Genomic DNA, 62,013 nt, shown 5'->3' on the forward strand with positions numbered 1-62,013 from the left:
TGAGTCTTAAACAAGTGTTTACCAAAGTTCTTTTGTTATTCAGCAGCTGACGGCATCATGATAAATATTAAACCAGTCTTTCACATTTTCTCTACATACAACTGCCGTGGTAGCATCCATGCACCGATTATTGAGCACATTGTTTACCTTTTTCATATTACAAAATATAAAAATATATTCTAAATTATGATTAAATTTGTTTCTGTTTCAGTTCTCACTGGACCAAGATATCGGAAGTCACCTGTTAGAGCCATTATTGAAGGCACTTGGAAACCAAACCAAGGAGGATCAGAATACGAACTGTGGCAAATGCATAGATACTCCTACTGAAGCTTTGGTGGGAGGCCTTAGGACCTTGATATGAATGCCAAGCTTCCACATGACCAGAAACTTATTTCCCCAGTCTCACAAACAATGGGTATCATTTATCAGATGCTAAAGGCAGGAACGGTTATTTTCGCAGCAGTTTTAGACAACATTTATAAAAAAACTTCTGCGGATTATCGATAATTAAATAAGATGAAAAAACAAGTATATTCAAGAACGTCACATCAGTGACAATTACAAGGGTGTTCTACCGGGAGAAAAAAAAACTTCTAAATATGGTCAATTTTTAGTTCCATAAACAGTATATTTCAAAAGCATGTTTCACCAATGATAAAAACAGTAAGTGATCCATCGATCTCATTAACATATAAATAAAACGGTGTCAAAGGAATAGGGGATGGTGTACTTAGTAAGAAGTGGGAAGGTCTAACACTGAAGTGACATTTGCCCTTTGCTTAATGTACGGATTCAAACAGCACAGCATAGCTTAAGGTAACTGGTATATCTAAATCTGGGCTAAGCTCTCCTAAAATAACATACCATGAGGTTTTATCTAAAATGTATGGTTTTCAGCTCGTTTTCACCACACATTTAATACTTAATTTTAACGGCCTTGTGTTCATAGCGCATAGGCTTTATAGCAAAGTAGCATTTCATTTAAACACAACCCAAGAGCACAGTAGGTGTACATATGACTTAACTATATGGCGAGAATACTTAGTCATTGATAGTAGTGTACCTATATTTGTCCACTATCTCCTCTGGTACGGTGGTACATTTTCAACAAATCAGTGTATATATAAATTATATGCCGCCTAGAAGAAATGCCAGTTCTCTGGCGTATAAGCTTCGTGCATGGTCCGTACTAATATATACCGTATTCATGTTGGATGATAAGGAGTGATGCATGATTAACATGTCCCAATTTCAACATGACCCAACAGTCATTTCTTCAGAGGTTTATGTGTACGTAGGTCAATATAATCTTGCTGCACATCCACGTCACCTTATTCCACCACAGCTCAGCGAATGTGCGTCGCCTGCAAATGTGTTACCTACTTGCTCATTCAACAAGGTTGCTGCGGAGAGATATCACTGAAAGGGGACAATCACGACAGAAGAGGAATAAGTCTCCAGCCACTTTATCTGGCAGGTAAGACGAGCCAGATTTCCTTCTGTCACAATCATTGTGGTTTAAAATATATAGCTTCGATTTAAGCAAGACTGTTACTCAGTGCGCGTATAACCCGTATAATTGTACGCATGTATAAATGCATCAAAGTCGGGTTGTAGCGCTAGCATATTTCATCAAATAAGTGCGAATACACGTACATGTACTGGTAACTTATGAGTGACTATACAAGGATGCCTTGACTGTGCCGGTATATCTGTCTTAACCTTATAAAACTGAATATCGTATGACATGGAAGTCGATTACATGTACGTGTGCTACATAACCTTGATCATAACGGGTCGGGTTGCGCGAGTGACATTTGCGGCTCACATGTACTAGTGCATTGGTTGTTGTCATGCAAATAGACTGTCCTGTGCTACATGTTCAAACTTTGGTGCCCTTTGAGTTGTTAAGGTAAGCCCGGTCTTAAGATTTATCCACTTACGTCACGCTAACCCTAACCTGTTTAAATCTAATTGAGGACGGGCTCTCTGTAGCTAAAGGGCTCGGGAGCAGACGACGAGATGCACTGTTAATGCACAACAGTGAATCTGTGGAAAAAATCGAGTATTTGTGACTGGTAATTGCACTATTTTATGTGCTAGGAAGTTGTCATTTGAGCAATAATGTTAGGGTGTGTTCACAAAGGGTTCTTCTAGTGATATTATTGGAACAGTTAAGTCGTTGACTGCGCCAGGAAATAATGTTTCAATGTTTCACACAGTGTTGCATGCTATTTAGTGCCACTGGCCACTTATTGCCGGGCAGTCGGGTCAAAAAGCTGCCCATGACGTCACATCTATTCCATGATGCCAACACAAGTCTAAATGTAACATGATATGGTATAATCGTTTGTCTTTCTTTTAGGTCTCCAGCATAAGAGAACGTGCTCAGCGCTTCTTATTTTCGGAAAACATGGAACTCGTCGTCCGGTTTGCCTTTAGTGTGAGTCGGTTCTTTGTCCACTCCCTACAGAACTTATGGTGGAGATACAATGGCATTACCAACACTCTGAAAATAACCCGGGCCGGGGAGTTGTACGAACAATCCGCACATATTTTAGATATTCACTGGAGATACAAATGGGACGTCATTCCGCCAACGGAGAAATGCAGATTCATTGCTACCCACAATCGCTTCGAACATCCACGGTGTATTCTAGCAGACGTCGTTTCTCTGATTTACCTTGATGAAAACGAGGCTCTTTTTGTCGAGACCCCACCCAACGTTGATATTTACAATTCGGATACCAATCCCTTTGTATATATGGCACAATATAAATATGCTATCCGTTTAATAGTATTGCCAATGGCATCGTTTCACAAAATTGCAGACGAAATCGGTGATCCAAAAAGTGACGTTCTTCTGCTTTCAAATACAGGCCGATGCGGTTCTACGGCAGTCACACAAATTCTTGAGTCAGTGCCTGGTGTCTTAGCAATGAGCGAACCAGATGGTTTCACTTGTCTTCAAAATATGATAAAAACGGTACATCACGAGAAAGTCGACAGATACGTACGGAGCTTGACACGGGTCACGTGTAAACCCATATCGAGCAACCCACGTCTTATTTGTATTTAAACCAGATTTATGTGTTTTTCACATGTGGCAAACATCGCACCCAGCATCAAACATTTGTTTCTGTACAGGGACGGGAAGGCGACCATCCAGTCCTTTTACCACGCCTTCGGAAATGCACCAACTTTCCCATTTTGGCATAACATTCTTACAAGTTGCCTTGCTCATTGCATAATTCCAAAGCAGAGCCGGCATTTGTGGAACTGGTTCATTGACATCGAAACCTACCCAGAGATGAATGACAAGGAATTGATGCTTCGTTCCCAGTCGTTGGAATCCTTGTGGGACACTGGTCATGTTTGTGCGGACCGCACAAGCGTTTCAAAGCCTCAGGTATGGCGGTAAAGTCCTTTAAGTACGAGGACATACTCGAGAATCGCCGCCACGCATGCGAGAGGTTATTGGCGTACTGTGGATTACCCATTGAATATGCTTGGACCGCCTGTAAGGCCTTTAGCAAGGATGCACAAAGGGGCATGTATAAAACAAGGACTGCCGCTGACGAACAGGGGGATAAATACCAATGGACGCCCCAGCTCCAGGCTGAGGCTGATTTTTTCTGCGATATAAAAGGTTCTTGTCTTCGGCCTATTTTTTAGCTTTATTGAGTATTTGGAATATTATTGATTATTTGGAGTATTTATTGAGTATTATTGAGTATTTTTTAAAAAGTATTTGGAGATTAAAAACACAAAAGCTGTATGGTTTCATATCGAGGCACCACGTATTGTTCGTGTGCTCGACAGCAGATTAGTGCCATTGTCTCGCTTTCGAGAAATTGAATTTTTTGATCATTCCGCGGAAATGAAAGTGAAATGCGTTACGTCGGATAATTTCGCCGACCTGGTGGGTTTTCTGATATGAAGTGCCTAAAATTATCTTTCCTATATTTTCGAATGCAACAATTTATAAATTTCACACTAGCGGTCAAGCACTATGTCCTTATCAAGAGTGGGGGAGGGGTGGGAAATTCCCTTGGGCCGCATATAACACTATAAAAACAAAATTAATCCCCTTACAATAAATGCAAAATCAATGATATTCTAAGGAAAGTTCGATGGTTTTTTCTTTTTAGTATATTCAATCAACAGAATATTTCCAAATTAATTTCTCAAAACGACACCAAAAAGTAAATTAAAATAAATCAACCAGCTGACGGTAAACACCGGCAGGCTTTGTCAATTTCACCAATTTTGTTTATTTCAAACAATGCACTTTCGGGCATGCGCAGTTGTCTGAATCCTGTGCTATTCCCGACTGTTTTCCTGGCAGTGCGATCGTAGAAATTCAGGTAAAAATAGTGCTAACTAGAAATTAGCTACACAAAATTACAGAAAGGATCAGGTTGCGACCCGATAACGTTACAATAATTATGTTAGTCACATGTAGATAATACTTAAGTTAACATTTACTACCGGTACATGCAATACAGTTCTGATAATCGTGTATCAATAAGGCCTACAGTGTACAAAGAATGCATGCGTACAACAATACCATGCATTTATACCATATAACTTCCATTGGACTTCATCAACGTGGTCAAACACCACCGAATTTTAAAAGAGTATGAATGAAATGACTCGTGTGTCCATACTACTCAATAATAATTAAAACAATATTATAACCGTGTTTAACGACAACGGTGTCGCGTCCTGAGCAGACATGGTCTCACAATACTGAAAACATAGGCCTACCACTTTTTATTGACGATCAGGGGACAGTCGGTAATACAGCAAGAAATTTAGGAATAAATTTATGTTATTATGATAGTAATAATGGGATTTATGACCGGGCGTTAACGCGTGCAACACCAACCACAAATCCCATTTGTTTGCTAAAATGACGAACAGAAATACGAGGCGGCGGGTTCAAGTAAATTGTGTCCATTTGCAGTATGCAAGACCATTTACTGCAAAAAACAGCGTGGTAGGCCTATATACCAATTTAACCTATGTGTTTTATATCTGTATGTACATGTATGTGCCATAGAAGCTAGTTTGCTTCTGTTTAATTTGATAGCTGTAACCGTGGTTTAATATTCCGGAGAATCTTTATTACCACCGCATGTAGCTTATATAGTACGTCTGCCGCATTAGCTTTATGCACAACACACCAGTATAAAGTCGAACATATCGGTATATTGTTAATGAGGCACTTGAATCAGAACACAAGAATAACAACGCAACGGTATCACTTGTTAAAGTTACCAGCAGCAAAAACAGTTTTATTCATTGAACCCTTATCAAATCATTATTTATTGTACATGTATATTAAAGTCAAGAAGGTGTACCGCCTCCATGTCTAGCAGAACATCTTCATCATGGAATGAGTCTATCCAGGTGAATAGCCTCTATTCAGGAGATATACTTCCCCCCTCCCCCCCCCCCCCCCACACACACACACACACACTATTGTTTTAGGAAAGGAAGGTAATGGACATGTAGGATGGCACCATCATATCTTTTGGGGGGGGGGGGGCGGGGGGATTCGGCTTCGTATCCGTGGGTCCCCCTTCAAATAATCCTCTGCCTTCCTTTCCTAAGACAATAGGAGTGTGTGTGCGTGTGTGTGTGGGGGGGGGGGGGGGGGGGGGGGGGGCAAGTATGAGGGAGTTATGTCGGAGCCATTTGAATACGTCGTAATGAAAAGTAATAACAGTAAAATTGTTAATTAAGTGAAACGTATTTTGCATGGTTCACGGCATGTGGCGTCGAAACAGTAAAGTATATAGTTTTTGCAAGGATATACTATCACCGAATAATAACCCTTTCACCTAGATAAAAGACAACTTATAAATAGTGCATAAGGCATCTATTAGATTTAAACTAACATATCATTTAAATCGACGTTAATTACCTCCGCCAAGGAGGTTATGTTTTCACCCCCTGATTGTCTGTCTGTTTGTCTATCTGTCTGTCTGTGTCATCAACCGATTTTGATGAAATTTTCGGAAATGTCAGAAGTGGGCCAAGGAAAAGATGATTTGTTTTCGGTGGTGAGCCGGATCAATAATCAATCAATAATCGAAAATTTAGGGGTGAAACGGCATTGGATGGAGACTTTGCTGCCTTGGCGGAGGTCTGCGCTCTCTGAGTGCCTTTCTAGTTCAAACTGTTTTCATTTCTTTTATTTTTAGACTGTTTGGTACACCTTCCCTATTTAGAAGATAATGCACTTGAATCTCATATTTAAACCAGCTTCACATGGACTTTTTTGTTTGGGTATCATCATAGTCGTTTTATTGTTGATACAAACCAGAAACTTCCTGGTCACTATTTTTGGACAACCTCAACATGAAGCACAATTGCATTTCGCTCTCGTCGCTTGCGGCAGTTACTACACTGCAAGTTCCACCAACACTTTAAAAAGTGCAGTGCTTTTTACTCCTGATGGTGACGTGCTTAAATTCCATGTTTTTACAGACCGAAGAGAAACCTTTGAGAAATGGGTAATGTAACTACCATGCGTCCTATTTCTCAATCAACGTCTTTTAATCGTATTTCAATATCTTTCGCTATTTTAATAAACTCTAATTTAGAAATAAAATATTATAATTTATAATTAAAAGAGAAGTCTGTCGTAAGAATTAAAATAAAAGTCTGTCGTAATACGTGTGGGATATGGCTACGTTTGATGTTTAAAATATCTACAATATTTCAACCGTTTCTTTTGTTGTGATTTTAAAATGGCTAAATTCAAAAGAAAAAAGAAAATATTCTGTATCTTTAGATAATAAATTATCATATGAAAATGGCAAATGTATTTTCAACACGATTTCAGAGAGAACAGTTACCCGTCAGATACCGCCGTAAAATCAGATTATACTTGTACAACATCAATGAAGAGGAAAAATCCTTGTCCTTCATAAACGAAAAGGAGATGAGGTCTTTACCATGTGCAATGCAGCGATTATTTTATCCGGTGAGGCAAGATTGGTTAATGTTAATGTTAATGTCATTGTTAATGAGGCAAAATGTTCTGGCATACCGTGTACAGGTATACCGCTCGGGTGACAGTATATTATTTTACAAATAAATAATACCTATTGCTTGAAAATAAATAAATAAATAAATAAATAAATAAATAAATAAAAAGATAAATAAATAAATAAATAAATAAAGAGTGTAATGAGTGTATTTGCAGGAGAGTCTTCGTCATATAGACCATGTGATCCATGTCGATGCAGATATGATCTTTCTTCACGATATCAGAACACTCCATGACGAGGGTTTTGCGGAAATGAACAAAAGTCACGTGACAACTATGTCACAGAACGGCCCACATGCTATTTGGAATCCGTGGTACAATAAAAAACGTTACATACGCATGCCGTTTTATCCGCCCGTCGGTGAGTGATTTCAGTTGATTTAAAAAATGGTACTACCAAAATTAAAGCGCCACGACAAATCCTTGTCAGAATGTGATTTTTAAGTATTTAAGGCGCTCGGGTATGTCTTACATACATGTATTAAGCAATTGGCAAAGAAACCTTGGTGCTTGAACCGTAAGATGAGATCTTCAATATGATATAAAAGCTTGTTGCAAAGCAAACGCTCAATGTAATGTTAATGAAGAGAGTAATGAGTGCCCAGCGCAGCGCTTACTGGTAAGTAAGTAACAACGCGAGTAACAACGAATGTAAATCGAGGTGAAACTTCAGAATTGTTCTGTTGACGTTTCACATTTCTGTGCAATTACAGTGGCGAATTTAGGGGGTGGGTGTCAGGGAGGACTTGACCATCCCTCTTCGATTATAAAATCACACCAATCGTCTCCTCTTGAAATTAGAAAATCGACTAGTTCTAAACCCTACCAAATTGCACCGTTCGCCCTCTAAAACACCAAAAATTTCCCCTTCAGTGGGCCCCTAACCCCACGCCGAGGAGGGGTGGGGGGTGGGGGGGGGGGGGCGCAGCCTGTCATTCCTAAAAACCGCCCCCCCCCTTCAAAATAATCCTGGATTCGCCCCTGAAATCACCTATTGGTCATCATTTGTGCACATGGTGCTGTGAATTAAATCTTTTCAGGATTACAGTCGGGATTAATGTGGATGAACCTGACAAGGATGAGGAGGACGCGTTTTCAACAATTATGGAGAGAAGTATTTGTAAAATATAACACGGAATTCCTTCTGCATGATCAAGATATTCTGAACGCTGCTTTTGGGGCGAAACCAGGTATGCTCAATTATTAATTTAATTGTTTCAAAATGCTCGATTGCGACTGATTCACTTCGACAGCTGCTTAGCTAACGGATCTAAGGTGACGCATTTACAGGATTTCAATTACTGTACATAGTCCAGAAGGAAAATGAAGGAGGATGAAATAATCTGCCTAACCCTTATCACCATCTTTGTTCTACTGAGCTTAAATTCCATTATCAAAGAATGTTTATGGAGAACGTGGTGGCTCCAATGCCAACAAACATGTGTTTAAAACGTCGTTTGACCAGTAACTGACAACATTTAGACTCCTGCAGCGAAGTTGAAATATAAAATTATATCAAATATATTTTTGAATAGGTGCATGAAGTGCACGGAATGCTACTGCATATAATCCCTTTATTTGATTTTCATATATTTTAAAAATTAATGTATACATTTGCTTGCCAATATTGCCAGAGATGGTGAAAATGCTGACCACGTGTGATTTGAACTACTGGCGTGCGTACTGCCAAAGTGAGATGTACTGTACGCCAAGGAAAGTGTACGTACTCCATGGTATCAAGTCATCATTTCACTGGAAAAGCTGTTACCCTTTTAGTACTGTCTGGGATGCATTTGAGAAGGTAAAGATAAAATTGCATATGTTTGTGTGAGTATTTGATTTATGCAAAAAAGTGTTAGTGAGTTTTTGCGTGCAAGCGTACTGTATACAGTGTAAACTTGATTCTGGTTAATGCTTACGAAACGTTGTTGGTTTTACATGCCTGTGTGAATCACAAACTCGAAGATACATAGATACCCACACATATATACACTCATGCGTCCTGACACACAGATGTAATAACAAATTATATCATGTAAATATGATTTCGTTCAGTACTGAGCGCTTTCGGCCATTGGTATTACTACCACATAGGCTTTGCAAACATACAGACGATTATGTCTCTTTTCGGAAGCCTTCTGAGTCTTTAACAAGTGTTTACCAAAGTCCTTTTGTTATTCAGGATTTTTTTTCGCTTAAGTAGGCTTGCACAAGCCGGCGGAATCATCATAAATATTGAATCAGTCTTTTAGATGCTTCTCCATACACAACTGCCGAGGTAGCATCCATGTACCAATTATTGAGCACATTGTTTACCTTATTGTTATAAAAATATATTCTAAATTATGATTAAATTTGTTTCTGTTTCAGTTCTCACTGGACCAAGATATCGGAAGTCACCTGTTAGAGCCATTATTGAAGGCACTTGGAAACCAAACCAAGGAGGATCAGAATAAGAACTGTGGCAAATGCATAGATACTCCTACTGAAGCTTTGTTGATAGGTCTTAGGACCTTGATATGAATGCCAAGCGTCCACATGACCAGAAGCTTATTTTCCCAGTCTCACAAACAATGGGTATCATTTATTAGATATTAAAGACAGGAACGGATATTTTCACAGCAGTTTTAGACAACATTTATAAAAAAACTACTGCGGATTATCGATAATTAAATAAGATGAAAAAAACAAGTATATTCAAGAATGTCACATCAGTGACAATTACAGGGGTGTTCTACCGGGAGAAAAAACACTTCAATTTTTATGGTCAATTTTTAGTTTCAAAAGCACGTTTCACCAATGGAAAAAAAACAGTAAGTGATTCATCGATCTCATGAGCAAATAAATAAAACAGTGTCAAAGGAATAGGGGATGGATGTGTACTTAGTAAGAAGTGGAAAGGTCTAAGACTGAAGTGACATTTGCCCTTTGCTAAATGTACGGATTCAAACAGCACAGCATAGCTTAGGGTAACTGGTATGTCTAATCTGGGCTAAGCTCTCCTAAAATAACATACCATGAGGTTTTATCTAAAATGTATGGTTTTCAGCTCGTTTTCACCACACATTTAATACTTAATTTTAACGGCCTGGTGTTCATAGCGTATTGGCTTTATAGCAAAGTAGCATTTCATTTAATCACAACCCAAGAGCACAGTAGGTGTACATATGACTTAACTATATGGCGAGAATACTTAGTCATTGATAGTAGTGTATCTATATTTGTCCACTATCTCCTCTGGTACGGTGGTACATTTTCAGCAAATTAGTGTATATATTTATTATATACCGCCTGGAAGAAATGCCAGTTCTCTGGCGTATAAGCTTCGTGCATGGTCCGTACTAATATATACCGTATTCATGTTGGATGATAAGGAGTGATGCATGATTATCATGACCCAATTTCAACATGACCCAACAGTCATTTCTTTAGGGGTTTATGTGCACTTAGATCAATATAAGCTTGCTGCACATCCACGTCACCTTATTCCACCTCAGCTAAGCGAATGTGTGTCGCCTGCAAATGTGTTACCTACTTGCTTATTCAATAAGGTAAAGGTAGCTGCGGGGGAGATATAACGCTGCAACTTGTGTAAAAGGGGACAGTCACGACAGGAGAAGAGGACTAAGTCTCCAGCTACGTTATCTGTCAGGTAAGACGATCCAAATTTCCTTCTGTCACAAACATTGTTGTTTAAAATATATAGCTTCGATTAAAGCAAGACTGTTTCTCAGAACGCGTGTATTACCTGTATACGTGTACAGTAGAAATAAAAATTAAGTTTCCGTTGTACGACGTTTTAAAAACGTCAGAAACGTTTTAATCCCTATCTATGAATAGAAGGGGGCGGACATACAATGGAGAGCCGTCTAATCCCTTCAAAATTCTAACGCCAAAACACAATAGTTTAGACGTAATAACACACAATACCTTAGGCGAGTGAACCCCATGACGCCTGTTTCTGTGGTCCAGCGCGAGCGCGACAATCCGCTGTAACTAGGTGTAATTAACAGCAGGATACATCAGTCAGAAGGTACCCATTGTTTGTTGTGGTGATATGATTATAGCTTTAAGAGGCTAGAACCCATGCTAACGCGTGCCACTAAACCGTCTCCCGTGGCGAACTATCATTATGTTCACAGGGAAAGTTAAAAGGGAAAGTTAGATTTTGCTTGTATGAAACAAAGGCAGCATAAGGCCCTTATGCTTTGTGGTATGTGAATAAACCTAGCTTACTAAATAACTATTACCAAAGTACGTAAAGCAGGGCCTTAGGTTTAACAGTCTAAGATTTATTCAATAAAGGCAGTTAACTTGGACCAGTCTTGTTTCATTAACTTTGCGAATGAAACAGTCCCCGTCGTCAACGTAAATTTCCAATATGATTTTACATCACTTATCTGATTAAACAATGTTATTGTTTAGGTTTGGTTTATATTTGTTTGAGAAAAGATAATGATCGCGTTTAACAATAGATTGCGAGCTATAGTAAACCCCCTCCTCTTTGAGCGATGTCTAATACTGTTAAATTCAGCGTACTTTCATAAACATGTAATGTGACCACACTGTCAGACATCCCCCTTGTTGCACGTTGCAAGCGGTTTGTCTCATAACTATGACAAGGCGTTCTTTTTTCTCGTTGTTGTTTTAAAATGGACCACCTTGTCAAGGCTAATTGCTTAGCTCTTTATGTAAACGCTAAGATATGAATGTTATAGTTGTTTGTGCCCGGGTGCCGCACTTATGCTTTCTTACTAGAGCGATCTAGAACAAGCCGCCAGTTTACCTGTTTTTAACTGTAGCAAAATATGTTCGACATGCAGTTTCTGCACGACAGCCGGAGACACAGTTTGTTGTTTAGGCATGGTTTAAGCTTGTTCGAGAGATAATAACAGCCGCGTTTAACAATAGATAGTATGACCCCCTACTCTTTAAATGATGTCTTACACTGTTAATATTGACCGTACTTTCATATATTATGTAATACACTGTCAGACTTTCCCCTGTTGCACGTTGGCGTTGGATTGTACTTGTGCCTCTGCCAATGCACCTCATTCAGTTTAAATAGTTTTTACCGCATAAACCTTTGTGGTTTATGGTTATTAGTTTAAGAAGTAGGAATAGGATGCCTGGACAAAAAGCTTCTAGTCAGCGCGCTTAGACCTAGGGTGTGATGCTGCTGTCATCCGAGGAAACACCTACACTGAATCCTCTACCTGAAGTCCCCCTGGCTGAAACAAAAAATGCCCCCTGAACCTGTCCATTTTTTAAAGCGTCAAAGCATTTTTGATATCATTGAGCGTCTTAAAACGAAATCTTTCATGTAACAAAAACAGAACCGTGTGGTGATTATTTTTTTAAAGCACAGGTTTATTCATCATGATTTATTTTGTAAACAATTCTTGCCTATATTTTACTTGGATTGATCATCGTCACTGTTGGCCTATAATGCGTGCTGAACGACAGACAACTTATATATATTATCTGTGTAAATGACCACGTTAAGTTAAAATAGAACGATGTCGGTGATTTAATCCATCCAACATACTTATATTTATTCTTTTAAAACCAGTGTCAGGTGAACACCAAGTCAAAGCAAGTCTTGCAGACTGATTTTGTTTAAATTGTCGTAAAATAAGTAAAGCTAAGTAAAGCCTGTTTCTAGTTCATCCATGCTATAAAACAAGTCTCTGAAGCCAGTTAACTTTCACATTGCCCTGTGCTTTAGAGTCCCATGTAATACAATAAAATCAGTATGGCCTGAGAGTAATATAAATATGAGGACGTGTATGAAAGATGTTTCAAATAATAAAAATCAAGAATTTAAACATGTTAGGTACATGCACATCACTTAATAAGTCATTTCACAAAAATCGCATCTAATTTTTCAGATTAATCTCCACTTTTATCGATCTCAACGCCTTGTCTCATGTTTACATGTAGGCGAGGGAGGTAAACTCCAATATTAATTGCGAATAATATCAACAGCGACTCAAAATCGTTGCCTGTCTTTCACACTTTTACACAAACTCATGAAGGGATAATAAAAGGATTCGCGTCGCGACCTCTATCTCTTTTCTTCGAACAAGCAAAGGGCTGGCCCGAAGTAAGCTTTCAAAACTAATTTCCCTTTGACTGTACAGGGGTATATTGTAATTACACCACTTGGTCGCCTCCATTGTCTTGTAAAAGTGACAAAGAATGTGTTTCACACGTGAGTTTACATAACTCCTTTGCATTGTGTCTTTATCAAGGTTATAATCAGTTTGAATAGGTTGTCTTGCCTCACTTAAAAAGGGAGTTGTTCTTCATACTGGTTGTTGCATAACTTATGCTAACCTACTTTGTACAAATATGGTTTTAATAAATCGCCAATATGATGACACTAGTGAACATTGTGTATCATACGTTTTGATACGATTAAATAAATGTGCAAGAAGGATTACGGAATGAGTTACTATTTACCTCTGGCGCTAACTTCGAACTGCTACATAAACGAATGTTGCAGATCGTAACAAAAATACTTTATTGTAGTGTTTTTATGACATATGATTTACATATTTGATAGTGAGACATTTCTCGGCTTTAACGAATCACCCGGTGTTTACTATGCCCCCCACGCCCCCCCCCCCCCCCCCCCCCCCAAATGCTCTTTTGATTTCGAAATGAATTTGTTTTTAAGGCAGAGAAGTCCATAGGTTCCTATATCTCCATAGGTTACTGGATTACGTCTAAGGTATAGATACAGTACGAGGCGCCTAGCTTGACGCGAAATAGAGCAGATAAATGGCGAGGCAAAGCCGAGGTTTGATATACACTGTATTGTAGCTACTACAGCATATGCCATTCCTCAAGTTGGGTCTGCTGGGGGAGGGGGGGCATTTAAATGATAAACTAAGAAGTCCACCTGTAAAGCAGCAGCTGTTTACATGATCGCTATCTCTGATCCCTTTCCTTTGACAGCATCATAGAAAATGTTAAGGGAGATACTGTAGTGACAAAGGCCCGGCGTTGTTTTTTCTTCAGCATTTCCTCATTCTTGCTTACTACAATTATTCTCGTCAATTAATGAAACCGCGAAAGCAATTAAGTGATGGCACATTGAATATAATCACTAGGCGCATTTCGCTGAGTGATAACAAGATCTAGCGAAACATTTTATTGCCACGCGTTCAAGTCTGATAAATCAGGGGATTTTTATTGTGAATCTGGAAATTAGGAGATATGTCCCTAGATGGGGAGATTTTCGAGAAGACCGGTAGTGTTGTAAGGTCTGAGGAATTAAGTCGGTAAAATGTAAAGGCTAGCATAGATTACCATACAATTAATGGTATCATACGTACCTTATATCTTCAGTGTGTGCAATAACGAGAGACGCAAAAACGGCAAAATGTAAGCAAGGAGGCGTGTGTTTGTTTATGGAGGAGAGGGGGAAGTTAGTGGTATTTGTTTGTGTAGTTGGCGAAAATAAAAAAGTCTAGAATAGTGTACGTACACGTTTACGTAGTTGAACATGGAAAATTTTCAATTGATAATAAAAAAGATCAGGCTAGAAACGAAATTTGTTTAGACATTTAAAGTGTCATTCTGGTGGCACAGCGTCATGGCTATGAATCTGATATGGAGTTTAGTCCGAAACATTTGTGAATTTAGAATTAAAAGCTAAAACGTTAATCTGCCCTAATTTGTCAGATAACAAAAAATACCGGTGATCCAACTATGAGTAATGTATTTAAAGTACGGCCGTATATGCAATGGGCCATTTCGGATTATAATTGCATACCTTGCTGCAAAACAGCCTATCGTTTCTTCCACCGCGAGTCCCTTTAATAAATTATTATATTACTATTTACCCTTTTTATTTGACACTGTCTCTGTTTCTATCCCTTTTTCCTTTCTCTTGTAAGAAGGAGGGTAAATAATTAAGCACTCAAAATATGCATCACCAATCTTCAGAATAGAATAAATCAAATAACAGCTTTCACAAATTTAACTGCAGTTAGCTGCATAGTGTCACTATATACATAGGGCCTTATCCGCTGCACGCGCGAAGCTGTTGAACAAAAGGATAGTTCTCTATGGAAGACCTTTTGTTTACATAAGTACTCTAAGGGGGCGTGCCTAACCAGGCGACAAGGGGATTAGGCTAGTCACTATATTCCGTCAAAATCGTTTAGCGACTCTATCATTATCACACTCCCTCTATTGTAATTTCTGACGTTATAATTGTATCTAATCTTCTTATGGTAGATGGAAAAAATGCACACATATATAATCTTTTGACTGTATATATGCAGCAAAGTCGGGTTATAACGCTAGCATATTCCATCAAATGAGCGCAAATACACATGTCAATGTACTGGTAACTTATGAGTGACTATACAAGGATGCCTTGACTGTGCCGGTAGATCTGTCTTAACCTTATAATACTGAATATCTTATGACATGGAAGTCGATTACGTATACTACATAACCTTGATCATAACGGGTCGGGTTGCGCGAGTGTCATTTGCGGCTCACATGTACTAGTGGATTGGTTGTTGTCATGCAAATAGACTGGTCTGTGATACATGTTCAAACTTTGGTGCCCTTTGAGTTGTTAAGGTTAGCCCGGTCTTAATATTTACCCACTTACGTCACGTTAACCCTAACCTGTTTGAATCTAATTTTGGACGGGCTCCCTGTACACAAAGGTAGCTAAAGGGCTCGGGAGCAGACGATGAGATGCACTATTCATGCACAACAGCGATTCTGTGGACAAAATCGAATATTTATGACTGGTACTTTCACTATTTTAAGTGACGTGAAGTTGTGATGTGAGCACTAATGTCAGGGTGTCTACACAAAGGGTTCTTCTAGTGATATTGTTGGAACAGTTAAGTCGTTGACTGCGCCAGGAAATAATGGATGCATCCCAACTCAATGTTTCACGCAGTGTTGCATGCTATTTAGTGCCACTGGGCACTTATTGCCGGGCAGTCGGGTCAAAAAGCTGCCCATGACGTCACATCTATTCCATGATGCCAACACAAGTATAAATGCAACATAATATGGTATAATCGTTTATCTTTCTTTTAGGTCTCCAGCATAAGAGAACGTGCTCAGCGCTTCTTATTTTCGGAAAACATGGAACTCATCGTCTGGTTTGCCTTTAGTGTGAGTCGGTTCTTTGTCCACTCCCTACAGAACTTATGGTGGAGATACAATGGCATTACCAACACTCTGAAACTAACCCGGGCCGGAGAGTTGTACGAACAATCCGCACATATTTTAGATATTCACTGGAGATACAAATGGGACGTCATTCCGCCAACGGAGAAATGCAGATTCATTGCTACCCACAATCGCTTCGAACATCCACGGTGTATTCTAGCAGACGTCGTTTCTCTGATTTACCTTGATGAAAACGAGGCTCTTTTTGTCGAGACCCCACCCAACGTTGATATTTACAATTCGGATACCAATCCCTTTGTATATATGGCACAATATAAATATGCTATCCGTTTAATAGTATTGCCAATGGCATCGTTTCACAAAATTGCAGACGAAATCGGTGATCCAAAAAGTGACGTTCTTCTGCTTTCAAATACAGGCCGATGCGGTTCTACGGCAGTCACACAAATTCTTGAGTCAGTGCCTGGTGTCTTAGCAATGAGCGAACCAGATGGTTTCACTTGTCTTCAAAATATGATAAAAACGGTACATCACGAGAAAGTCGACAGATACGTACAGAGCGTGACACGAGTCACGTGTAAACCCTTATTGAGAAACCCACGTCTTGTTTGTATTAAAACCAGATCTATGTGTTTTTTACATGCCGATAAAGTGGCAAACATCGCACCCAGCATCAAACATTTATTTCTGTACAGGGACGGGAAGGCGACCATCCAGTCCTTTTACCATGCCTTCGGAAATGCACCAACTTTCACATTTTGGCATAGCATTCTTACAAGTCGCCTTGCTCATTGCATAGTTCCAAAGCAGAGTCGGCATTTGTGGAACTGGTTCATTGACATCGAAACCTACCCAGAGATGAATGACAAGGAATTGATGCTTCGGTCATCAGTCGTTGGAATCCTTGTGGGACACTGGTCGTGCTTGTGCGGAGCGTACAAGCGTTTCAAAGCCTCAGGTATGGCGGTAAAGGCCTTTAAGTACGAGGACATACTCGAGAATCCCCGCCACGCATGCGAGAGTTTATTGACGTACTGCGGACTGCCCATGGAATATGCTGAGACCGCCTGTAAGGCCCTAAGCAAAGATGCACAAAGGGGCATGTATAAAACAAGGACTGCTGCTGACGAACAGGGGGATAAATACCATATTAAATGGACGCCCCAGCTCCAGGCTGAGGCTGATTTTTTCTGCGATTATGTTGGCGTCACACGAATCGGCGAACCCACGGCTTTGCCGGATACTATTTCCTCTCTCTGAACGTGGTTGTACAATTAGACAGAAGCAGTGTCAGATTCAGCCTCATGAGATTGCACGAGGAAGGCTACGTCTTAAGATCTACAGCAGTTTCAAACATACCTTAAAAGAAACGTTTACGGATTGGTGAATCCTAACCTTTTATTTCCCAAAAGGGAATGTAGGTACAAACCCAGCATTGTATGCATCGTCTCTTCAGCATGTATAAATCAGGTTAAAATGCGAACGCAACATGACTATATATCTCTACTATTGGCAGATTTTTAACACAAAGAAATTTGTAAATTAGGATCACCACGTACAGTATAGATACTTGTCATATATGTTGGATAAATGCAAAAGAAATCAACAGATTTAAGGATATTGCAGTGATATTGGGGATATATTTTGGAAAATAATGTTTTTAACTAATGCTGAAAATTCCATGACTTTTCTTAGTTTTGGCTACCAAAAATGTTGGCAGGTAAAAGCTTCGAATTGCCAGATAATTGCAAATAATTTTATTCATTAATTTTCATCATCTTTGAGACACGCTTACAGGCACTCAGTGGTGATTCGGTGCCAAATAAAGGCATCCTGGTAACTCTGTAGTATTTCATCAAACGGTGGACGGCGGCATAATGTTCCTTCTGTGCCTGCATGCAGCGTGGGTCCCACGTCCATTCCACCGTTTCAAAATTGAATAGATTTCTGTGAAGGGCATTCCTGTTAAAATACTTGCACTGTTTTGGACAAATATGGAAACCTCCCGAGAAACATAAACCCTCCATCATAGCTTGAGAAGCGTAGGCATGCTTGTCGTACGGGGTAAAGACTAACTCAGAAGACCTAGGAGTGTGGTACTTCCAGTGGATCGAGATTCTGGTCACAGGCTGATGTTCCTTCTCCGAAAAATTCTCACGATAATATTCTATGGGCACTCGTCCAGGGCTCGTACCTTTCCATTTATCGTTTGGATACATCTGGATGCGGAATTCGTAGTCATCTCTGTGGAAAGTATATATGTATTGACACATCATATTGAACTGCGCCACACCCAGGTATGATTTCGAAATACTTGCAAATATTTCGCTAAACGACATGTTGTGTTTATTTTCAAGAAAATGTCTCAATTCAATAATATGGCTTACTTTAATAATCACGGGGAAGTAAGCCATACATCGAAGTACTTCCGGCTCACCAAAAAGAAATTGTGTCTTTTCGGCTGCAGCGGGCCAGTAATCATCATTAAATTGTCCAACAATTGCAAATACAATAGGTTTCCCGCCAATGAAAAGATCTTCAGGGGTAACCATAGTTACGAACAATGTGTCGGTGTCAACAAAACCAACATACTCTGACTGAGTATAGTTCTCAGGATAGAACATCGACCACTGCTGGCGGTTGTGGCCTATGGAATTATATGCATGTGGGTTAGGATCTTCATAATGTACTTCCAGATTAGGACTTGTGAGCCTTAATTCACTGCCAAGCTTGTGATCCAGAACAGATTCGTTGTCCAGAACGATGACCACCTTGGTGTCATTCGGCCAGAATAGACGCATGCTTTGCATTAAGATATTGTCATATAAGTCCCTCGTTTTGTGGAACATTCTTACGAATATGACAAAACTCCGTAGATTCTCCCAAGGATTGTCTGTTAATAGAGTAACATTTGAGGCTGTTAGATTAAGGTTGTAATGGGTGTATATCTCAAAAGTAACTAAATACATAAATTGCGGCTAAATACATAAAAAAATGAAATGGAATGTGTATGAATAAAGTTTACTATAGCCAACACACCATCATACATGTACAAACATTGTTTATTAAGTCATTCTGATCATTTTGATCAAATTTATAAATACCTAAAACCCAATGCCTTTTTTTTTTACATTTTACGAGTACCTAATTAAATTACCTGATAGACAGTGACCATGACCATCCTGCTGCTTTGTCTCGGCAACACCAGGGTCCCGTGAGCCTTGAAATGTCTCCGACCTATATGGGCCCACAGTTCTGCCCCTTTGCAGAATATTCAAGTAACTTATGAAACACATGAGGATTAATAAAGCGGTGAATAAAAACGTAAACAACGTACGCCGTGGCCAATTCATCACAGTTGTGTAGTTACCTCCTTACATACGTGATAGTCCGAATGGGTCAGGCTGATGATACACGTAGCTGCAATTTTTTGCAGTTCACTCATCTACTTTGGGCTATTAAGACATTAAGTTTATTCATGTCAGCTGGTGAACAAGGGTCGGATCTATAATAAAGACATAGTTTCCTATCGTGTTGCCAAGCATTATGCGAAGTTAAACTATTTTTTATGCTCTGACCCTAGATAGTTGGACTCACAGGTTCACACAGGGGTGACTTCAGATAAATAAAAGGAAGAAATGCGCAGTCGTCATAAGCGAAAACAATCCAATCCGTATATATAGTTCAAGAAGTGAGATGTAAGTGGCATATCATATTCTTCTTGTCGACCATGAAAGTAACAAATTACGTCAACGCGATTACCTATACTGTAACTAGCATGAAATTCTCATTTGTATGCATGGCCTCAACATGTGCAATTTAAGCCTACAACTGCTAAGGGCGCCGAACGATGCACTGCAATTGTTGTACATTCTCCGTGATGCTTAACTTTACGTACTTATTGATACACTGTCGGTGAACCCCCCCCCCCCCCGTGCATTTTGAAGACTCATATGGTCATGACAAGAAGGTATCTTAAAATTCGACTAAAATAATTTTTCTATCATAAGTATTATTGCTATACCTATACTTAAGCCACTAAACGGGGCAAGATAGGAAACCAAAACGAATATGAGCAAGAGGTTAATTCTTCAAGATGGTCAGCAGAGAGGGGTCATGTGAGGTGTTCAAAATGTGAGTTAGTAAATTTAATAATAAGTTGTTTAAAATTTTAACTACATAATTATTGTTTATAATTGCGTCCTTTACACACATTTATTATCTCTTGATTATTATACTCTAAATATGTGTGTGTCCCTCCCACCTCATTTTTGATCGGTTCTATACCGTGTTAATTGTTGTCGAATGTCCTGTCCATACAATCTGTACTCTATCTTAGTTACAACTTATTTCGAAGATATTTGGATGAGAGAGAAAAACGTGCACATCTAGTGAATAGCTACACGAATACTGGGACACGCATGCCCGTGACCAATGCAAGTCAGTGGAGTTACCACGGAACCGAAGAAGCTTCGGTTGTATCCCAGTGCCAATATTCTCCTTAACCACCGAGAATGGCACTTCGAACATTTATGTCCCAGCTATCACAGTTGAGAGTTCAGGTGTCGCATTTTATCACTGTTGAAGTATGTGATGTATATTAACCCTCATGAACTTTTGTCTGGTAAGATACATGTTCACGCCCTGTAAGGGGTTACACTGTACCGTATGGTTTCACGATTTTATAAAAGAATGGCCGTACAAAGGACGTTAAAGGGATAATAACTCTTCGTATGAAATTTATATTTCACAATAAAAACATTGTGAACAACTCATAGAAATATAATATATTCTGTTGTACCACAAAAACGACAGTTATAGCTATTATTCTGATATTTGAGCTTGTCTTTAGACCACGTGACCTCCACTGATGGCTATACTATGTTATAATCTCTTAAGAGATTATAACAGAAAAACAAACTTTTTAGAAAAAAACCAAGGACCAACTTTGAATGTAAAAATGTATTCATTAACCTTTGGTAAGTATGGGAAAATTGTTGTTTACTCCAGGAAAATTCATTTTTTGGCCAAAATAAAGAGTTATTATCCCTTTAAGCTTACTGTATTGCCTGACACTGAAAATGCTTCTGTCAGACTGTGTGAATGCCTTCAAATGATGTCGAAACTTATTTCCAAAGGTAAAGGTAAAAATGGGTCCCTTGATCTTTCGGATAATCTCGTTCAAAATGTATCACAAATCAGTCAGTCAACAGTGTCTGCAACTGACCTTTCTAAAACATTTTCTTTCGTAATCCTTAAACGTTTTCTGAATACATCCCCATATCATGGCAGATTGTGAAATCATCATGAAAACTGGACAAAACTTTGGAAATACATATATTGCAAAGCCTCCTATTTCTAAACAGTAATAATAATAATAATAATAATAATAATAATAATAATAATAATAATAATAATAACTATTATTATTTTATGTGGGTTAGGAGTTTTTCAGATATTTGATACATGATAATGGCGGTCATCCGAGATAACCTACACGTAACTGTAGTAATATCATACGAGAAGAAAAAACGTGCGAGAACTCGCGTGCGGTTATTTCAACTTTTCAGCGATAAGGTTTGAATCATAAGTGCTGGAAATATCGTCTTAGAAAGCAAAACAAAGTTAAGTGACGGCCAAATGTGGTTAATACAATGTATGTACATTTGTCCAATAGTCTGTAAATTAAGGGAAAACAAGTATCCGCGGACACATTCTATTTTAGTACCACACTTGCAAGTTCTGATACCACCGCCATTCAAATCAGGCGAAAATTGGACTGCGTTTATGTTCTCGCAACAGAATGAACCCGATTGGCAAACAGTTCAATTTGTTTGCGATGAAGCGTAAACAGAACATCTTTGCATGCACGTGTTTTTTAATGTTGATATTTGAACTGGCATGTGTTTCGTTCCCGTGGGTTTTTCCTTCTATGGCTTATAATGCCATTCTTATGATCGTTCTTGTCGATTGCTTTTAATTCGGTATCATGCACATTCTGTATTGAGTATGAATTCCAAAAAGTATGTGTTTTGTTTACGCAGATGTTATTAAATTTGAGCCTTAAAGTGAGAGATACATTATTTATGAGTTCAATTCTTAACCGTCAACTTATTTTGCCAAGGATATCGATTCAGTACATCAGTGTTTGCCTTGTTTTAACCTTGTTTTATTGGGCTGTATTGTACAACATAATTTTTTTCCAGGAAATATTACTTTTCTTTCACAAAATTGTGTTTTACAACAGCATCCGGCCATTGCGTGTTCTGCTTTAACTTTGAAATTTGAATATTTAAGATAAATATCGCTATGTCTTATTCTTGCTCGTTAAAAGCACACAGTATGCGTTAGAACTTAATATATTGTACTTTTCTCACTGAGGCTTTCTGCAAAATTCTCGTTATCGCCAAATACGCATGAACCCTAATAAAAACCATTCAAATAAGAGCAATCTCTTATCCAGTTTTTAAGTGGCGAATTTGTAATTTAACCGCCACGACTGAAATTCAGCAGGCTATATAGCTGTCAGATAAAGGAGTTACTCAAAAATAAAGTACATGATCTGAAAAGTGGCTATGTAGATTTTGATTGTTTGAACGTATTTGGAGTTGGTAATACCTCAGGAAAAATGAGAGGAAAAACGATTTTACCAGGAAAATCCATACCCATTGTATAGGGTATATCAGCAAGACTTTTATCTAATGAGGATCGATGCAATGCTTGGTTTCACTTCTGATTGGAGTCAAATACAAATCAATTCTGCTTAAGATTTTATTTTTATTTTATACATTATGTTCAAAATATGCCCATTATTTTCACATTCTGATATTCATTTGTTTTCCAAGCGTTCGTTTATCCCAGAATAATGCAAACACGAGTGGAAGTAATTCAAATTAACCAGCATAAAGCTCATTTTTAAATTGTTAAAACAGTTGATAATTAAGGTACAGTACATTTAGCATAAGAACAAGATACTGTTGGCGAAAGTACGCGCATTAGTTCAATAAACAGTCTTAGGGAATGGAAGTGAATACATAACACCTGGGTTTCACGTATAGCATTATGATCATCAACACACTTACTAGCAGAATGAAAAATGTACATTTAATAAAGCATTTTGATCTCACCCAAAAAGTGATTCCGCCTTGTTCAAAAGACTCTCTCAGTCTACACTGCACCAAAGCAGTTATCTTCATAATAGTCATAACCAGCACCTGCCTGCAAGTCGCCGGATTGGGCAGTACTGCGCAGTAGTTCGCAGGTACATTGGCCATTTCCGGTACAGAGAACGTTTATAGCCGCACACTCCCAGTGCTGCATACAGGAGATGCTGCATTCTGTAAGACTGCGGACATTCAGCGTAGATATGGGTGAGAGGGATGCTCGAGCACCTGCTCCTACCAGCTGGAACGTGGTTGTGCTTGCAAAACCTGAAATTATTATTATTATTATTATTATTATTATTATTATTAACCTTCATTGTGTACATCATTGTAGTTTATGGAGGACGAAATAATAATAATAATAATAATAATAATAATAATAAAATTAAACGATGCCCTTTGTTTTTTTCTCCAGTTTATACTTTTTGAAACTGTATGGAAGCATTTTGTCGGCTTTTGTGGCCTAATTCTTTACCACTGTCAAAAAGGTTATGTTTTTGGTTCCTAAAGTTAGAAAGTTTGTTTCTCAATTGGTTTGTCCGAAAGCAGCATTAAGCAAATTGTTATGGATTGGTTTTGGTGAAATTTTAAAAACTACATGGACCCAAGTGCAAATGATGTACGAACAAAATCTGGAAGCACAATTTTTAACTTGGGATCCGCCTGTATTGAGAAAGATTTATAAGCTATCATATACCGTGAACCTCCACTTCACATAACTGCAAGGGCAGGTCGTCACTGCCAACTTTAATGATCAAGACATATCGTCCTCTTAGTGGAGACCCACAGGACAGAGACGTGTTCCCAACAGGTGCCACCCCCGGGTAACTGGCGCAGAGTCTGTACTGGGTGAATGATGAAGTACCCACAAAAGAGTATCCAACTCTCACTTCGAAATTAACCAGACGCTCACCTGAAAATGACACGTGGCACGATCCCCAACTTAATTGGCAAATGCTGTGATAGTACTTAGATGCCATGCAGCGGCATATTAGACAAATAATAAACCGGTTATGCAAATTGCATGTAGTACATAAATGGAAGGATAAATGAAAACATCTCTATATTTGAGAACGTTGTTACATGTAAATTACCTCCTATATCTTTCTGAACTATTCACTTTTCTCAGTTTATTTTTGCTTCACGCTCTTAGTTAATTTTACATTGTTACATGCATGTACATTAACGAAGCATGGATACCACAATAATCAAAGAAAAAATTTACTAGTATTTATGAAACTTCATGCATCAATAGAAGAACGGAAGAGAATATCCTAATGTTTTATTAATTTAAAGTGAACCCCCCCCCCCCACACACACCCAAATAAATAAATAAATAAGAGGAGAAGAACGCTTACTACAGCATTCGCCTCTGTTTGTTAGTACGACACCAGCCAGTATTGCCGTGGATTCTAAATCCACCAGCCACCAATTCCCCTGGCCATCCTCTGTATGGGAACAGCTGCCTTGTTGCCAGTTGTCGTCATAGTTACCGTCCACAGCGAGACTGGCGTTGTAGGACCCTTCGTACATGTAGGTGGAGCTTTGGTGTGCGGGTTTACCTTTCGCCACATCCCGCGCGCAGCCCCTGCATAGAGGCGCACCTGTCAGGAGTATTAATAATAATAACTATGATAAGAGTACAAATGATTAAGTAATAATCAACCATAACTAAATTGATTAATTATCGTCAAAATCTTATCATTTTTTCCTTATCCTATTTTTTTATTTACATTTAAATCAATTAGTTAATTAATCAATTGTTGGATCATCAGCAAAATCTAATCATTTCTTCTTTTGTCCATTTCTTCCCTATCCTGAACATTTTAAGATATTGACCCATTTGTCACCTAGCTATCCTGAAAATTTTATAGTTAATTATATATTTATTTAATTTATACATCGTCATCAAATCATAATTATTCTTCCTTGGCTCATTTGTGATCTATCAGGTAAATTTCAGGAACATTTATACAGTTAATTGATTAATTGACTGATTTGTTGATTTATTCATTAATTAAAACTTGATAATATCTTCTTCGGGACATTAGTGACATAACTGAACATTTTATCAAAACCCATTGCGCTTTGCGTAATGCTCTCCACAGACAAATGATAACGCAAACGTAACATTTCGGTAATTTTCAGCTACAAGTTGATTGTTGCAATTATAATACCAAAATATTTGCTATTATTTTAAAAGAGATACAAAAGTAGAAAGGATATTTAAAAATGTACATTTTCAAAGGAATTATACAAACAGCTGAGCACAAAAGTCAATTACATGTATTAGGTGGACAGAATTACGTTCCTACCGTATATTGTACTTGCTAGAGACTTCCAACATATCAAATTTTGTGGAAATTCTTATTTTCTATCATTTGCACCAAAGACACGTTAGGCACTCCTTATTGCCCGTTTTACCACACGCAGACTTACCAAGAAGTAGTCTTGAAGTAGTCTATGTGGCCGCCATACTCTATTATTATCACGGCATCAACGTCTTTGTATGCGTATTTAAATTAAATGCCGACAGACAAATCAAACAGAATGGCCTGTAGTTGCTCAGGGTGGTAAATCGCACGGAGTGAGAGTGCTGGGTAGAAGTCTCGCTGATTTTTGAATATTTATAAGGAAACCTTTATATCCATCTTTCATATTTTCTCAAGTGATGTACACGTATTATGATATAATGAAGCAGGCCCATTGTATCTTGCATATTGGAAACGAACTTTATCAAATACGTGATTAATCGATCATGATAAAAAGGCACATACATTTTGATCATTCAACTGATCTTGTTTCTTCTCTGTCAAAAGACCGTTTACATTAAGCAAATAGCCAGTTTCTAGTTAATATACGACAAACAGAGTGTTTAAGACACCCGGTAAACCCCCTTTACACAAACAGATTAGTCTTGTGCCTGTTCAATTGTATGGCCAGTTTGCAAGGTCACTTTTTGGAGGTTCAAAGGAGGCAGCTCAGTTTATATAGGGACTGAAGGTGAATAGGATGTGCACGCGCCACCACCACGGTCACCATGTGGGCGGTGCAAAATTTCGAACATGTTCAAAACATTCGTATAAAGTTCGCGTTAAGGTGGATTACAGAAGGCGGGTAGTCATCAAACATTGGTGTGGTTGCTGAAAGGCTGAATAGATTGGATGCTCAATGTTCGGTCAGTTGTCTACACGTAATAGGTGCTATTGTTCTTTTCCGCCATTCAGGGCGATGCTACTGCCACTATTGTACCCACATTGTGTCTTCCTTTGCCGACCACAATTGTCCATTGGACAATGAAGACGTTGATCGCTGTAACTCCTCAAAAATGATTTTCAAACTTGAAAAACCATGGAAACGTCCATTCCATTTTATCTACTCACTTGTTTTACTGCTGTCTTAGTTGTACGTCATTTCACCCAGCTGCACGGGCATTTTTACACATAGGCATTGCAAAGTACATTGGATTTCGTACGTACCCTATATCGTGCAAAAAAGCTCAACTAATCGCTTGCATTATTAACAATGTTTTACTATCGATAATGTTTGTAACCGGCCTTCCAGTTGGTCCATCAATTATTATTTTAATTTATTCATCTATTTATTTATTTATTTTATTTTGCGTTCACTCTGAAGTGTGCTTGTACTCACATTTTGCTTTGCTGAATATTATTGGATTTAGAGTCACAAACCAAACGTTTTTAAGTGTAGTAGAAAATACGATCGCTTCTACAGGTACGTTTAGTGCTACTCTCAAATGTCTGACTCACCTAGAACTGTTATAGTAACGAGCAGCAGGCTTAGCAACACCATACTTTTAAGTAAAATTCTGTAGCAAGAGAATGGCTTTTAAAATGTCCTAGAACAAACAACACCTAAAGCGAGACTGGCGAAAAAAAGCAAAACCGTGGGCTGAGTGGATCATTTAGAAGAAACCTTACCCCAATTCCACGCTGAATGTAAACAGTGACACAATATCACGCCTTTTTTAATTGTGCCGTTTAAAATCGAAGGTACCCGTGCTTGTAAAAAACTCAGGTGTTTGCACATTCACTGTGTATTCTGTTGAAACGCATTTATGCTACACGTAATCTGAGAAAACTTCCGTGACTAAATATTAACAACCGGTCGATAACAGCTGGTTGTAATGCTGTAATCGCATGCCAATAAAAAGGCGGGTTATATGCTGTTGTGAGGCCCACAAGACACATATTCAACTTTATTCCGAATGTGTGTGTGTGTGTGTGTGTGTGTGTGTCTGATGGACTTGTTTCAAAAAGTTTTATTAAATTCTCGACCATAAAACAAAATACAGCATGAAACCTAGATGAGATACATGGCAGCTCAGAACAGAGCCATGGGCGTCTAATTAAAAATTAATGTCTTCTTGTACAAATATGAGTCACGTCTCTTTACGTAACAATGCTTTCTATTTCGATATGTTGCCTGCAGCCATAGAAAATGTATAAGTATACATGTAGCATTGTTCTGCGCCATGTTTAACAAAAAAAGACGACAGAAAGACTGTAATCGGGCATAGCGAAGAATGTTGAAATACACGCTACAACAGAACGTTGTACAAATGTCAAAGGGTATACGCTTAAATTATTTTGGTTTTCTACAACATATTATAGCATGATCATTCATTTGCAGTGCCCGATCATGTTTCGTGCATTAATGACGAGACTTTGACTCATGACTACACAATAAATTAAAAAAAAAACATTTTTTAAAATAGATACATATGAATAAAAGCAAATTCGGTTACCTGTATGTAATTATGAGCGTTACCATTTTAAAGTGGCCTTGTTTCTTCAAATGCAATACCGACAAATGGGTACCTGGATATTCTGCAAAAGGGCAGAGGTGGGTTTATCATATGAGTTTGCATCAATATTCTGCAGCAACAATGCTGCAAACTAAAAGTTTGTAGTAATGATTTTGCAGGGGTTTTGAAAGAAAAATATTATTGCTGCTAATTTGCAGCCATATTGCAGCAACTTACACGAATTGATTGCAGTTAGCAGCAATTTTTCAGGCCTGAAATGCTACTCAGGGAAGCTAATCTGTTTGTAAGCTGGGGTGACTTCATTCACGTTTCATTTACCTATTGTTTACAAAGGTGGGGCAACAATGGAAATCATCCTAATTACGCTAAAATGAGGCTGGCGACAATAAACAGCATATGAGGTTAACTTTATTGCGATAAGACTTAAACTTTGTCTCAGAAATCAGTACAAAAAGTATCTCACAAATCATGGTGAATACATTAAGTTAATTGCTGTGCATAAGAAAGCAATTCTATTAAGAGAAAAACAACAACGAAAGTATTCCTTAATAAGCTACATGTATGTGACATTTTCATTTGTTGGCCCTACTTCATATCAACCAATGTACATGTTGCGTCACTTTCCGAGCATCAAATAGGACTTGTGTCTGATTGCATTGGTGCAAATGACGTATTCTAGAACATTGTTTGTGTGCCAGATCCAGCTGATAGTAAACACTGCAAAACCACGCGTGTTTACTGTAAGGCAACTGAAGTATCGGTTTATGATATAGAAATGTTGCAGGAAATGTGCTCATTTAATTTTTTTAGATATGATATGTTATTGATGGTAACTCTCACCACAATTATGCATCAGACCAAAAGAACTACAGGTAAGAGGAACATACTAATATGTATGCGTAATGGGATTTAAAAAAACACACATTGTCCGGTACAGCAAATCATGGAGTTACCACGCAGCCAATGAATCTTTGGTTGCATCAGAGGTCTCGGATGGGTTAATTTAACTTCTCACTTTTTATAAGCATGGAACATCGCATATTTATGTCCCAGCTATCACAATCGACAGTCCAGGCGCCGTATTTCATCCTGCACAACGCAAGTCCCCAACATGATCTAAACATCACTGTTGAAGTACATGATATAGGCCTACATGAGGCTTTGTTTTGTACGGCATCTGTGGTCCAGCGAGAGCGTGTTGACCCGTTGTAATTAGGTGTCATTAACAGCAGGATATATCAGCCAAAAGATCACCATTATTGGTTGCTGCGACATGATAATAGCTAATAAACAACAACATGATACAAAAAAAAAGAAGACCGCCTCTCCTTCGGGAAGCTACCAGGAGGTAATGCGAATAAACCGAATTTTCCATCTTTTAAGAACATTTTTTTTAACTGGAACCCTCTTCACATAGTTAACCAGATGCATCTTATTCAGAAGTGAAATTCAATTTATCCAACTTGTGCTTATAGTCATCGGTGGCGTCAAGACACTTGTATTTATGTACCTAGCCTTGAGTCCCGGAATATTGATGAAGCGGATTTTATAGGGCGTACTTAACAAAATACGACTGCAGTACATACAAAAAATTCAGACAACAAAACTGATATTCAAGAGGGTTTTAACAAGCCCTCCTCTGTCTCTTGTCAACAGTGTTCCCAACATGGCACGTTTTTCAGTCCACAATACTTGTTAATGATATTAAATCCACACTGTTAGAATTTACATAAAAATAATTGATGAAAGTCGAACTCAATTCTTCGGAAAGAAATTCTTTTAAACACTGACATCGTGCCTCAGGTTTGCTTATCATCACCGTATTTCTACATATTTACAGAGAGTTTACTTAAAAACTGAGAGACAAAACAAAACGCCCCTTCATCTCGGGCCTATTTAATCTAACGTGCCATTCTCATCATCGCTTTGGTCGATTGCTTTTCATTTGGTGTCCTGCTATTCTGTATTGAGTATGGACTCAACGACTGTGTTATGTTTATGAACCTTGAAGTGAGAGATACATTATTTATCAGTTCAATTCTTATCCTTCACCTTGGTTTTGTCGAGGGTATCGATTCAGTACATCAGCGTTTGTCTTGTTTTACCCTTTCCTTATTTAGCTGTAAGTTTCTTCAGTAAATATTATCTTTTCTTCCACTTTGTTCTGCTATTATTTGAAATTTGAATATCTTAGAAAGATATCACAATATCTTATCCTTCCTCGTTACAGGCAACAGGAAGCGTTAGGCCTTTAAGTTCTGTACCTTTTTTACACTGGAGGTTTCGGGTGGTAAATTTGTAATTTTAACTGCTATGAGTGAATCTCCAGGCTCTATAGATGTCAGAAAAACGAGTTCCTATAACTGAGGTATGATCTGAAAAGCGGATTGTTATTGTGGATTTTTATTGCTTGGACGGATTTTGATGAGGAAAAACTCATTGATGATTTTACCAGGAAAATCAATGCTTATTGCACAGGGTATATCAGTAACGGTCAAGGCCAACAGACGTTCATGTAACATTTTCGATCCGAACCAGTAAAGGTAAAGGCTTTTTGAAAAGGATCGGTTATTGTGGTTGTTTTCACTTTTGATTGTAGTCAAGGACAATTATTTCCCTTTAAGCTTTTCTTTTAATTTTATCCATATAGTTTAAGATATATCCATTGCTATCACATTCTGATATGTTTTCCAACTATTTATTTATCCCTTAACAATGCAAATACGAGTGAGAGTAATTAAAATTAACCAGATTAAAGCTACTCCAGCTGTTGCTGGTAAGGCACAGTTTATGACCCATTATAACAATAAATAATATTAAATCAATATCAATAGTGAATTACCTGACAAAAGTACGCATATTATGGATCAATAAACAGTTTTAGGGAAGGTTAGTGAATATACTCGTGTCTCACGTAAATTACCACGATCATCAACACACATGCCACCAAAATGTACCATTTGCATTTAATAAAACATTTTGCACAAAAAAAGTGATTCCGCCTTGTTAATTAGACTACATCTCGGTCTACACTGCACCCAAGCAGTTATCTTCATAATAGTCATAACCTGTGTCTGCCTGCAAGTCGCCAGATTGGGCAGTGCTAGGCAGTAGTTCACAGGTACATTGGTCATTTCCGATACAGAGAACGTTTATAGCTGCACACTTCCAGTGCTGCATACAGGAGATGCTGCATTCAGTAAGACTGATGAAATTAAGCGTGGATATGGGAACAAGGGATGCACGGGCACCTGCTGCTACCAACTTGTACCTTGCTGTGCTTGAAATACCTGGAATTATTATATATTATTATTATTATTTCTTACTTTGTAAAATACATAACCTTCATGATGTACTGTAGTTCATGTGATAACGACATAATAATAATAATAATAATAATAATAATTATTATTATTATTATTATTATTATTATTATTATTATTATTAAAACTATGAATAGCCATCGCATATCCCAGCGCTTCAAAGGGTTATAAAGGGCACAGAAAATATCCGATGAAATATCATTTTTCGGGTAAAATGAAACGATATCCTTTGGTATTTCTCTAGGATATACCTTTTGATACTACATGTATATGAAAACATTTAGTCGGCTTTTGTGTCCTTATCTTTTACCACCGCCAGGAAGATTATGTTTTGATTCCTGTAGTTAATTTGTTTCGAAGTTTGTTCTTTTGTAACATTAGCAAAATATTATAGATTGGTTTTCAGAAACTGTCCAGAAGGTGGACCAAAGAACAAATGATGTACATGTAGGAACAAAATCTGGGGGCATAACTTAATTCTTTACTTGGAATCCGCCTGTTTTGGGAAAGATTTTAAGCATATATGTACCGTGAACCTCCACTTCACATAACTGCAAGGGCAGGTCGTCACTGCCAACTTTAATGATCAAAACATATCGTCCTCTCAGTGGTGTCCTACAGGACAGAGACGTGTTTCCCTTAGGTGCCACCCCCGGGTAACTGGCGCAGAGCTTGTACTGGGTGAATGATGAAGTACCGACAAAAGAGTATCCAACTCTCACCTCGAAATTAACCAGACGATCACCTGAAAATGACAAGTGACACGATCCCCAACTTGGCATATGCTGTGATAGTACTTTGATGCCGTGCAGCGTTATATACAGACTTGATATTTAATATGGAATAATTTTATCCAAATCATTTTTCATCAGTTTTTTCCTATTTCGCTGACTGATTATTAAAAATAAGGATTAAAATAGTGTTTTAATGATTTTTAATTATCTCTTTGATATCATTGTGACATCAGTTCATTAATGGAATTCGCCAGAGAAGCAAACAAAAACACATTGCCTATTCTATGTCATACGACAGCAATTAAAAGAGATATTTTGGATCTCCATATTTTCTAAATTATTTTCTGTAAAAGAGTAACATGTCTCACAAAGAACCCCATGTCAGTGTCTAGTCACGGTAACGGTCGCTGTAACGCTTGACCTCTTCTGTCTGCTACCTGCGCTCCCCTTGGGTTAGGTTTTAAGAGTTCAATCTGGAATAACATTCCAGGCATCGGTCAAAATCTGGTCAATTTGGTCCAGTTTTGTTGTACGACATTAGGCCATTGATTCGGCGAGTAAAGGCCTACCCACATATTGTCTATGTGGTTCAAATATGGCGATTTTGATTACCAAGGTAGCTGCTCATCCTCTTGGTTCTGTAAGTAACCTGCTATTAAAAGTGCTCTGTGTATATCGGCAATTACACTGTGCAACCTGAAATTGTTCCTAAGGTGTCCCCTTTCAAATGATAGTCAAGTGGTTCCCAGACTATTCCTTTATTTGATCTGGTTCAGGTTTTCGTGGATGACCATCATTGGTGTTTTGGCACCAATGTGGTATCCACTCCAATTACTGACGTTGTTAATGACCTTAGTCACTTTAGACGCGGCACACGCTTAGTCGTTGGCCTCTTCTAGATGTCTGTAAACTTTGTTTTGACTAGTTGAGCGGTACAGGTGACATCTGAAAGAAAGCCACGAGATTTCAGTGTTCAACTCAGAAACGGCCAAGGTCCCCAATTCATTAGACAAACATACAACGATGTATTGCTGTTTAAAGTGGGTTCCCCTGAGGTCGTCTGGTATTTCCCAACCAGCTAAAACCATATTGGTGTTCGCTAAGGGCCTTGAAAATGCGTTTTGGTTACAATTCACCCCTCATTCTGAACGGACTGGGTGGTTTTTGTTTAATTGCAACAGCATATCCCGACAGACAGTGGGTCATGTATCCTGGTGGTAAGATTTCAATACATTGGGTGTGGCTTCTGTGTAGGTACATCAGTCTGGTCAGTGTAGACAGACAGAAGAGGTCAGTGAATGTATTACTCTATAAAACTGTGCGAGCCGTTTCGTCTGGCGCAATTATCTGTCTGGCAATGTCTGACTTTTTCGCGCCATTCTGCCACAGATTAACAAATTTGCAGAGTACTGCATAGCTCATTTTACACCTTGCAAAACCGACCACTTGCATGCAAAGTTTCAAATTCTTCAATGCAGTAGTTGCCGACATATTGATACTTTTTTGACAAAACCATGCCTTGCCAAAGCCAAGCTTTGACCTGACCAAAGGAGCACTACCCAATTAAATCACTGCATATTACATAATGCAGCAGCGCAACAAACCTGGCATTCAGTTAATTGGAAGCGACACACCTGACTACACACTTCTCCATTCACATGTCTTATATGAGATCGGAGTTTTTTGAAAAAAGAATCCATTTTTACCTAGGCATACCTTCGAAACTGAAATATTCCATATTAAATGTCAAGTCTGTATTAGACAAATGATAAACCAGTTATGCAAATTGCATGTGGTACATGCATGCAAGGATAAATGATAACATCTCCATATTTGAGAACGTTGTCACATGTAAAGCACTTCGCATACCTTTCAGGGCTTTTTACTTAATTCTCAATTTAAATAATTTTATATTTGTTTCACGGTCTTAGTTAATTTAACACTGTTACATGCATGTACATGAACGAAGCGTGGTTACCACCAGAATCAATGAATATACATGTATATTGCATTGAAAGTGAATATAAAGTAATGCTACTGTCACTAGTATTCACGAAACATCAAACATCCGATGTTGCAAAAATACGCATTTTATCAATTTATAATGAATCAAACGAAAAAAAAAGCAGGAGAAGGAAACTTACTGCAGCAGTCGCCTCTGTTTGTAACGGTAACACCTGCCACATTTGCCGTAGTTTCTAAATCCACAAGCCACCAATTCCCCTGGCCATACTCTGTATGGGCGCAGCTGCCTTGACGCCAGATGTCGTCATAGTTACCGTCCACAGCGAGAATGGCATGTGAGCTCGAGGACACTGGGTAGGTGGAGCTTTGGTACGCAGGTTTACCTTTGGCCAAATCCTGGGAGCAACCTCTGCATAGTAGTGCACCTGTCGGAAGTAGTAATCATAACTAATAAAACAAATCACATGGTAAAGTAATAAATAACCAAAACTTAAATAAACAATCATGATTAAAATCTAATCGTTTTTGGTCAATTTTTTTTACCTTTCCTGAAATTTCCATCAAATTTGGTTCATAATAAATGAATTAATTAATTAATCAATAACACCAAGTCTATATCTGTTGCATTTGAAATACCAAAATAAATTCATATTATTCTAAGAAAGGTACAAAAGTAATGGGGGAATTTAAAATAATGCACATTTTCAAATAAATAATACAAAGGGCTGGGCCGGGCACACAAGTCAATTATCAGGTGGACACAATTACGTTATTATGTTGTAGCTTAATTGCTGGAGAGTTTCAGTACATCAAATTAAGACGAAAATATTTTCTATCACTTGCACCAAAGACACATAAAGCACACCTTACCACCAGCTTTACCACACGCAGACTTACCAAGAACTGTAACAGTAACTCCGGCTTGAAGCAGTCTCAGAACCGCCATACTTTCTTGCTGTCACTACAGCACCGTATTTGTATGCGTGTTTGAATTGAAATGCCGACAGACAAATAAATATAATGATTTGTAGTTGCTCTGGGCGGTGAATCAAATGAAATGGATTGTGAGAGCTGGGCAGAAGGATAGCTGTTATTTGATTATTTATAAGGGTGCCTTTTAATCCATCTTTCATAGTTTCCCAACTGATATATTATGGTATCTTGAAGCAGGTCTATTTTATGTTGCATGGAGTCGAACCTCATTAAATGTAATCTAATATCAAAAGCGTGATGAATCGGTCGCTTTCCATGTAGGCACACACGTTTTAATCAATGGACACACCTTGCTCCGTCTCTGTCAAATGACCGTTTACAATGAGTAAATTGTCAGTCTCTTGTTTATATGCGTCATACAGCGTCTGTAAGACCCCCGCTGAACCCCCCTTTACACCAGGCCCCACTTTCATCAACATCAGATAGCATTATCCTATAGATAACACTATCCATTGGCTACTAGTTTATCCAATGGATAGTTATCCTGAGGAAAGATGCCGTTTTTAATCATTGGAAAGAAATATCAGATACAAATATAAGTATATCTAGCGTTTAGAAAACATTACTTTACCTACAAGAAAACTGACTAGATGATTAATAATAAAAAAAAAAAAAACAGCTGAGTGGAAAATTTAGATACAACCTTACTTCAATTTCACACTCAGTGTAAATAGTGAAACAATATCACGACTTTTTTTATATTGTGCCGTTTGGAATCGAAGGCACTGGTGCTTGTGAAAAATTCAGGCCTTGGCACATTCTCACTGTGTATTCTGTTGAAACGCGTTTATACTGACGTTTGTTTTGTACGTAATCTGAGAAACCTATATACTTTCGTGACCATATGTGAATTAGTTGTCCATAACAGCCGGATTACAATGCCGTAATTGCAAATAAAAAAGGAGATTATATGCTGTAGTGAGGCCCACAATATAAATATTAATCTTTATTCCGCGCAAGTGTGTGTGTGTATGTGTGTGTGACTTGTGTCAGCTAGGTTTAATTTTTTTTTTTTAAATTCTCGATCATGAAACAGTATAAAACATGAAACTTTGATGTGATACATGTCAGCTCAAAACAGAACCATGGGCGACTAATTAAAAATTGAAGGCACCTTGTAGGAATATGAGTTACGCCTCTTTACGTAACAATGCTGTTTTTCTATTTATATCTGTTGCCTGCGTTTAACAAAAAGGACGACCGAAAGACTGAAATCGGTCACAGCGAAGAATTAATGCTTGAATACACGCTACAGCAGAGCGTTTAACAACTGTCGACGACTATTCTTGGTGTATTTTGGTTTTCTTCAACATGATCATTCATTTGCAGTGTCCGAGAAATAGACATACATTAATGACGAAACTTTGACTCAATTAATAAACGCGCCGCCACGACTACACAATAAATAAAGAATAAAATATATATATATATATATATATATATATATATATATATATATATATATATATATATATATTTGCGTGTGTGTGTGTATGTGTGTGTAAGTGTGTGTGTGTGTGATAAAAAGAAATAAAAACAGCAAAATAACTGCTGCTTTTATAGCTTTTTATCACACACACACACACACACACACACACACACACACACATATATATATACTCGTACAGGAAAAACACTTTTACTTTCAACATATACATAAAAGAGCAAATTTGGTTAGAAAGGTAGCAGGTGCAGCAAATCATTGAGTTACCACGCAGTCAATGAATCTCTGGTTGCATCAGAGATCTCGGATGAGTTAATTTAACTTCTAACTATATAAGAACTATATATGGAACATCGCATAATTATGTTCCAGCTATCACAATCGACACTCCAACTGCCGTATTTTATCCTGCGCAACGCCAGCCGACAACATGATCTAAACAAAACTGTTGAAGTTCATGATGTAGGCCTACATAAGGATTTGTTTTGTATCTATGGTCAAGCGAGGGTGTGTTGACCCGCTGTAATTAGGTGCCATTAACAGCAGGATATATCAGCCAAAAGATCACCATTATTGGTTGCGGCGACATGATAATAGCTAAAAAAAACTACTACAAAATACAAAAACGAAGACCGCCTCTTCTTGGGGATGCTACCATTTGATAATGCTCGGGCCGAATTTACCACCTTTTAAGAACATTTTTTTTATCTGGAACCCTCTTCAGATAGTTAACCAGATGCATCTTATTCAGAAGAGATATTCAATTTATCCAACTTATGCTTATAGTCAGGGGTGGCGTCTAGACACTTGTAGGCTACTTATGTACCTAGCCTTGAATCCCGGAGTATTGATAAAGTGGATTTTATAAGACGTATTCAACATAGTACAAAACACGACTCCAGTACATACAAAATCATACAACAAATCTGATATTCAAGAGGGTTTAAACAAGCCCTCCTCTGTCTCTTGTCAACAACGTTCCCAACATGGCACGTTTTTCAGTCTGCAATACTTGTTAATGATATTGAATCCACACTGTTAGAATTTACATAAAAAAATCGATGAAAGTCGAACTCAATTCTTCGGAAAGAAATTCTTTTAAACACTGACATCGTGCCTCTGGTTTGCTTATTGTCACCGTGTTTCTACTTATTTACAGAGAGTTTACTTAAAAACTGAGAGACAAAACAAAACGCCCCTTCATCTCGGGCCTATTTAATCTAACGTGCCATTCTCATCATCGCTTTGGTCGATTGCTTTTCATTTGGTGTCCTGCTATTCTGTATTGAGTATGGACTCAACGACTGTGTTATGTTTATGAACCTTGAAGTGAGAGATACATTATTTATCAGTTCAATTCTTATCCTTCACCTTGGTTTTGTCGAGGGTATCGATTCAGTACATCAGCGTTTGTCTTGTTTTACCCTTTCCTTATTTAGCTGTAAGTTTCCTTAGTAAATATTATCTTTTCTTCAACATTGTTCTGCTATTATTTGAATTTTGTATATTTTAGAAAGATGTCACAATATCTTATCCTCCCTCGTTACAGGCACACAGTAAGCGTTAGGCCTTTACATTTTTTTTCACTGGAGTTTTCTGCAAATTCTGGTTATCAACAAATATACGTGTACATGTACCATAAGTAAAACCGTTGAGATAAGCACGATCTGTTATCCAGTTTTCGGGTGGTAGATTTGTAATTTTTGTATTTGCATTTAATAAAACATTCTGAACACACCCAAAAAGTGATTCCGCCTTGTTAATTAGACTACATCTCGGTGAACACTGCACCTGAACAGTTCTCTTCGTAATAGTCATAACCAGTACCTGCCTGCAAGTTGCCGGATTGGGCAGTACTGGGCAATAGTTCACAGGTACATTGATCATTTCCGATGCAGAGAACGTTTATAGCTACACACTCCCAGTTCTGCAAACAGGACATGCTGCATTCAGCACGACTGATGAAATTCAGCGTGGATATGGGCACAAGGGATGCACGGGCACCTGCTGCTACCAACTTGTACCTTGCTGTGCTTGAAATACCTGGAATTATCGTATTATTATTATTATTATTATTATTATTATTATTATTATTATTTCTTACTTTGTAAAATACATAACCTTTATGCTGTAATGTAGTTAATGTGAGGACTACATACTTATTATTATTATTATTATTATTATTATTATTAAAACTAGATGGTGTCTATGAATAGCCATAGCATATCCCAGCACTTCAAAGGGTTATATAAAGGGCCCATTTTCGATGAAATATCATTTTTCGGGTAAAATGAAACGATGCCCTTTGGTATTTCTCTATGATATACCTTTTGATACTATATGAAAGCATTTGGTCGGCTTTGTGTCCTTATTTTTTACCACCGCCAAGAAGATTATGTTTTGATTCCTGTAGTTAGTTTGTTTCGAAGTTTGTTCTTTTGCAACATTAAGCAAAATGTTATAGATTGGTTTTCAGAAACTGTCCAGAGGGTAGACCAAAGAACAAATGATGTACATGTACGAACAAAACCTGGGAGCATAACATAATTCTTAACTTGGGATCCGCCTGTTTAGGAAAAGGCTTTAAACACATATGTACCGTGAACCTCCACTTCACATAACTGCAAGGCCAGGTCGTCACTGCCAATTTTAATGATCAACACATATCTTCCTCTTAGTGCTGACCCACAGGACAGAGATGTGTTTCCCTTAGGTGCCACCCCCGGGTAACTGGCGCAGAGCTTGTACTGGGTGAATGATGAATTACCCACAAAAGAGTATCCAACTCTCACCTCGAAATTAACCAGACGATTATCTGAAAATGACAAGTGACACAATCCCCAACTTGGCATATACTGTGATAGTACAGCGTCATGCAGTGTCATATATTAGACAAATTATAAACCAGTTATGGAAATTACATGAATGAAAACATCTCTATATTTCAGAACGTTGTCACATGTAAAGCACCTCGCATACCTTTCAAGGCTTTTTACGCAATTCTCAATTTAAGTTATTTTATATTTGTTTCACGCTCTTATAGTTAATTTAACACTGTTACATGCATGTACATGAACGAAGCGTGGTTACCACCAGAATCAATGAATATACATGTATATTGCATTGAAAGTGAATGTAAAGTAATGCAAGTTACTAGTATTTATGAAACTTAAAACATCAGCTGTTGCAAAAATACGGAAGTGTTTTATAAATCAAAAGTGAATCAAAAAAAAAAAAAAGAGAAGAAAGAGAAAGAAAAAAGAGAATAAAACTTACTACAGCAGTCGCCTCTGTTTGTTATGGTAACACCTGCCACATTTGCCTTAGTTTCTAAATCCACAAGCCACCAATTCCCCTGACCATGCTCTGTATGGGTGCAGCTGCCTTGATGCCAGATGTCGTCATAGTTACCGTCCACAGCGAGAATGGCAACGGAGGACGCTCGGGTGGAGCTTTGGTACGCGGGTTTACCTTTGGCCAAATCCTGCGAGCAACCTCTGCATAGTGGCGCACCTGTCGGGAGTAATGATAATAACTAATAAAACGAAACACATGGTAAAGTAATGATTAACCTTAACTTAATTAAACAATCATAATTAAAATCTAATCTCATCGTTTTTGGTCCATTTTTTACATTACCTGAAATACCTTTCCATTAAATTTTGTTATTAATAATAAATAAATAAATTAATTAATCAATAACACCAGGTCTATATCCGTTGCATTTTAAATAACAAAATTAATTAATACTACTCTAAAAGAGGTACAAAAGTAATGGGTGAATTAAAAACGATGCACATTTTCAAATAAATCATACAAACAGCTGGGCTAGGCAGACAAGTCAATTATCGGGTCAATTATTACGTTATTATATTAATTGTGGCTTAATTGCTGGAGGGTTTCAGTACATCAAATTAAGACTAAAATATTTTCTATCATTTGCACCAAAGACACATAAAGCATAACTTATCACCCGCTTTACCACACGCAGACTTACCAAGAACTGTAACAGTAACTCCGGCTTGAGGCAGTCTGAGAACCGCCATACTTTCTTGTTATCACGACAGCAGCGTCTTTGTATGTGTATTTGAATTGAAATGCCGACAGACAAACCAAATATAATGATTTATAGTTGCTCTGGGTGGTGAATCAATTGAAATGCATTGAGAGAGCTGGGCAGAAGGGTCGCTATTATTTGAATATCTATAAGGGCGCCTTTTAATCCATCTTTCACAGTTTCCCAACTGATATATTATGGTAACTTAAAACAGGTCTATTTTATGTCGCATGGAATCGAACCTCATTAAATGTCAAATTGAAAATCTAATTAAAAATCGATGGCTCCTTGTACAATTTTGAGTTACGTCTCTTTACGTAACAATGCCAGTTTTAGCTTTAGATTTGTTGTCTGCAGTCATAAGAATGTGTATTAGTAGCATAGTTGCATGTAAAACAAAGAATGCGACCGAAAGACTGAAATCAGCCATAGCGAAGAATACTTGGATTCACGCCACAGAAGATAGTTTTTCAAATGGCTAAGTTTATGCTTTGTTTATAATGTTTTTCTACAACATAAAACATGATCATACATTCACAGTGTCCGAGAAGTAGTCAAACAGGCTCCATGTAAGAACAATAACACTTTGAATCATACAATGTGCCGCCATGACTACACAATAAATAAATAAATAAATATATAAATAAATAAATAAATGAATAAATAAATAAATAAATAAATATAAAACAATATGAAAAAGATCATTCGATTAGCAATGCATGTAACTATGAACAGTACCATCTTAGTTTATATGCCATAAACATAAACTAAATTAACTTCTTTTAAGTAGCCAGGGTTCTCCAAATACAGACCAACAAATGTGTACCTGGATATTCAGCAAGAGGGCAACGATGGGTATACATTGGTCAGAGACATTTCATGTTCATACATTTGCATTGAAATAAACTGTGTTGTAGCAGACATACCAATGTTTATAATGATATCTTACTTATAGAGAGTACTATGGGAAGCCGATCTTTATTTCAAGCCAATTTTCAAAGCAGCTAAACTGTGTGCAGAAGAAGAAGGGTAAAAACACATTTTTTTCCTTACAACTTTTTATTCCTATGCATTAATATTGTGATAACTACTTTACATAAATGAAACGATAAAGAAGCTACTTTACTTAATGGACCAATATACGCAATTACAATTTATATAATTCAATTATTAAAAATGCTTGCTATGTGCATGAACACATTTATTCCTTTTGACCGTTACCGTGGGCAATATAAAATACCCAAATCCAAATAAAATACCCCCTAATATACATTAAAAACAATAAGAATACTTAAAGAAACCAAATTAATAACTTGAAGGTCCAGCATGTCGTTCCCTCTTAATAAATCTCGTAATGTGATAAAAAAAGAAACACGTTGCTAATTGCATATCAGCAAATCAATTTTTTTTTTTATTTTCATTAACCCATGGATACGTTTACAAACACTCAGTGGTGACTCGGCGCCAAATATTGGCAACCCGTTTGCTTTATAGTATTTCATCAAACGGCGGACGGCGGCATAATGATCCTTCTGTGCTTTCCTGCAGCGTGGGTCCCATGTCCATTCTATATTTGCAAAATTGAACAAATTTCTGTGAATGGCACTCCTGTCAAAATGCTCGCATTCTTTTGGACAAATATGGAAACCTCCCGAGAAACATAAACCCTCCATCATAGCTTGAGGAGCGTAGGCATGCTTGTCGTACGGGGTAAATAGTAACTCAGAAGACCTGGGCCTGTGGTACTTCCAGTGAATTGAGAGTCTGGCCATAGGCTGTTCCTTCTCCGAAAAATAATGAAAAAATAATAATGCGTAGAAATATTAAGTAATGTTTTAACGAGCTTATTTACAGACAACATCTGGACAGGAAAACTGTTTTAAAATCCATTACCCTGTGGGTACTCCATTCATGCTTACATCCATTGCTTTCTAAGATGCGGCACCAATGGAAATCATTTGATAGGCTACAACAAGGCTGCATGACGGCAATGCGCAACATCATCCTATACATACGTAACAAATAAACGACATCCAGCATGAGATAAGAATAACTCTTTTGGCGTTAGATTTGATTTATATACGTAGAAAGTAGTGTCAAAGGAACTCGCAAAAATGGTTAAGACCGTTTTCATGTAAAAGTAAGAAACCCTATTTGGAGAAAACAACAGTGGAAATATTTCTGAATTATTTATTTAACATTTTCACGTGTTGCTTCGCTTAATATTAATCAATGCACACGTGTCACATGACGTCACAAGCTTCAGATCAGACACGTTTCTGTTTATGTTGATGCAAGTGACGTATGCAAGAAGAATATAGTTTGTTTGACAATTCTAGCTGCAGGAAAATAATGCAAAGCGATGCCTATTTGCGTTAAGGCAATTGAACTAGAGGGATACGAAACAGAAATACTGAGGAAAATGTGTGCGATTTTTCTGTTTTTTTAGATTGCGTTATCATATGTTAACTCTATACCCAATTAGGCTAACGGTCTAAAAGACTTAAAGCAATAATAACTCTTCCTTTGAGATTCAAAATTCCGCAAGAAATACATTGTTAACAACGCTTGGAAATATATTCTGTTGCATTTTCCCACTAAAACGACTGTTATTGTAGTAAAACTAAAATCTGTGCTTGTCACTTGGGCTTTCGATGCCTTTTCTGCGGTCGACAAGTGCATCCGTTGCTAATGACGTAATGGTGTCACGCAGATTCTCGCGTTCATTCGAGACCAAAATAACATGGCGGGAAACCCTCAGACGTAAGTTGCGAGTTTTTTTTACAGTGCGTCGGATAACGAAAAGCCCAGAATTGCACACATTGTAGATATAAATGCATTTTGAGCAAAAAAGACGAATATATCTTATGAATCTTATAATATTGTTATATAGTGTTGTTGTCTGCTTTTCCCGCGGTTTTAAGTAGGTCACTAGAAACTATCCCTCGATACGAGAGGGCTCCGTCAGTTAAAATCTCTTAAGAGATTTTAACAAAAAACCGTACGTTTAGGAAAAAGAACCTGGATTAACTTTGAATGCAGGAATGGGGTCGTTGACCATTGGTAAGTACGGGAAAATTGTCGTTTTTTCCAGGAAAATCGTATTTTTGGCCAAAACGAAGAGTCATTATGACTTTAAGATCAACATAAATATATGTATGCGAAACAGGTTAAAAAACAAATTGCCAAGTGCAGTAAATCGGCATATCAGTTTTTATTGATTTTCATTAACCCAAAGAGATTCTTACAAACACTCAGTGGTGATTTGGCGCCAAATATGGGCATTCTGTTTGCTTTGTAGAATTTCATCAAACGGCGGACGGCGACATAATGTTCCTCTTGTGCTTGCCTGCAACGTGGGTCCCACGTCCAATCTTCAATTTCAAAATTAAACAAATTTCTCTGAACGGCACTGCTGTTAAAATGCGTGCACTGGTCAGGACAAATATTGAAACCTGCCGAGAAGCAGATGCCCTCCATCATAGCTTGAGTAGCGTATGCATCCTTGTCGTATGGGTTGAATAGTAGTTCAGAAGTCCTTGGTCTGTGCCACTTCCAGTGAATCGAGGTTCTGGCCACAGGCTGATGTTCTTTCTCCGAAAAATTCTCACGATAATATTCCATCGACACTCGTCCAGGGCTTTTACCCTTCCATGTATCGTTTGGATATATCTGGATGCGGAATTCGTAGTCATCTCTGTGGAAAGTATATATGTATTGACACATCATATTGAACTGCGCCACACCCAGGTATGATTTTGAAATACTTGCAAATACTTCGCTAAACGACATGTTGTGTTTATTTTCTAGAAAATGTCTCAATTCAATAATATGGCTCACTTTAATAATCACGGGGAAGTAGGCCATACATCGAAGTACTTCCGGTTCACCAAAAAGGAAACGCGTCTTTTCGGCCGCAGCGGACCAATATTTTTTATCAAATTTACCAACAATGGCGAAAACAATAGGTTTTCCACCAATGAAAAGATCTTCTGGCGTAACCATGGTTACAAACAATGTATCCGTGTCAACAAAACCAACATAGTCTGCCTTCGTATAGTTATCAGGATAGAACATCGACCACTGCTGGCGGTTGTGGCCTATGGAGTTATATGCATGTGGGTTGGGATCTTCATAATGTACTTCTTGATTAGGACTTGTGAGCCTTAATTCACGGCCAAGCTTGTGATCCAGATCAGATTCTTTGTCCAGAACGATGACCACTTTGGTGTCATTCGGCCAGAATAGACGCATGCTTTGCATTAAGATATTGTCATATAACTTCCTCGTTTTGTGGTACATTCGCACGAATATGACAAAACTTGGTAAAGTCTCCCAAGGGTTGCCTGTAAATACAGTAAAATTTGAGGCCAGTAGATTTAGGTTCCAATGGATCTATAGATCAATAATATGAATAAAACTAAGTACATAAAATTGCTTCATGAACGATACAGTGTACCAATCTTTAGTGTACTATGGTATGACAAGTATGAATGTCCATACATAACACAAATTTAAATGGATAAAACAGATTGATGAATGCCATTAAATAGAGAATACACATTTTAAACAAAAAATGCCACCTTGGTTGTTAAACGCAACGCAAAACACTTTACGGGTACCTAAATTATCTATCTCTTTTGATGCATGGTAGCCCTGGCCGTCCGGTTGTTTCGTGACTGGAAGATGCTCTGTAACGTCCGGGATCCTCGAGCTCTGAAATGCCTCCGGCGAAATCCTAGTTCTACCCTTCTTCAGAATCATCGAGTAAATTAGGAAATACGTGATGACTGATAACGCGGTACATAAAAGCGTTAACAGCGTTTGCTTCGTCCAATGCATTGCAATTGAAAATTTTACTTCCAACGCGATACCCAGTGTGGCTCAGGCTCGGTCTTAGATGATAGCAGTTGCGTTCTTGTGATAGCGTGGATTAGATTTCGTTGGCTAAGAAATAAATTCTTATTCATGTCCATTGGTGACCACAGACTGGACCTATTATAAGCATAATGTCGTGTCGCGCTGCAAATATAATGTAGTACTAAACTATTTTATGCTTTGGCATGCGAACGTATTATGCAAACGATTTGCTTAATGATGTTACTGTCTGAATCTGTGTACCTGCTTACATTTTAGGAAATATTTTAGGACATACCAATTTGACAATTCACTGGGTAATTAAGGTGAAAACAGCGTTTTTCTCACGTTTTTATTATCAATTTTTATCTCGCTTTTTTTTCTGATAGTGAACATCATTTATCATCATTAATTCGCGATAAAGGCACGAGCACCCATGTGTAAATAATGCTTTTAGAATTTATTCCTTTTTAACTCGTAATCGCCATTTTTCTACCAATGCTTAGCTGATCAATGTTAAATGAGACTAGAGTTTCATAATTTTTTTAAAAGTATATATTTATTTTTCATTGATACTCATTTCCCGGTTTATTCACTAAAAACAATTTTTTGAAAGCGGGAGACAGGCAATTGCCTCTGAATTAGGGGGTTTGGCGGGATAGTAACTGTGCTTGGGCTGAATTTCATTATACTGCGAAGAATAGTATTTATATTCATAAATCAATTTAATTTATTTTAACACAAACTGCCACTGGTTATTATTCACGCATTAGTTTGAAGTTAATGATTTTTTTACATATTAACAATACACACCATTCTTATAAAAATTAAATCAATTCTTTTTGGGTCTCCCTAAAAAAAGATTTTTTTACCTCTAAAATTGTGGTCTCTATTGCAGGACAGAAATTCATCACGTTCGGTCGCACATGCAAACGCATTGACTCTCAAACTAGCAGAGCAATAGACTCGCGAATTTATTCGCAAGTAACAAATAGCCCTGCGGTAAGTACTGGCTTGGGTTTTGGGTCAGTGCGTAAATGGAACAAATCCCATGCACCGGCTCATTAATGTCATGAAACTGTGGGGCCGCTGTAAAAAAAGGTCAGATGTAGCCTCATCTACATGTAAGTGGGCCAAAGGGTTAAAAAATGGGACAAAGCTAACTACTGATAAATGGGGACGGTACCCCTGTGTCGGCGCGTGTATCACAGAGGACTCTCTCGCACGAGACACTGATATTTTATTAAACTCTAGGAACCAGTGCCCCCTGTACATGACATGTACTGACACATATAGGCATAAAGAAAGCATACTATCCCGGTAGTAGACCAATATGCAACCAAAGCAATGCGTAAGATACTTGCATAAGGCTTTATAGTCGAGATCTCTACTTACAGTTAAATACGTGATAAAGTGACCCACATAGGTTCGACTGATTTAGATCTAGTGCATATGCACATGTATAACCACAAGGTCACTCTCTCTATATATATATATATGTTTTCGATTATACACGAATGGACTTTGCCTCCCATTTCTCATTTCCTATTTCTTGACTCGAAGACCTACGCACGCTTTAACACGGTCTTATCGTTAACGTAAACAAGCCACGATATGCAGGCAGTAGTATATTAAGCACACAAAAGATTGTGAAATAACAGAGCAGAGCTAAGCGGGGCCCTGATAATACACCTCAATTCAGCAGGTCACAAGGTAAGAAGTACTTATACCCGTACATGTAACTGTCACTAGGCCTACCGTACACCATGACAGATATTTATTTGTTAAACTATAGGCACATCCATCCAGGAGAGCAATACGATTTCTGTCCATTTAAACATTACTGCATGCATGCGTATGCGTCATATATACATGTATCTACCTGGTAGTGTTCTGAAGCATATATGTATCAGTTTACATTCTCCCAAAGGCCTATTACCATTGTAATAGCGATTTAATAGTCTATACACGTTGCCTCTAAGACAATTATTTGTCCGAATGGAGAATGCAGTATCTGAGAAAGGTGTAGGAGCTAGGGTAGGGTGGGGTGGGGGTGGGGGTGCGAGGGATATAGGCCCTCCTCCCCCCCCCCCCCACCACCAACACCACCAGGGTCCCAGCTGGGGGGGGGTAGTGATCACAGTTGACTGGAAATAAATTTATTTCACAATTCAAAGTAAGTGAAACTTTATTCTCATCTCAATGAAAATACAGGATTTACGAGTTTATAAACACGAATTAACGAGTATAAGGCCCTATGATTTCATTTCACGAAGGACGATGAATAAAGGCCCGTGTCACAGGAATGGTAGTCCGCTAGAAACTGTAGTCCGTTCCCCATTACTATAGTACATGTACAGGTGAAATTCGTCTTATATACTAACTCCAACACTCCGACCAACCTTCACCTGTACTAAACATATGTGACCCTGGACTTCCATTCCTGTGACTACCATTCCTGTTACACCGGCATTAACGAGTCACGCAAGCTACGCGTTAATATGAGCTAGCGTTTCCCGCATCGTGGGAAATGAAGAGTGGCTTTCACGGCTAACAAAAATACGCCGCGGGGCCCTCCACTTTCAGTTGAGTTTCTAAGTAGGTCTCCCTCCACATATTAACATATTTCAGTTCTGTCCCCAACGTGCCTATATACTAGTAAACTATAGGTCTTATGCAGAATATGCTGACAATTGGAAGTTGATTTTCCGCATATATACTAATGCCATTGCACATTTACACAGAATGTCCCGCAATTAGTATTCATATTCATCCTTCTATATGTTAAGGCTAAATGTTACATGGGATATTGCTCTACATTTAATAATAGTTGACAGATAATATGCCTGAAGTTGAGCAATCACCGCCTTGATTATTAGTTAATTAATCAATTAACTAACTTGTAATAGTTTGATAAATCACATTTTATTTTCACCAGGTGCCATGATCTGTTATTTAATTTTTTCAGAGGAAAATGAAGCTTTTCATCTGGATTGTATTCTGCTTATGTCGATTCATTTTCGGCATCGCCCAACAATTGTGGTGGAGAATCACCCGCACCGCTAACACACTTCGTCAAATACAAGATGGCCAGTTGTACGAAAAGTCAGCCCATGTCAGGAATATAGTCTGGAAGTGTAAATGGGATGATTTGTCTCCGTCTGAGCCTTCCAAATTTATCACCACACACAGCCATTTTGACCACCCACGTCGTATACTAGGAGACGATGTGATCTTGATGTTTTTAGATGAAAACGAAGCTTACTTTGCTCAGACGCCCTTATCGGTAAACATATTCAGTTCTGACCTGAGCCCTTTCTTATACACGGCGGTATTCAACCATGTGTATCGATTGATAGTCATGCCAATTTCATCATTTCACAGAATCGCAGATGAAATTGGTGATCCTAAAACTAAAGTCCTTCTTCTGTCAAACACTGGGCGTTGTGGATCAACGGCAGTCACACAAGTCTTGGAATCAGTCCCAAGGGTTGTGTCCATGAGCGAGCCCGACGGTTTCACAAATATTATTATGTTAAGGAAAAAATTATCGAATGAAGATTTGGAAAAGTTTATACAGAGCATGATCAGAATCACCTGTAAGCCGCTGAAATCAAACCCGCAGTTAATCTGCATTAAGACAAAGTCCATGGATTTCAACCACGCAGACATAGACGCCCGTTTGTTTCCCGACATGAAACATCTGTTCCTCTACCGAAATGGCAAAGAAACCATACAGTCGTTTTATCACGCCTTTGGGTTTTTGCCCATAGCCAGACTTTTCCATGGGATGCAGACTAGTCGCCTTGCCCATCGGCTCTTTCCGAACCAAGCTAAATTCTTTTGGAGCATGCTTATGGTTCCTGATCTTCCTTGGCTTCAAGATCCAGAACTAATGATTAAGACTACCATGGTTGGCATGATGGCGTGTCATTGGGCAGTACAGTGTCATACTTATATCCGCTTTAAGGAAGCAGGTATGGATATCAAGGCCTTTAAGTATGAGGATATTCTTGAGAACCCACAACATGCCTGTGAGAAGTTGCTAGAATACTGTGGCTTACCCATGGAATACACTGAAGAGGCCTGTAACGCCCTGAAACACGATTCCCAACGAGGCATGCTACGATCAAGGAAAGACACGAAAGATAAAGACAGCAAATACCTTATCAAGTGGAACAATCCTGATGTGTTAGCAGAGGTAAATTACTTTTGCGATCAGGTAGGAATTACACGTATAGGAGAACCTACTCTTTTGCCAGATACCATTTCTTCGCTGTCTTCTTAAGAATCTTGCGATCGCACTTGTCCAATCAACATCAGGAGGATTTTATTATTGTTTATTCGAGAAAATTATATACTTTTACACCGAGATGTGCACTTGGGACTGCAACAGACTTATATGATTCCTTACACTTCTTGTTATTATAAGGGACAAAGCCAATGGATTTCAGAGCATTCTAGCCCAAACTGACGAGCACCATTTTCTGCAAGTAAGCACCTTATAGATATGTTCCATCCGGATATAGCCCTACCTTTTATGTTAGCCTGCATTTTTTGATTATATGAGTCAGATAATGCAGGGGATAACAATTGCATTTGTAAGATTCTAGAACCTTGAGGAATGATGTTTATGTGGGCACATCCCGAGGGGTTAAAATAATGGTTGTCTTATGTGTTGTGCAATTATCAGATTTACATGTATATAAGTACCGGTAAGAACTGTACCAGAATTGGAAATGGAATTGGGCTATGCGGTAGTCACTTTAATGACTGGTGATGGAGCAAAGACTTTTTATGTGATATATTATTGTATTGTCTGCACACAGGTAGAGGCATATCGACTCCTTGCAAATATAAATAAAATGAGTTTTATGTTAGAAGATGAATTGGTTTTGGTTGTTGACAGTTGACTATAAATAATTTATATACTTTTAAGCATTAGCTAATTAGAATATAACAACTGCCGTACACAGAAATCCAAGCAGTGGCTTAAATCACGGTCAAGTGAAATTATGATCAGAGTCAACGAACTGGAGGTGTCAACATACATATAGTTCCTGGAAACTTTATATATTAATGGGTTTATCTAAAATGATACAAACTAAAGTGCACTTACCTGTGTAACAGGAGAAAAATGTATACCCTACCGCTAAATCAATAACATAAAAATGTCCAAGGAAAACATACATAAAACAATTTTAATGCTAACTATTTATGATGCCTACTAAACATAAGGATGCGCAATGTCCGCAGAGAATAAGAAAATCCTTTCTAAACTAATGCAATCTAATTCTGACTTAACACCTCTAGTCCAACAACATAGGGTCATGCCCGATAATAAAAAACGATAATTCAAATTAACGACGCCCATTCAGAAATAACCATTCACAAACGTAAAAATGTCACTGCATGACTCCTTCTTAGTGGCGGTTGATTAACACCAGGGCCGCTCCCGGGTCCTTGGCGCTCTCCTCAGGATTCGTAGCTCACAGCGGGCAATGGCACCGTCAGAGTATTGTCCAAACAGCACGAAAAGCTCTTTATATTCGCACGTTCCTGCACACACTCGTTGGCAATACTCTTCCCTGACAATTTTGTTTAATGTTTAACTTCAAAACTAAATGATTAAAAAGCAAATACGATGTATATTAATAGAAGAAAACGCGCGTTCGAAAGACGATTTCATGTCATCGACGTTTAACCGCCGATTCAGGATCGCAGTGTGCTTTCCCAACTCTGTGAAACGAACTGTGCGTTTTCCTCATAATCATTGTATGTATGTGTTTAATATTATATTTCCAATTTACGAACATAAAGCAAAATACGATCCATATTCTCAACGGAAAAAAGGCCTCACAAGATCGGCGCTATGATGAGATTTTGATGCTCATGTCCCAGTGTTGTTACCTATTAAATTGGACGTGCAGACACTAAAAGTTGCTCTTTATTTTTGATTATGTATGAACGAGCTTTTTCTATCACTAACTCACATACGCACGCTTTATCACGTACGGTCTTACCATTAACGTTTAGTCTACGTTAACACGTTATGGTATGCAGGCATTGGTATATTAAGCACACAAAATGGTAAAATAAAAGAGCAAAGCTAAGCGGGAAAACGAATACACCTCAATCCAGCAGGTTGCAAGGTAAGTAGAACCAAGGACATTGAATATACGTTTTTGTATCTGTAACTAGACCAACATATACAGTACAAAATAACTGAGAGTTATTTGTTAAACTATAGGCAAGTCCAGTCGGAGAGGCGATAAGATTTCTGTCCACTTAAAACGTTACGTATATGTTTATGCTTCTTACTTAATGTCCCAAGGAACAGGGGAGAGTTGTCCATTCCGTGCCACTTAAGGAATAAATGCTTCTGCATCCATACTTATTAGATATACAGACTTGACATTTAATATGGAATATTTTCTAATCATTTGTCGTCAGTTTTTTCCCATACTTATTAGATATACATGTATGATGACCCCCACGGGTATATACACAGTGTACTGTATATCTATATCTTCATTCACACGCAGCCAAAAGTGAATTCGTCCAATTTACTTCTCATTAGAGCCCGTGAAAAAGTTAAACTAAAGTGTGAATCAATTTGCTGCAAACAACTACTAATTTTGAAGTAAAGAAACTATGCAATTGGACGGGTGCCAGACCGATTTAGTCTTCCGAACTTCTGCTCCGTGGTCACCATTGTTTGCTAAACTTCAAACTGCAAAAAAAGTGAAAAATGCTTACCTCGTGAAGACGGATTTTGCCGCTGGTATTATGTTTTGGTTTTCGTAATCACCGCAAGTTGGCGCTGGTGGGAAGCGAGGTGGTACGATAACAATACCTGGTACAGAATGGGTAATGTTCCCCTATGATGCTGTGCACATTTCCCAATAGGCCTATAACCGTTGCATGAGCGAATATTATTAGTTTATATATGAACAACGCTACGTCGTATACACGGTAAGTTGTTTCTAAGACAATGATTTCCCTGAATGCAGAATGCAGTATCTAGGGAAGGAGTATGAGCTAGGATGGGGTGAGAATGGTATGGAGGGGGCATTTAAAGGCTTTGCGCCATACCGTCAGAATGGCCTGAACGGAATATTTTCTTCAGAAAACATGCCCAACTAACGATATCTTTATCCAAATACATCTACACAAATTAAAAGCTCATTTTTTTTTTTGGCTTTTAAAAACGTCCTATTTGCTCGGCCTGGGAGTTAATGAGCTACGTGGCCACGTGGTCCGATAACGACAATCGTGCCACCGGAGAACAGAACGTGCTTAGCTGTCAAACTGAGCTCCATTGTCTACCTGTAAGATGACTTCTCTGGCTTCTGATAAAAGTTTGTACTCATTCAAATCTCTAAATCCCCGTGAAGCTGTGTAAAACCATTTCCCGTCTAGTCAATTCTTTAACACGCAATTAATTATGGTTATCCCAAGTTGTATAAAACACTGCATTTGAATGAGTTAAGGGTACTGTTGATTATTGCATATGAGGCCCATGTTATTTGTGAAATTCAATTAATTTTATTAAACCGCTAACACTCCGTCTTGCATACTTTTATTAAACTGAGGTAAACAATGCCCGTTACCTTTACAAGTCTTATCTTAATCATCCATCTAACTGGAACTTCCTTTACCTCTTAGTTAGAGGGTTAAATGGCATTCAATTCTCCTGTAGCGAGTATCTATTTATCTCAGGTAAAAATCTACCTGTGCGTTAGTTTCAAAGAGCAGCTCCCACAGACTTGGGGGTACTAGATAAATTCTGAACACCAGGTTTATCGAGGAGCTAGAGAAACAAAGGAAAAATTTTTCCTGCACAGCTTCATAGGAATTTTAACATGGACTTGATCCAGCTTAGACCTCCAAACTAACAGGGTGACATGAGCAATTTTCACAAACAAATAATAAAACTATATTTCAGTTAGCCTCCTTTTAGATAAATATACCGGTCTGGGTAAATTAGAATATTTATCAAATCGCGAGAATATTTTTGACTTAAATGATGATTTTATTATTAATGGAAATTAAAGGTACATACGAACCGAGCATCGGTGGAGTGTGGATTCCCAGTAACACATGTAAACCACTTCTACTAGATTCTTATATGGCTCTAATAAATTCGACATGCCAAGGGATAAACTGAATAGATCACTCGATCAGCCATAAAAGACCTTTAGACTGCTCCTTTCTTTCAATTTATGGTTGTAAATTTAACCTACTTCCGTGACCTACTTTCCTACCCCATTGACATACAGCTTAGAATGCCAGCAGAAAAATCTGTTCAAACATCATTTTCGGGTAAAATTAAACAATGCCTTTTGGTAATTCTCTTAGTTATACTACTTGAAACTATATGCTGGCATTTGGTTGGTTTTTGTGACACAAAATTGACTTTGTATGCACCTTTAAGCTACTACATGTATATGAGGTACATTTGCTGTAATTACGCTGTCCTTCATGTTTTGCGTTAGTCTACATTTTGCTGTACGTGCTTGTATTTTTTTTAATCTGTGCGTACAACTTTTGCAGGTCTGGTAACTCCCCTGTTATGTGATGAAAGTCTAAATTTGGCAATTAGTTCCTTAGCTGAATAGAATTGCAGTGTAAAAAATTCAACAAGATGTTGGCGCAATAGCCCTTTACTCTTTGTGGGTATTTCCCCCGTCAAAGTTTGTCTATTTATCTAAAAGTATCTTTCAATCTTTGCTCTTTTTCCTGTTTTTCCTCAACACGTTTTCTTCCAAGGAAGTAATGCCTGGGCAAACGCATGCTTAAAGATACCCTGAGAGCAATTTCTGTTATTAATGTTCGCGACCGTGTTTGATCACAATTGTTTAAATATTGATATTTAATGTCATTTACAAATTCCAATAAAATAACCCCATGAAATAAATGAGATATATTGAGAAATATTAAAGCCCACCAAGACGAGTTTGATACCTGTTATTATCTGGCTTGGGGATTGCAGCAGTGCATAATTAGCAGGTTTTATTGTTAACAAGCTCTTGGTCAACTACAATGTATTTAAAATGCATCAACAGTTAGTAAGCTTGCCAACTGAAGACAGGTAATCTAAAAGACTATTAGCTTTTGATGTGATCTAAAACACCTGAGGTGACCGAGATCGCGAGCATCGCAACTATTGTCACCGAAGTTAGTAAGTCACGGAAGACCGTCACAGACAAAGAAAGATTGTCAAGGAGTGCTGCAATTATGGTGAATCCCACGGCAACACACTGAGGCATGAAGAAAATTGCTCAACTCCGTTCAACACAACTTTCTTAAACTATTGTCTGTATGCACCATGCAGCTCAGGTAAGTATCATAGACCTTTATCCTCCTTGTCGTCTCAGTACCCATGACCCAGATCTGTTGCTTCATTTATGCAAGGTGAGGTTTACTAAAACGCTTTTTTTCTACTAATAGATTGTTTTCATAAATTCTTAATCACGGGGATCGATTAAAACATACCTGTAGTGAATAGATTGAGTGCTGAATAGTCAAAATTCGAGAAATGGATTTTTGTGGGTCTATTCTCCTGACATACTCCGAACCACCAACACCACGAGCACTGACCTTCCACTGACTATTGTATCCTCCGAATGGTTAGCCCCGTGCACCTCCACAAAAGCACCAACTATGATTTTGCCCCTACTCGCCTATACGCATAAAAGATTTACGTAATTGCACATTAACTAAGTATTGGTTCGGGGGCGCTGAAGAGCCCCCCCCCCAAAAAAAAAAATTTAAAAAAAAAAAAAAATTTAGAGGGCAATGGTGCCATTTGGTACGGGTTGGAGCTTGATTCAGCTTATCAAAATTTTCAAGAGGGAACCAAAAATCGAAGGGGGGGGGGTTCAGGCCCCCCGACCCCCCTCTAAATCCGTCACTGACAGTCAGTTGGAATTGGAAGCTCATCAAATAATTGTTCAATCTATTCGTCTTCAGCAAAAAACACCGGTGGATTTCCTAGGAGATTTTAAAGATTTTGTACCAATTGTCAAGTCTCTCCTGTTAACATCTGCACCAACACGTCTTCTTTTATTTCCCATATATTCGTAAAGTCGTCACCAGTTTTTCTTGTATTAGACAACATCAGGGGATGCGTGTTAATCTGATTGCATTCAGCGAGAGAACCGGCGGAGGCGAGTAGATATACGTCGAACAATAGTTTCATTGGGAATGAGCCAGTAAACCCAATACAAATAGAAATAACACGAAAAATAGGAGTAGATGTATTATGTTAAAATGTTATAAATATAACAGATGATAATGTAAATAAACCAGTGGACATATGCAATTAGATAAATATCAACGAAATGCACGACATTTTTCTCCTTTTCGGTGTTTTTTCCTGTTTTTTTTAACTCGTTATTCTTAAAAGTGGTTGATATTTTGCAAAAGTATAAAGAATATTTTTTCATTTCCCCGGCTATCACTATCTAGTATGTATTTTTCAGAGAAAATTAAGCTTTTCACTTGGATCATGTTCTGCATATGTCGATTTATTTTCGGCAGAGTTCAACGTTTGTGGTGGAGAATCACCGGAACCGCTAAAACACTTCGTCAAATAAAAGATGGCCAGTTGTACGAAAAATCAGCCCATGTCAGGCATATCATCTGGAAGTGTAAATGGGATGAGTTATCTCCGACCGACCCTTCCAAATTTATCACCACACATAGTCATTTTGACCACCCACGATGTATACGGGAGACGATGTGAACTTAACCTTCATAGATGAAAACGAAGCTTACTTTGCTCAGATGCCCTTGTCAGTAAACATATTAAGTTCTGATCTGAGTCCTTTCTTATTCGCTGCGATATTCAACAACGTGTATCGAGTGATAGTCATGCCAATTTCATCATTTCACAGAATCGCAGATGAAATTGGTGATCCTAAAACTAAAGTGCTTCTGCTGTCAAACACTGGGCGTTGTGGATCAACGGCAGTCACACAAGTCTTGGAATCGGTCCCGAGGGTTGTGACAATGAGCGAACCCGACAGTTTCACAAATATCATTATGCTAAGGGAAAAATTATCGAATGAAGATTTGGAAAGATTTATACAGAGCATGATAAGAATCACGTGTTAGCCGCTGAAATCAAACCCACAGTTAATCTGCATTAAGACGAAGTCCATGGATTTCAACCACGCAGACATAGACGCCCGTCTGTTTCCCGACATGAAACATCTGTTCCTCTACCGAAATGGCAAAGAAACCATACAGTCGTTTTATCACGCCTTTGGGTTTTTGCCCAGAGTCAAACTTTTCCATGGGATGCAGACTACTCGCCTTGCCCATCGACTTTTACCAAACTTAGCCAAATTCCTTTGGAGCATGCTTATGGTGCCTAATCTTCCTTGGCTTCAAGACCCAGAACTTATGATTAAGACTTCCATGGTTGGCATGATGGCGGGTCATTGGTCAGTGCTTTGTCACAATTATATCCGCTTTAAGGAAGCAGGTATGGACATCAAGGCTTTTAAGTATGAGGATCTTCTTGAGAATCCACAGCATGTCTGTGAGAGGTTGCTGGAATACTGTGGCTTACCCCTGGAATACACTGAGGAGCTCTGCAATGCCCTGAAACATGATTCGCAACGAGGCATGCTTCGATCAAGGAAAGACATGAAAGAAAAAGACAGCAAGTACCTTATCTAGTGGAACAATCCTGATGTGTTAGCAGAGGTTAATTTCTTTTGTGATCAGGTAGGAATTACACGTATAGGAGAACCTACACTTTTGCCAGATACCATTTCTTCGCTGTCTTCTTAAGAATCCTGCGATCGCACTTGTCCGTTCAACATTAGGAGGATTTTATTATTTTTTATTCGAGAAAATTATATACTTTTACACTGAGATGTGCACTTGGGACTGCAACAGACTTATATGATTCCTTACATTTCTTGTTATTATAAGGGACAAAGCCAATGGATTTCAGAGCATTCTAGCCCAAACTTACGAGCACCATTTTCTGCAAATAATAATAATAATTTATTAAGCCAATAAAATACAAATGTATAAAATCGGGAATCTTTTGCCCTGTAGTAGCGCCATTGAAATATATATGTAAAAAAAAATGAAAATTAAAATTACATGTTAGAGTTAAAAATAGTTACTGCCGAAGGATAAAAGCTATTTAAAAATCGCTTACTACCCTTAAAAGCTAAGAGTCTCGAATTGCTAGGTAAAAATTTAAAAAGGGTATGGGCTGGATGGGAACTGTCTGTCATTATTGATAATGTTTTCTTTTTAGTCCTGTCTAGATATATAGTATGAACGGGAGTTAGATCTGTTCCAATTACAATCCCTGCAGTTTCGACGATCTTTTCCAACTTGTTCCTCTCCTCCACAGTTGCACGTCCATACCAAACAGTTACTGAATAAGTTAAAATACTCTCTAAAACACACCTGTAAAAGTTTGTTAAAATAAACACATTTCTGGTAAAAGCTTTCAATTTCCTTAAGAAATACATTCGTTGACGTGCCTTTTTCAATAGCTTCGTGATGTTATCGCCCCAGGTTAACCTATTATTCATATTATTCATATTATTTATCGACCCAGGTTAACCTATTATTCATATTTAAATAAGCACCTTATAGATATGTTCCATCCGGATATAGCCCTACCTTTTATGTTAGCCTGCTTTATTTGATTATATGAGTCCGATAATGCAGGGGATAACAATTGCATTTGTAAGATTCTAGAACCTTGAGGAATGATGTTTATGTGGGCACATCCCGAGGGGTTAAAATAATGGTTGTCTTATGTGTTGTGCAATTATCAGATTTACATGTATATAAGTACCGGTAAGAACTGTACCAGAATTGCAAATGGAATTGGGCTATGCGGTACTCACTTTAATGACTGGTGATGGAGCAAAGACTTTTTATGTGATATAATATTGTATTGTCTGTACACAGGCAGAGGCATATCGACTCCTTGCAAATATAAATAAAATGAGTTTTATGTTAGAAGATGAATTGGTTTTGGTTGTTGACAGTTGACTATAAATAATTTATATACTCTTAAGCATCAGCTAATTAGAATATAACAACTGCCGTACACAGAAATCCAAGCAGTGGCTTAAATCAAGGTCAAGTGAAATTATGATCAGAGTCAACGGACTGAAGGTCTCAACATACATATAGTTCCTGGAAACTTTATATATTAATGGGTTTATCTAAAATGATACAAACTAAAGTGCACTTACCTGTGTAACAGGAGAAAAACGTATACCCTACCGCTAAATCAATAACATAAAAATGTCCAAGGAAAACATACATAAAACAATTTTAATGCTATTTATGATGCCTACTAAACATAAGGATGCGCAATGTCCGCAGAGAATAAGAAAATCCTTTCTAAACTAATGCAATCTAATTCTGACTTAACACCTCTAGTCCAACAACATAGGGTCATGCCCGATAATAAAAACAATGATTCAAATTAACGACGCCCATTCAGAAATAACCATTCACAAACGTAAAAATGTCACTGACTCCTTCTTAGTGGCGGTTGATTAACACCAGGGCCGCTCCCGGGTCCTTGGCGCTCTCCTCAGGATTCGTAGCTCACAGCGGGCAATGGCACCGTCAGAGTATTGTCCAAACAGCACGAAAAGCTCTTTATATTCGCACGTTCTTGCACACACTCGTTGGCAATACTCTTCCCTGACAATTTTGTTTAATGTTTAACTTCAAAACTTAATGATTAAAAAGCAAATACGATGTATATTAATAGAAGAAAACGCGCGTTCGAAAGACGATTTCATGTCATCGACGTTTAACCGCCGATTCAGGATCGCAGTGTGCTTTCCCAACTCTGTGAAACGAACTGTGCGTTTTCCTCATAATCATTGTATGTATGTGTTTAATATTATATTTCCAATTTACGAACATAAAGCAAAATACGATCCATATTCTCAACGGAAAAAAAGGCCTCACAAGATCGGCGCTATGATGAGATTTTGATGCTCATGTCCCAGTGTTGTTACCTATTAAATTGGACGTGCAGACATGCGTATGAAGGCGTACAAAGTAGATCAATATACAACCAATGCAACACATAAGATGCTTGCATTTACTGGTCCTCCTGATGTAGACCTAGTGCACACACACTAGTATAACCTAAAAGTTGCTCTTTATTTTTGATTATGTATGAACGAGCTTTTTCTATCACTAACTCACATACGCACGCTTTATCACGTACGGTCTTACCATTAACGTTTAGTCTACGTTAACACGTTATGGTATGCAGGCATTGGTATATTAAGCACACAAAATGGTAAAATAAAAGAGCAAAGCTAAGCGGAAAAACGAATACACCTCAATCCAGCAGGTTGCAAGGTAAGTAGAACCAAGGACATTGAATATACGTTTTTGTATCTGTAACTAGACCAACATATACAGTACAAAATAACTGAGAGTTATTTGTTAAACTATAGGCAAGTCCAGTCGGAGAGGCGATAAGATTTCTGTCCACTTAAAACGTTACGTATATGTTTATGCTTCTTACTTAATGTCCCAAGGAACAGGGGAGAGTTGTCCATTCCGTGCCACTTAAGGAATAAATGCTTCTGCATCCATACTTATTAGATATACAGACTTGACATTTAATATGGAATATTTTCTAATCATTTGTCGTCAGTTTTTTCCCATACTTATTAGATATACATGTATGATGACCCCCACGGGTATATACACAGTGTACTGTATATCTATATCTTCATTCACACGCAGCCAAAAGTGAATTCGTCCAATATACTTCTCATTAGAGCCCGTGAAAAAGTTAAACTAAAGTGTGAATCAATTTTCTGCAAACAACTACTAATTTTGAAGTAAAGAAACTATGAATTGGACGGGTGCCAGACCGATTTAGTCTTCCGAACTTCTGCTCCGTCGTCACCAGTATTTGCTAAACTTCAAACTGCAAAAAAAGTGAAAAATGCTTACCTCGTGAAGACGGATTTTGCCGCTGGTATTATGTTTTGGTTTTCGTAATCACCGCAAGTTGGCGCTTTGGTTTTGAGTTATGACCAGTGCCAATCTAAGGCACTGGTGGGAAGCGAGGTGGTACGATAACAATACCTGGTACAGAATGGGTAATGTTCCCCTATGATGCTGTGCACATTTCCCAATAGGCCTATAACCGTTGCATGAGCGAATATTATTAGTTTATATATGAACAACGCTACGTCGTATACACGGTAAGTTGTTTCTAAGACAATGATTTCCCTGAATGCAGAATGCAGTATCTGAGGAAGGAGTATGAGCTAGGATGGGGTGAGAATGGTATGGAGGGGGCATTTAAAGGCTTTGCGCCATACCGTCAGAATGGCCTGAACGGAATATTTTCTTCAGAAAACATGCCCAACTAACGATATCTTTATCCAAATACATCTACACAAATTAAAAGCTCATTTTTTTTTTTGGCTTTTAAAAACGTCCTATTTGCTCGGCCTGGGAGTTAATGAGCTACGTGGCCACGTGGTCCGATAACGACAATCGTGCCACCGGAGAACAGAACGTGCTTAGCTGTCAAACTGAGCTCCATTGTCTACCTGTAAGATGACTTCTCTGGCTTCTGATAAAAGTTTGTACTCATTCAAATCTCTAAATCCCCGTGAAGCTATGTAAAACCATTTCCCGTCTAGTCAATTCTTTAACAAGCAATTAATTCTGGTTATCCCAAGTTGTATAAAACACTGCATTTGAATGAGTTAAGGGTACTGTTGATTATTGCATATGAGGCCCATGTTATTTGTGAAATTCAATTAATTTTATTAAACCGCTAACACTCCGTCTTGCATACTTTTATTAAACTGAGGTAAACAATGCCCGTTACCTTTACAAGTCTTATCTTAATCATCCATCTAACTGGAACTTCCTTTACCTCTTAATTAGAGGGTTAAATGGCATTCAATTCTCCTGTAGCGAGTATCTATCTGCCGATATTTATCTCAGGTAAAAATCTACCTGTGCGTTAGTTTCAAAGAGCAGCTCCCACAGATTTGGGGGTACTAGATAAATTCTGAACACCAGGTTTATCGAGGAGCTAGAGAAACAAAGGAATAATTTTTCCTGCACAGCTTCATAGGAATTTTAACATGGACTTGATCCAGCTTAGACCTCCAAACTAACAGGGTGACATGAGCAATTTTCACAAACAAATAATAAAACTATATTTCAGTTAGCCTCCTTTTAGATAAATATACCGGTCTGGGTAAATTAGAATATTTATCAAATCGCGAGAATATTTTTGACTTAAATGATGATTTTATTATTAATGGAAATTAAAGGTACATGCGAACCGAGCATCGGTGGAGTGTAGATTCCCAGTAACACATGTAAACCACTTCTACTAGATTCTTATATGGCTCTAATAAATTCGACATGCCAAGGGATAAACTGAATAG

General features: G+C 38.0%; 7 protein-coding genes across 11 annotated transcripts in view; 4 read left to right on the forward strand and 3 right to left on the reverse strand.

Moving 5' to 3' along the window:
* Positions 1 to 1,477, forward strand: part of LOC106181343 (glucoside xylosyltransferase 1-like) — a 6,412-nt gene extending 4,935 nt beyond the window's left edge. For all 3 annotated transcript variants that reach the window (XM_086997631.1, XM_086997632.1, XM_086997630.1), the window contains one exon: positions 212 to 1,477. In XM_086997631.1, the coding sequence (XP_086853757.1) occupies positions 212 to 364 (153 nt within the window). In that variant the 3' untranslated portion in view covers positions 365 to 1,477. The remainder of the gene's footprint in view (positions 1 to 211) is intronic.
* A 4,292-nt stretch (positions 1,478 to 5,769) lies between these two features.
* Positions 5,770 to 9,802, forward strand: LOC106150607 (glucoside xylosyltransferase 1). The gene is made up of 6 exons (XM_086997633.1): positions 5,770 to 6,527; positions 6,860 to 7,000; positions 7,223 to 7,427; positions 8,107 to 8,256; positions 8,701 to 8,867; positions 9,437 to 9,802. Exons 1-6 carry the CDS (start codon positions 6,249 to 6,251, stop codon positions 9,587 to 9,589), a joined length of 1,095 nt encoding a protein of 364 aa, XP_086853759.1. The 5' UTR covers positions 5,770 to 6,248; the 3' UTR covers positions 9,590 to 9,802.
* A 12,482-nt stretch (positions 9,803 to 22,284) lies between these two features.
* Positions 22,285 to 27,330, reverse strand: LOC106181345 (fucolectin). The gene is made up of 4 exons (XM_013565701.2): positions 27,174 to 27,330; positions 24,762 to 25,007; positions 24,101 to 24,316; positions 22,285 to 23,670 (listed from the first exon to the last, which is right to left on the reverse strand). Exons 1-4 carry the CDS (start codon positions 27,214 to 27,216, stop codon positions 23,408 to 23,410), a joined length of 768 nt encoding a protein of 255 aa, XP_013421155.2. The 5' UTR covers positions 27,217 to 27,330; the 3' UTR covers positions 22,285 to 23,407.
* A 3,474-nt stretch (positions 27,331 to 30,804) lies between these two features.
* Positions 30,805 to 35,194, reverse strand: LOC147759453 (uncharacterized). Its single transcript, XM_086997944.1, has 4 exons — positions 35,112 to 35,194; positions 34,394 to 34,639; positions 32,045 to 32,260; positions 30,805 to 31,482 (listed from the first exon to the last, which is right to left on the reverse strand). Exons 1-4 carry the CDS (start codon positions 35,158 to 35,160, stop codon positions 31,220 to 31,222), a joined length of 774 nt encoding a protein of 257 aa, XP_086854070.1. The 5' UTR covers positions 35,161 to 35,194; the 3' UTR covers positions 30,805 to 31,219.
* A 1,910-nt stretch (positions 35,195 to 37,104) lies between these two features.
* LOC106181335 (fucolectin-like) lies at positions 37,105 to 40,787 on the reverse strand. Its single transcript, XM_086997744.1, has 4 exons — positions 40,649 to 40,787; positions 39,928 to 40,164; positions 39,251 to 39,466; positions 37,105 to 38,694 (listed from the first exon to the last, which is right to left on the reverse strand). The coding sequence occupies exons 1-4, from the start codon at positions 40,695 to 40,697 to the stop codon at positions 38,420 to 38,422; spliced, it is 777 nt and encodes a 258-aa protein (XP_086853870.1). The 5' UTR covers positions 40,698 to 40,787; the 3' UTR covers positions 37,105 to 38,419.
* Positions 40,788 to 47,108: 6,321 nt separating this feature from the next.
* LOC106181336 (uncharacterized) lies at positions 47,109 to 50,448 on the forward strand. Its single transcript, XM_013565693.2, has 2 exons — positions 47,109 to 47,278; positions 48,534 to 50,448. Exon 2 carries the CDS (start codon positions 48,540 to 48,542, stop codon positions 49,851 to 49,853), a length of 1,314 nt encoding a protein of 437 aa, XP_013421147.2. The 5' UTR covers positions 47,109 to 47,278; positions 48,534 to 48,539; the 3' UTR covers positions 49,854 to 50,448.
* A 4,250-nt stretch (positions 50,449 to 54,698) lies between these two features.
* LOC106181332 (uncharacterized) lies at positions 54,699 to 58,575 on the forward strand. 3 transcript variants are annotated; one of them, XM_086998163.1, is made up of 2 exons: positions 54,699 to 54,907; positions 56,053 to 58,575. In XM_086998163.1, exon 2 carries the CDS (start codon positions 56,732 to 56,734, stop codon positions 57,254 to 57,256), a length of 525 nt encoding a protein of 174 aa, XP_086854289.1. In that variant the 5' UTR covers positions 54,699 to 54,907; positions 56,053 to 56,731; the 3' UTR covers positions 57,257 to 58,575. The 3 variants fall into 3 exon arrangements, with proteins under 3 accessions (XP_086854289.1, XP_086854288.1, XP_086854290.1); XM_086998162.1 differs by lacking the exon at positions 54,699 to 54,907 and adding an exon at positions 54,912 to 54,982; XM_086998164.1 differs by lacking the exon at positions 54,699 to 54,907 and adding an exon at positions 54,930 to 54,982 and having other exon boundaries at positions 56,111 to 58,575.
* The last annotated feature ends 3,438 nt before the right edge of the window (positions 58,576 to 62,013 follow it).

Source organism: Lingula anatina, chromosome 10, assembly GCF_051362555.1.
Source record: "Lingula anatina isolate TDL-2025a chromosome 10, LinAna3.0, whole genome shotgun sequence".
Lineage (NCBI taxonomy): Eukaryota > Metazoa > Brachiopoda > Lingulata > Lingulida > Lingulidae > Lingula > Lingula anatina.

Bases quoted from the DNA above. Each gene is read 5' to 3' on its own strand.
- LOC106150607 (XM_086997633.1), top strand. From the start codon at position 6,249: ATGCACTTGAATCTCATATTTAAACCAGCTTCACATGGACTTTTTTGT. The intron at 8,257-8,700 runs GTATGCTCAATT...CAATATTGCCAG, and splicing joins TGCTTTTGGGGCGAAACCAG to AGATGGTGAAAATGCTGACC. The intron at 8,868-9,436 runs GTAAAGATAAAA...TTTCTGTTTCAG, and splicing joins TCTGGGATGCATTTGAGAAG to TTCTCACTGGACCAAGATAT.
- LOC106181345 (XM_013565701.2), bottom strand. From the start codon at position 27,216: ATGGTGTTGCTAAGCCTGCTGCTCGTTACTATAACAGTTCTAG. The intron at 24,317-24,761 runs GTAAGCGTTCTT...TGTCATTTTCAG, and splicing joins AAACAGAGGCGAATGCTGTA to GTGAGCGTCTGGTTAATTTC. The intron at 23,671-24,100 runs GTATATGATAGC...TAATAATTTCAG, and splicing joins ATGTGAAGTGGAGGTTCACG to GTTTTGCAAGCACAACCACG.
- LOC147759453 (XM_086997944.1), bottom strand. From the start codon at position 35,160: ATGGCGGTTCTGAGACTGCTTCAAGCCGGAGTTACTGTTACAGTTCTT. The intron at 34,640-35,111 runs GTAAGTCTGCGT...TACTTCCGACAG, and splicing joins AGTTACTGTTACAGTTCTTG to GTGCACTACTATGCAGAGGT. The intron at 31,483-32,044 runs GTACATATATGC...TAATAATTCCAG, and splicing joins ATGTGAAGTGGAGGTTCACG to GTATTTCAAGCACAGCAAGG.
- LOC106181335 (XM_086997744.1), bottom strand. From the start codon at position 40,697: ATGGCGGTTCTCAGACTGCCTCAAGCCGGAGTTACTGTTACAGTTCTT. The intron at 39,467-39,927 runs GTAAGTTTTATT...TGTCATTTTCAG, and splicing joins AAACAGAGGCGACTGCTGTA to ATAATCGTCTGGTTAATTTC. The intron at 38,695-39,250 runs GTACATATGTGT...CGATAATTCCAG, and splicing joins ATGTGAAGTGGAGGTTCACG to GTATTTCAAGCACAGCAAGG.
- LOC106181336 (XM_013565693.2), top strand. From the start codon at position 48,540: ATGAAGCTTTTCATCTGGATTGTATTCTGCTTATGTCGATTCATTTTC.
- LOC106181332 (XM_086998163.1), top strand. From the start codon at position 56,732: ATGGATTTCAACCACGCAGACATAGACGCCCGTCTGTTTCCCGACATG.